At 44.3% G+C, this 71,564-nt stretch overlaps 2 protein-coding genes and 1 pseudogene across 2 annotated transcripts; all 3 read left to right on the plus strand.

The window, feature by feature from the left end:
• The first annotated feature begins 33,275 nt into the window (after positions 1–33,275).
• On the plus strand, positions 33,276–38,919 carry LOC112615827 (doublesex- and mab-3-related transcription factor C1). The gene is made up of 7 exons (XM_025372728.1): positions 33,276–33,523; positions 35,132–35,289; positions 35,589–35,647; positions 35,962–36,095; positions 36,994–37,054; positions 37,239–37,386; positions 38,371–38,919. The coding sequence occupies exons 2-7, from the start codon at positions 35,226–35,228 to the stop codon at positions 38,481–38,483; spliced, it is 579 nt and encodes a 192-aa protein (XP_025228513.1). The 5' UTR covers positions 33,276–33,523; positions 35,132–35,225; the 3' UTR covers positions 38,484–38,919.
• An 8,946-nt stretch (positions 38,920–47,865) lies between these two features.
• On the plus strand, positions 47,866–48,123 carry LOC112615212 (annotated as a pseudogene).
• Positions 48,124–66,406: 18,283 nt separating this feature from the next.
• LOC112615909 (uncharacterized protein CXorf49) lies at positions 66,407–70,284 on the plus strand. Its single transcript, XM_025372811.1, has 6 exons — positions 66,407–67,756; positions 68,336–68,492; positions 69,035–69,111; positions 69,397–69,442; positions 69,990–70,031; positions 70,138–70,284. The coding sequence occupies exons 1-5, from the start codon at positions 66,533–66,535 to the stop codon at positions 70,028–70,030; spliced, it is 1,545 nt and encodes a 514-aa protein (XP_025228596.1). The 5' UTR covers positions 66,407–66,532; the 3' UTR covers position 70,031; positions 70,138–70,284.
• The last annotated feature ends 1,280 nt before the right edge of the window (positions 70,285–71,564 follow it).

Consider the following 71,564-nt stretch of genomic DNA (forward strand, 5'->3'; position numbering starts at 1 on the left):
GCATCACAAGTAGAAGTCCAAGACAATACCGTGAATTTTTGCAACTGAAAATATGTAGGCCTGGTTTTCTGTTCTAGGGTTTAATAGAAGTCAAAGTCAGTCACAAGATTCCAGTACAGGAGTCTGAAAAGCTGTGCCTCACAGAGACAGGGAACCCTGGTTTTTGAGAACCCAAAGTGTAATGTTTAATAGAATTTTGATAGCAGTCCATTGATCATTTTTCCAGTGTGAGTCATGCTTCATGTGTCCTACCTAAGATAGCATTGCCTAGCCTCACAACAGAGATGTTCTCTTCTGTTGTTTGTAGGTTTTAATATTTTGCAATTTACACTTGGATCTAGGATTTATTTTGAATTAATGCCTGCAAGAAGTGTGAATAATGTTGGGATGAATGGTGAGATGTTGAAGTTTTTTGGGTCTTCCATAAAGAGATCTACTTTTTCCAGCACTATTAGTTGTCAGCTAATTTAATTATCTTTGAGCCTTTATTAAAAATCAACTTACTATATATATGTAAGTCTATTTCTAGCCCTTCTTCTATTTCATCCAGTGATCCGTATGTGAATTCTTAAGGTTATACCAGGCTGTCATGATTACCATGTCTTTACATTAAGTCAGAAACTTTGGTGATGTAAGTCCTTCATGTTTGTTCTTTTCCAAATGGCTTTGGATCTTCTATGTCGTTTTCATTTATATATAACTTTGAGAAACAGTTCTTCACTTTATTGATGATTATGGCGAGCCTATAGATCAATTACTTGAGAATTGACATCTTAACCTGAGTCTTCTGATCAATGAACATTTATATATCTCTGTTTATTTAGGTCTTCACTTTCTCTCGCCAATATTTTATAGTGGTCTGCATACAGGTCTTTCACATATTACATTAAAATTCTCAATAGATACCTCATTTATTTTGCTATAATTATAAATGACATTTTAAATAATGTCATCTCCAATTATTTGTTCCCAGGATGTTAAAAGACAGTGGGTTTTTGCATGTTGAGTTTCTATCTTGTAACTTTGTTATGTGACTTGTTAGGTCTAGGAGATGTTTATCCCCGCATTCCTTAGTATTCTGTATACAGACTGTCATGCTATTTGTAAATGGAGAGTTTTTTTTTTTATTCCTTCCTGTTCAATCTGTATGCCTTTTATTTATTTTCCTTGGCTCATTGCACTACCTGGGGCCTCAAGTACAATTGTGTACACATAGTAAGAGTTTGCCTTATTTTTAATCTTATGGGAGAAGCATTCAGTATTTCACCATTAGGTATGGTGCCAGCTGCAGGCTTTTTGTAGGAGCACTTTATTAGGTTGAGGACGTTGCTTTATGTACTTATCAAGTGGTTTGGGTTTTTTTGGTCATGAATGGGTGTTTCATGTTATCAAATTACTTTTCTGTTATATATCTTGATAATAACTGTTCTTTGCTTTTGTTCCATTAATATGGCGAAATACATTCACGGATTTTTAATGGTAAAATGACCTTACATTCCTAGGACAGACAGTGCTTGGCAATAGATTACTTTTTTCATATATTATTGGATTCAAGTTGCTAAAATTTTATCAAGGAGTTTTGTATCTATGTTCATTAGGATCACTGGTTTGTAGTACTTTTTTTTCTTCTGGAATCTTTTTTCTATCTTTTTTTAAATAAAAGTAATGCTGCCATCATAAAATGAATTGGAAAGTGTTCTCTCCTGTATTTTCTAAATGTGTTCTTTTAGGACTACTACTATGTTTTCTTTAAATGTATGATACTGCTCACCAGTAAATCTATTGAAGACTGAAGTTTTCTTTATGATTTATAAATTTGATTTTAAAAAGTCTCCACATAACCATTCTTTTTTTTTTTTTTTTTTTTTTTTGAGACGGAGTCTCACTGTGTCTCCCAGGCTGGAGTGCAGTGGCGCGATCTCGGCTCACTGCAAGCTCCGCCCCCCGGGTTCACGCCATTCTCCCGCCTCAGCCTCCCAAGTAGCTGGGACTACAGGCGCCCGCTACCGTGCCCAGCTAGTTTTTTGTATTTTTAGTAGAGACGGGGTTTCACCATGTTAGCCAGGATAGTCTCGATCTCCTGACCTTGTGATCCACCCGCCTCGGCCTCCCAAAGTGCTGGGATTACAGGCTGGAGCCACCGCGCCCGGCCATAACCATTCTTTTAACCTTAACAAGGTCTTTAGGGATGACCACCAATTAATTATATGTAGTTATTAGAAGAGTGTGCTTAAAAATTTTTCCTCAGCTTTCAAATGTCTTCTTTTCTTTTTTTTTTTTAAATTTTTATTTTTCTTTATTTCCTCTAAAAAAATAAACGGGACACATGTGCAGAACGTGCGGGTTTGTTGCATAAGTATACATGTGGCATGGGTGGTTTGTTGCACCTATTGACCCATCCTCTAGGTTGCCTCCCCTCATCCCCCACCCCCCAACAGGTCCTGGTGTGTGTCGTTCCCCTCTCTGTGTCCATGCGTTCTCATTGTTCAACTCCCACTTATGAGTGAGAACATGCGGTGTTTGGTTTTCTGTTCCTCTGATAGTTTGCTGAGAATGATGGCTTCCAGCTGCATCCATGTCCCTGCAAAGGACATGATCCCACTCCTTTTTATGGCTGCATAGTATTCCATGGTGTATATGTACCACATTTTCTTTATCCAGTTTATCATTGGTGGGCATTTGGGTTGGTTCCAAGTTTTTGCTATTGTAAATAGTGCCTGCAATAAACATACGTGTGCATGTATCTTCATAGTAGAATGATTTCTATTCCTTTGGGTATATACCCATTAATGGGATTGCTGGGTCAAATGGTATTTCTGGTTCTAGATCCTTGAGGAATCACCGCACTGTCTTCCACAATGGTTGAACTAATTCACATTCCACCAACCGTGTAAAAGTGTTCCCATTTCTCCACAGCCTCACCAGCATCTATTGTTTCTTGACATTTTAATAAATGGCCATTCTGACTGGCATCAGTTGGTATCTCATTGTGGTTTTCATTTACATTTCTCTGATGATGAGTGATGTTGAGCTTTTTTTCATATGTTTGTTGACGGCGTAACTGTCTTCTTTTGAGAAGTGTCTGTTTGTATCCTTTGTCCACTTCTTGATGGGAGTGTTTGCTTTTTTCTTGTAAATTTGTTTAAGTGCCCTGTAAATTCTGGATATTAGCCTTTTGTCAGATGGGTAGGTTGCAATAATTTTCTCCCATTCTGTAGGCTGCCTGTTCACTCTGATGATTGTTTCTTTTGCTGTGCAGAAGCTCTTTAGTTTCATTAGATTCCATTTGCCAATTTTGATTTTTGTTGCAGTTGCTTTTGATGTTTTCATCATGAAGTCTTTGCCCATTCCTATGTCCTGAATAGCATTGCCTAGGTTTCCTTCTAGGGTATTGATGGTTTGGGGTTTTACATTTACGCCTTTAATCCATCTTGAGTTAATTTTTATATAAGGTGTGAGGAAGGGGTCCAGTTTCTGTTTTCTGCATATGGCTAGCCAGTTTTCCCAGCACCATTTATTTAATAGGAAACCCTTTACCCTTGTTTTTGTTAGGTTTTTTGAAGATCAGATGATTGTAGATGTGTGGTGTTATTTCTGCGGTCTCTATTCTGTTCCATTGGTTTACATGTCTGTTTTGGTACCAGTACCATGCTGTTTTGGTTACTGTAGCCTTGTAATATAGTTCGAAGACAGGTAGCATGATGCTGCCAGTTTTGTTCTTCTTGCTTAGGATTGTCTTTGCTATACGGGGTCTTCTTTGATCCCATATGAAATTTAAAGTAGTTTTTTTTTTTCTAGTTCTGTGAAGAAAGTCAATGGTCTCGATGGGAATAGTATTGGATCTATAAATTACTTTGTTTTTTTTTTTTTTTTTTTTTTTGAGACGGAGTCTCGCTCTGTCGCCCAGGCTGGAGTGCAGTGGCCGGATCAAAGCTCACTGCAAGCTCCGCCTCCCGGGTTCATGCCATTCTCCTGCCTCAGCCTCCCGAGTAGCTGGGACTACAGGCGCCTGCCACCTCGCCCGGCTAGTTTTTTGTATTTTTTAGTAGAGACGGGGTTTCACTGTGTTAGCCAGGATGGTCTCGATCTCCTGACCTCGTGATCCGCCTGTCTCGGCCTCCCAAAGTGCTGAGATTACAGGCTTGAGCCACCGCGCCCGGCCCTATAAATTACTTTGGGCAGTATGGCCATTTTCACGACATTGATTCTTCCTATCCATGAGCATGAAATGTTCTTCCATTTGTTTGTGTCCTCTCTTATTTCCTTGAGCAGTGGTTTGTAGTTCTCCTCGAAGAGGTCCTTCACATTCCTTGTGAGTTGTATTCCTAGGTATTTTATTTTCTTTGTAGCAATTGTGAACGGGAGTTCACTCATGATTTGGCTCTCTGCTTGTCTATTATCGGTGTATAGGAATGCTTGTGATTTTTCCACATTGATGTTTGTATCCTGAGACTTTGCTGAAGTTGCTTATCAGCTGAAGGAGATTTGGGGCTGAGACGTTGGAGTTTTCTAACTATACTGTCATGTCTTTTGCAAACAGAGACAATTTTAGTTACTCTCTTCTTATTTGAATTCCCTTTATTTCTTTCTCTTGCCTGATTGTCCCGGCCAGAATTTCCAATTCTATGTTGAATAAGAGTGGTGAGAGAGGGCATCCTTGTCTTGTGCCAGTTTTCAAAGGAAGTGTTTCCAGGTTTGTCATAAATAGTTCTTATTATTTCGAGATACGTTCCATCGATACTTAGTTTATCAAAAGTTTTTAGCACGAAGGGATGTTGAGTTTTATTGAAGGTCTTTTCTGCGAGTATTGAGACAATCATGTGGTTTTTGTCATTGGTTCTGTCTATGTGATGGATGACGTTTACTGATTTGCGTATGTTGAAGTAGCCTTGCATCCCAGGGATGAAGCCAACTTGATCGTGGTGGAAAAGCTTTTTGATGTGCTGCGGTATTTGGTTTGGCAGTATTTTATTGAGAATTTGTGTATGGATGTTCATCAGGGATATTGGCCTGACATTTTCTTTATTTGTTGTGTCTCTTCCAAGTTTTGGAATCAGGATGATGCTGGCCTCATAAAATGAGTTAGGGAGGAGTCCCTTTTTTCTATTGTTGGAAGTACTTTCAGAAGGAACAGTACCAGGTCCTCTTTGTACCTCTGGTAGAATTTGGCTGTGAATCCGTCTGGTCCTGGGCTTTTTTTGGTCAGTAGGCTATTAATTAGTGCCTCAATTGTAATTTTCCTTTTAATGTGGTGCAGCACATTAATTAATTTGCATGAGTTGAACCATCCTTGCTTCCCAGGGATAAATCCTGCTTAGTCATGGTGAACGATCCTTTTAATGTGCTCCTGAGTTTGGTTTGCTCGTATTTTGTTGAGAATTTCTGCATCTATGTTCATCAGAGATATTGTCCTCCTGCTTCCTTTTCTTGAAGCGTTTTCATCACACTTTGGTATCAGGGTGACCCTGGCCTCATAGAACAAACTCGAAAGCATTCTCTCTTCTTCAAGCTTTGGGAAGCGTTTGAGAAGGTTTGGGGTTAATTTTCTTTAAATGTTTGGTAGAATTCACCAGGGAAGCCATCTGATCCTTAGCTTTTCTTTAATGGGAGGCTTTTGATTACTGACTCAGTCTCCTTACTCCATATTGGACTGTACAGATTTTCTGTTTTTTAATGATGCAGGCATGGCTGGTTGTATGTGTCTATGAATTTATCCACTTGTGGACTGACCCAATTCTTGCTGCGTAATTGTTCACAGTTGTCTCTTATGGTCCTTTTTATATTTCTGGCATCAATTGTAAAGTCTCTTCTTTCATGTCTGATTTTATTTCCCTGATTCTTCTCTCTTTTCTTCTTATTTAGTCTGGCTAAAGGCTTGTTAATTTTGTTTATCTTTTCAAAAAACCAACTCTTTCATTGATTGTCTTCCTATGGTCTTCTATTCTCTATTTTGTTTGTTTCTGCTCTAATTTTTATTATTTCATTCCTTCTGCTAACTTTGGAGTTAGTTTGTTCTTCTTTTCCTAGTTCCTGGAGATAAAAAATAAATTTAGACCAGGTGCTGTGGCTCACGCCTGTAATTCCAGCACTTTGGGAGGCCGAGGCGGGCGGATCACGAGGTGAGGAGATCGAGACCATCCTGGCCAGCATGGTGAAACCCCGTCTCTACTAAAATACAAAAAATTAGCCGGGCGTGGGCGCCTGTAGTCCCAGCTACTCGGGAGGCTGAGACAGGAGGATGGCTTGAAGCTAGCAAGCAGAGGTTGCAGTAAGCTGAGATTGCGCCACTGCACTCCAGCCTGGCAACGGGGAGAGATTCCGTCTCAAAACAAAACAAACAAAACAAAACAAAATAAAATAAAATAAATAGAATAAATAAAATAAAAATAAAAATAAATTTAATGGACATCAATATATTTAGTTTAAATCCATGTACTTGATGTTTGTTTTCTATTTTCCCATTTGTTCTTTACTCCTCTCCTCCATTTTTTTTCATCTCATCACTTTTTCGTTGGGCGTTTTAGGAATCCGTTTGTCTTCACTACTGTCTTATTAGCTCTATATTTATTTCAATTTATTTAAATGGTTGCTCAACTTATCACACTCTATCTTCAAGTAATACTATACCATTTCACATACAATGTTTGAATCTCACTAGAGTATACCTTATTTTTCTTCTCTATTTTTGCAGTGCTATTGTTACGCATTTTATTTCTACATTTGCTATAACTTATGTATGTTATAAACATCATTCCGCTTTGAAGTTAGTTTGTTATAAACCATCAGTCGTCAGTTGTCATTTATATATATATATATATATATTTTTTTTTATTATTATTTTTTTTTAAATGAGGAAAATGCTATCTTTTGTATATAGCCATAGGTTTCATTCATTCCTCTTGGTCAATCCTAGTTTCCACGTGGTATCATTTTACTTCTGCCTATATTTACTTCTGTCTGTATATTTTTTGGAGAGAAATGGCTGTTCACATCTTTTGCCCATTTCTCAATGAGATTATATGTTTTATTATTAATTTCTAAAACTAATCTCTATAATCTAGATACAAGTCACTTATAAGTTATGTGATTTGCAAATACTTTCTCCCATTCTGGGGCTTCTTTTTTCACATTCTTGATGGTCTTATTAATTGCAGCAAAAAGTTTTTAATTTTAATGAAGTCCTGTTTATCCTATCCCATTGTAGTTTTGGTTTGCATTTCTCTGATGATCAATGATGTTGAGTACCTTTCCATATGTCTGTTTGCCATTTGTATGTCTTCTTTTGAGACGTGTCTATTTAGATCCTTTGACTATTTTTTAATCGGATTATTACATTTTTTCCCTATAGAGTTGTTTGAGCTCCTTAGGTATAGTGGTTATTAATCTCTTGTCAGACAGGTAGTTTGCAAATATTTTCTCTCCCATTCTGTGGGTTTGTCTCTTTACTTTGTTGATGAACAAAGGATTCCACTTGAGACTCCTAGTTTCATTGATTTTGTCCCCACGGTTTTCTATTTTCTATTTTCTTTTCATTGTTGATGGTTTCCTTTGCTGTGGCAGAAGCTTTTCAACTTGATGTGATCCCACTGGTCTATTTTTTTTTTCTTGCTTTGGTTGCCTGTGTGTGTGGGGTATTACTCAAGAAATCTTTGCCCAGTGCAATATACTGGAGAGTTTCCCCTAATGCTTTCTTTTAGTACTTTCACAGTTTGAAGTCTTAGATTTAAGTCTGTAATCCATTTTAATTTGATTTTTGTATAAGGTGAAAGATAGAGGTCCGGTTTCATGCTTCTGCATATGAATATCCAGTTTTCCCAGCCCCATTTATTGAAGATACTCTTTTCCCTAGTGTATGTTCTTGGCACCTTTGTGGAAAATGAGTTCACTGTAGGTGTGTGGATTTGTTTCTGGGTTCTCTATCCTGTCCCATTGATCTATGTGTCTGTTTTTATGCCAGTACCATGCCTTTTCGGTTGCTATAGCTCTGTAGTATAATATGAAGCCAGGTGATATGATTCCTCCAGTTTTGTTCTTTTTGCTCAGGACGGCTTTTGCTCTTCTTTTGGCAATCTGTAGATTGTTTTGGATAGTATGAATATTTTAACAATAATAGTTCTTCCAATCAATGAACATGGAATAGCTTTTCATATTATTGCAATCCCCTTCAATTTCTTTCATCAGTGTTTTACAGCGTTCCTTGTAGAAATTTTCACTTCCTTTGTTAATTCCTAGGTATTTTATTTTATTGATAGCTATTGTAAGTGGGATTTCTTAATTGATTTCTTTTCCAGATTGTTCACAGTTGGCAGTGATTTTCGTATGTTGATTTTATACCCTGGGACTTTACCGAATTCGTTTATCAGTGCTAATAGTTTTTTGGTGGGGTCTTTAGGTTTTTCCAAATATAAGATTATGTCATCTGCAAACAAGGAGCAAACAAGGATAATTTGGCTTTTTCCTCTCTAATTTTGACACCCTTTATTTCTTTCTCTTGTCTGATTGCTGTAGCTAGAACTTCCAGTACTATGTTGAATAACAGCGTTGAATGTGGGCGTCCTTGTCATTGTTCCAGATCTTAGAGGAAAGCCTTTCAGTTTTTGCCCATTCAGTATGATCCTAGCTGTGGGTGTGTCATATATGACTTTTATTATGCTGAGGTATGTTCCTTCTATACTCAGTTTCTTCAGAGTTTTTATAATGAAGGGATGTTGAATTTTATCAAATGCTTTCTGAGCATCCATTGAAATTATCATGTTTTTGTCCCTCATTCTGTTGATATGATATATTACATTGACTGATTTGCATATGTCGAATCCTCCTTCCATCTTTGGGATAAATCCCATTTGGTCATGATGAATTATCTCTTTAATGTGTTGGTGAATTCGGTTTGTGAGTGAGTATTTTGTTGAGAATTTTTTGCATCAGTGTTCATCAGGGATATTGGCCTATAGTTTTCTGCGTGTGTGTGTGTGTGTGTGTGTGTGTGTGTGTGTGTGTCTTTGTCTGGTCTTGGTATCAGGACAACACTGGTCTCATAGAATGAGTTCAGAAGTATTCCCTCCTCCTCTGCCTTTTGAAATAGTTTGAGTAGGATTGGTATTTGTTCTTCTTTAAATGTTTGGCGCAATTCGGCAGTGAAGCCATTGGGTACCAGGCTTTACTTTGCTGGAAGACTTTTAAATTACGGCTTCCGTCTCATTACTTGTTATTGTTCTGTTCAGGTTTTAAATTTCTTCGTGGTTCCATCTTTGTAGGTGGTATGTGTGTAGGAATTTATCCATTTCTTCAAGGTTTTCAAATTTATAGGCGTATAGTTGCTCACAGTAGCCTCTAATGATCCTTTGAATTTCTGCACTATCAGTTGTAATGTCTCTCTTATCATCCCTGATTTCATTTATTTGGTTCTTTTCTTTTATTTCTCATTTCTTCTGGCTAAAAGTGAGTCCATTTGGTTTTTCTTTTGAGAAAACCAACTTTTCATTTCATTGATTTTTTTTTTTTTTTTTTTTTTTTTTTTTTTTTTGAGATGGAGTCGCGCTCTGTCGCCCAGGCTGGAGTGCAGTGGCGTGATCTCGGCTCACTGCAAGCTCCGCCTCCCGGGCTCAGGACATGCTTCTGCCTCAGTCTCCCGAGTAGCTGGGACTACAGGCGCCCGCCACCGCGCCCGGCTAATTTTTTGTATTTTTAGTAGAGACGGGATTTCACCGTGGTCTCGATCTCCTGACCTCCTGATCTGCCCGCCTCGGCCTCCCAAAGTGCTGGGTTTACAGGCGTGAGCCACCGCGCCCGGCCTCATTGACGTTTTGCATTGTTTTCTTCGTTTAGATTTTATGTATTTCTGCTCTGATCTTTATTATTTCTTTTCTTCTACTAATTTTGAGTTTGGTTTGCTCTTGCTTTTCTAGTTTCTTAAGATGCATTGTTAGGTTGTTTATCGGAAGTTTTTCTACTTTTTTTATGTAGGGGCTTATAACTATAAGCTTCCCTCTTAGTATTGCTTTTGCTACAACCCATAGGTTTTGGTAGTTTGTGTTTCCACTGTCATTTGTTTTAAGACATTTTTCAATTTCCTTCTTAATCTTTTCATTGACCCACTGGTCATTCAGGAACACATTCTTTAAATTGCACATTTTTGTGTAGTTCCCAAAATTTCTCTTGTTATTGGTTTCAAGTTTTATTCCATTGTGGCCACAGAAGATATTTGATATTATTTCAATTTTTTGAATGTTTTAAGACTTGTCTTGTGGCCTAACATATGGTATATCCTTGAGAACTTATCCATGTGCTGAGGAGAAGGATGTGTATTCTACAGCTGTTGGAGGAAATGCTCTGTAAATATCTATTAGGTCCATTTGGTCTATCATACAGAGCAAGTCCGATATTTCTTTGTTGAGTTTCTGTCTGGATGATCTGTTCAACGCTCAAAATGGGATGTTGACGTCTCCGACTATTGTTTGTCTTTCAACATGTTAAGTCCTTTAGTTTGTTTCCACGATGCTTGTGGTTTTGCAGAGTATAAGTTTTGCACTTTCTGTTAGGTTTATTCCTATGTATTTTATTATTTCTGATACTATTGCAAATGGAATTGTTTTCTTAATTTTGTGTTCAATGTCCTTTTTGCTACTCTGTAGAAATAGAAATTATTTTTGTGTATTGACATTGTATTCCTTCACCTTGCCAAATTCAGTTATTCTCTTTAAAGTCTTTTAGTGGATTCCTTAAGATTCTATAATTACAAGATGATGCCATATCCTAATAGAGGTAGTTTTATGTCTTCATTTCCCATCTTTTTGAAAACCAGTTACCATGGCCACAACCCTCAATACATTGTTGAGTAGTAGTGGCTACATCAGGCATCCTTGTGCTGTTTCAGACATTAAGGGTAAAAGATTCGGTCTTCTGCCATTAAATCTGATGTTACCTGTGGGTGTTTCCATAGGTGCTCTTTATCAGTTTGAGAAAATTTCCCTTCTATTCCCAGTTTTTTTTTTTTAAGTGTATTTCTCTTGACAGCCTGTTGAACTTTTTCAAATGCTGCTTCTGCATAAATTGAGATGAGCACGTGCTTTTTGAATGATTATCTGTTCGTATGATAAAATCTGTTTATTGATGGGTAGCTGTTAAAGCAACCTTATGTGCCTGAGATAAATGCCACTTGGTCACCGAGTATAAATTTTTTTTTATGTTGCTGGATTTGGTTTGCTAATATTTTGTTGGGGATTTTTTCTCTCCTATTCATAGTTTTGCTTTTGAGTCTATATATGATTTGGTTGCCAGGCTTTTAAGTTATGAAGTTTTCCCTCCTCTTCTATTCTTTTGGAAGACATATTGAAGAATTGCTATTAATTCTTATTTACATATTTAGTAGAATTAAGCATTGAAGCCATCTGAGCCTGATCTTTTTTTCTGGGTAGTTTTTTTTTTTTAATTACTGTTTCATTCTGTTTCATTTTTATCAGTCTATTTGTCTCGTCTATTTCTCCTCCAGTCAGTTTGCATGGTTTATGTCTACCTAGAAATTCATCCATTTCATCTAAGCCATCAAATCTATTGGCATACAATTGTTCATATTATTTCTTTATAATCCTTTGTATTTCCATAATGTAGATAGTAGTGTCTTCTCTTTCTTTCCTGATTTCAGCAAATGGTGTTTTATAGCCCACCGTATGGTCTATCCTGGAGAACGTTTCAGGTGTACTTGAGAGGAATATATATTCTGATGTTGTTGGGTGTAGTGTTCTATAAATGTCTGTTAGGTCCATTTGATTTATTGCTTTTTCAAATCTAGTATATCCTTGTTGATAATCTGACTAGCTTTTTTATTCATTATCGAAAGCAAGGTATTGAAGTCTCAAACAATGATTGCTGAATTATCTATTCCCCCTTTCATTACTGTCAGTGTTTACTTCAGGTATTTTGGTGTTCTGTTGTGCAGTGCAAATATATTTATAATTTATATATCTTCCTCTTCACACTTTTATAATTGTAGAATGTTCATGTTTTATCTCTAGTCATATTTTGTGTTTTAAACTCTGTTTTTTCTGGAGTTGACAAAACTACTCCAGCTCTCTTGTGGTTGCTGTTTTCAGTGTATTTATTTTCTCATCCTTTTACATTCTATTTGTGCCTTTGAATCTGAAGTGTGTATCTTGTAGACAGCATCTAGTTCAATCGTGTGTTTACTGCATCCTGCCAATATCTGCTTTAAAACACATTCGTATTGTTCAGTCTATTCACACTGAACTTAATGTAATTACTGTTGGGGTAGAATTTATGCCTGCCACTTCTTGTGTTTTCTTTCTCACGTCTGAATGTTCCTCTGTCCCTGCACTGAGGTATTCTTTTCTGCTAAACAGATATTGTCTCATATACTCTATTCATTTCCCTGTTGTTTCTTTATTGTATTTTTGAGTTGTTTTCTTAGTGGTTGCCCCACAGTTCACATTTTAACTTAAAAGAATCTAGTTCAGATTGATACCACCTTAATTTCAATATTATACAAAGACCGTGACCCTATAAAGGCTCAAGAGTCTCTCCTCCTTTGTGCTACTATTGTCATAAAATTACTTCTTTATACCTGTAATGCCCATCTAGATAGTTCTATAATGATTGCTTTATGCAACAATTGCCCTTTAAATCAGGTAAAAGAAGGGAAGATTTACAAACAACAATACATTCGTACAGTCTTTTATCAATGCTGTTGTAGTTACCTTTAGTGGTGGTCTTATTTGTTCATCAGGATTTGAGTTACTGTCTGCTGTCTTTTCCAGATTTCCCTTTAATATCTTTTTGTAAGGGAAGTCTGCTGATGATACATTCTCTCAGCTTTTCTTTATCAGGGGATAGCTTTACTTCATCATTTTTCAGGGATAGTATTTCTGGATGGAACATTCTTGGTTAACTGTTTGTTGTTGTTGTTGTTGTTGTTCTCCTTAACCCCTTTGACTGTGACTTGTCACTACCTTTTGGTCCCCTTGGTTTCTGATAAGAACTCAGTTGTTAATCTTACTGGGGATCCCTTGTATGTGGTGAGCTGTTTTTCTTTGCCGCTTTCCACATTCTCTCATTGTCTTTGATTTTCAACAGTTTGACTAAGATGTGCCTCGGTGAAGATTTTCTTGAATTCATCCTCTTTGGAGTTTCTGTGGTTCTCATTTGTGTCCATTAATAATTTGAATCAAACTTGGGGAGTTTGGGCCATTATTGTTTCAAATGTTCTCTCTTTCTTGAGTTCCAATTATGTTAGACATCATTCTCATACTTCTCTTTAATTCTTTTCACATGGCTTCCTTTAGTTGTTTGAACATATTTACAATAGCTGATTTGAAGTCTTTTGTTAGTAAGTCCAATGTCTGGGCTTCTCTCTGTGTGTTCCATACTTTCCTGTTTCTTTGCACATCTCATAAGTTTTTTGTTGAAAACTGGACACTTTAAGTAATAGAACGTGGCAACTCTGAAATTCAGATTCTCCCTTCTTTCAAGGTATTGTTGTTATTGTTTGGTGCTATTAATCCTGCTGTCATTTGTTTGTTTAGTGACTTTTCTGAACTACTTCCGTAAAGTCCGTATCCTCTGTTATGTGTGGTTCCTGAATGCCCTGCTTGGTTGGCTTAGTGGTGACCTGGTGATTGGACAGAGATATCTTTATATGCCTGGAAAAGTTAAGTTTACCAGTCATTGCCATGGGGTTCTGTGCATATGTTGGACATGCCTTCAACTCGCAGCCAGGCAATCGACAACTCTTTCCCAGAGCCTCAAAGTAAACCAGAGTTGGCCGTTTAGGCACCTTTTGGGTCTTTGCAGACCATGTCGTAGTCATAGGCAAGTGTCTGGCCTTCTAGATTCCCAGGAATAGGTAATTGCTTTTAAAAGTTCCAATGGACACCTCATTACCTAGATTTCCTTTTAAGGTATTGGTTAGCCTATTGTGTGCCCCAAGTGTTATACATTGCCTGAGGCAGCTGCAGTGTTGAGCAACTGCCTCCAAATATTTTTGACAAATGCATCCAGGGAAAAAGGCATTTCAAACTGGGCGCACTTTGAGTCACTCCAAATAAAGACAGCCATGTAAGTAGGGCCTTCCAGGGAACTACCAGGCAGATCAAATAATGACAATTCTCGGGAATGCGGTTTTGCAGGAGCTCCAACCCTGTTCTCTTCCTTCTGGTGGCTGCCAGGCTGCTGGTTTTCACCATGATTGCAGGCTGTTGGTATTCAAGGCTACCATGGAGTTGCATAAAGGGCCACGAGGATAGGGCTAGTTGAAATGTCACATAGTTCACTGTTCCTGCAAAGATACTGATGTTTTTCTTGAATAAACATGCCCAAGTTGCCCCTCAGCTTTAGGTGAATTTGCAGGTTTCCAAAACCATTCATTTTGACCATTTTTGCCAGTTTTCTCACTGCATTTACGAAAGGGAGAATTTTTAGAGGTCCTTGCATTGCTGATTTTGCTGACTCTCTGAACGACTTTTCATTATACCTGCCCATGAGGGTGTTTGTTGTTAGGTGGTCCTCTGTGCTTGGAACTTACGTATCTCTCAATAATCACTTTATGGGTTACCGACCACGTGAAAGGGACCACAACCGGAGCTCTAGAAGCAAAGACGTATAGCTTACCACCTTTCATCTCAAAGTTGTCATTCTCAAGTAGATTCCATTTAACCAAAACATTTAAAACCTTATGATCACCAAGCCTGAACCTGATCACCAAATTATAACTTAATTCAGTAAAATGGGGGCAGGGATGGAGGATCAAGGATGTGGGCTGTTTTTGACCACCATGTCTTAAATATAACCAGGCCTTTACCTGCATATTTGGCAGCAGCCTGGCTAGTGTCTCTTGTCACAACTAGTTTTATTCCTACTCACTTCAGAAGTGACTGGGAGCCTCGGTGAGTAAGAGTGCAGATGAGGTGCTGCAGAGGTCTCCCATATGAAGAGCTAGAAACTGAAATTTATTTCAAAAACTGGGCTTGGTTTTGAATAACTCCTTAGCACCAACCTAGGATTTCCCACTGAAATGGCTTGATTTATATTGATGCAGCCCACCACCTGGGCAGTTATTAATAGGCCCTTGAGAAGAAAGCAGCAGGGACCCAAGAGACTGCTCTTTACAACACAGCATGGAAATATAACTCCATCCCTCTCCTTTTGAATCAACCTCTGCATGTAAACAAATGTCACATGGTCATTGATCAAGGATCCCGTTGGTAACCTAAGACTTGAGTTTACATAGAATAACCTGTCTCTGAAACCCTTTGAACTGAAGCTGCTAACTTACTCACAACCTGTTTGTTGAGGGCGTGACTTCTCAAAGTATTCTGGTGCCTTGGATCAATATGTCTGGAAAGATGCCAAGAGCCTTCAAATGACAGTATAGTGTTTAAGAGTCAGACAAATTTTACTCTGAATCCAGGCTCTGCCACTTTCTTTGCCGTGACCATGGATAAATGACTTAGTTTCCCTCAACCTCAGATTCCTAACTTGCAAAACTGAGGATAAGACTAAAGGGATTGTGGGAAATAAAGATGACAACACATGTAAAGCATGTGGTGCACTATCCGGCAGCTAGCTAATGCTTCAAAAAATATTAGGTTTAGTTTCTATTGAGCAATGTCTTTTTTATTTTTATTTTTATTATACTGTAAGTTTTGAGGTACATGTACAGAACGTGCACGTTTGTTACGTAGGTATACATGTGCCATGGTGGTTTGCTGCACGCATCAACCCATCATCTACATTAGGTATTTCTCCTAATGCTATCCCTCCCCCAGCCCCCGCCCCCTGACAGGACGGGGTGTGTGATGTTCCCCTCCCTGTGTCCATGTGTTCTCATTGTTCAACTCCCACTTACGAGTGAGAACATGCGGTGTCTGGTTTTCTGTTCCTGTGTTAGTTTGCTGAGAATGATGGTTTCCAGCTTCATCCATGTCCCTGCAAAGAACGTGAACTCGCCCTTCTTTTTATGGCTGCAAAGTATTCCATGGTGTACATGGGCCACATTTTCTTTATCCAGTCTATCATTGATGGGCATTTGGGTTGCTTCCAAGTCTTTGCTACTGTGAACAGTGCCGCAATAAACATACGTGTTCATGCGTCTTTATAGTGGAATGATTTATAATCCTTTGGGTGTACACCCAGTAATGGCATTGCTGGGCCAAATGGTATTTCTAGTTCTAAATCCTTGAGGAACCGCCACACTGTCTTCAACAATGGTTGAACTAATTCACACTCCCACCAACAGTGTAAAAGCGTTCCTATTTCTCCACATCCTCTCCAGCATCTGATGTTTCCCGACTTTTTAATGACTGCCATTCTGACTGGTGTCAGATGGTATCTCACTGTGGTTTTGGTTTGCTTTTCTCTAACGATCAGTGATGATGAGCATTTTTTCATATGGTTGCTGGCTGCATGAAGGTCTTCTTTTGAGAAGTGTCTGTTCATATCCTTTGCCCATTTTTTGATGGAGTTTTTTTTTCTTGTAAATTTGTTTAACTAATTTGTAGATCCTGGATATTAGCCCTTTGTCAGATGGATAGAGTGCAAAAATTTTCTCCCATTCTGTGGGTTGCCTGTTAACTCTGATGATAGTTCCTTTTGCTGTGCAGAAGCTCTTCAGTTTACTTAGATCACATTTGTTAATTTTGGCTTTTTTGCCATTGCTTTTGTTGTTTTAGTCATGAAATCTTTGTCCATGCCTATGTCCTGAATGGTACTGCCTAGGTTTTCTTCTAGGATTTTTATGGCTTTAGGTCTTACATTTAACTTTTTAATCCATCTTGAGTTAATTTTTGTATAAGGTGTAAGGAAGGGATCCAGTTTCAACTTTCTGCATATGGCTAGCCAGTTTTCCCAACACAATTTATTAAGTAGGGAATCCTTTCTCCATTGCTTGTTTTTGTCAGGTTTGTCAAAGATCAGATGGTTGTAGATGTGTGGTGTTATTTTCAAGGACTCTGTTCTGTTCCATTGGTCTATATGTCTGTTTTGCTATCAGTACCATGCTATTTTTGTTACCACAGCCTGGTAATATAGATTGAAGTCAGGTAGCTTGTTGTCTCCAGCTTTGTTCTTTTTGCTTAGGATTGTCTTGGCTATGCAGCCTCTTTTTTGGTTCCATATGAAATTTGAAATAGATTTTTCCAATTCTGTGAAGAAAGTCAATGGGGATAGCATTGAATCTGTAAATTACTTTGGGCAGCATGGCCATTTTCACGATGTTGATTCTTCCTATCCATGAGCATGGAATGTTCTTCCATTTGTCTGTGTCCTCTTTTATTTCCTTGAGCAGTTTGTAGTTCTCCTTGAAGAGGTCCTTCACATCCCTTGAAAGTTGTATTCCTAGGTATTTTATTCTCTTAGTAGCAATTGTGAATGGGAGTTCACTCATGATTTGGCTCTCTGTCTGTTATTGGTGTATAAGAATGCTTGAGATTTTTGCACGTTGATTTCATATCCTGAGATTTTGCTGAAGTTGCTTATCAGCTTAAGGAGACTTTGGGCTGAGACGATGGGGTTTTCCAAATATACAAGATGCCATCTGCAAACAGAGACAATTTGACTTCCTCTTTTCCTAACTGAATACCCTTTATTTCTTTCTCTTGCCTGATTTCCCCCGCCAGATCTTCCAATACTATGTTGAATAGGAGTGGTGAGAGAGGGCATCCTTGTCTTGTGCCAGTTTTCAAAGGGAATGCTTCCAGTTTTCGCCCATTCAGTATGATATTGGCTGTGAGTCTGTCATAAATAACTCTTATTATTTTGAGAGATGTTCCATCAATACCTAGTTTATTGAGAGTTTTTAGCATGAAGGGCTGTTGAATTTGGTCAAAGATCTTTTCTGCATCTGTTGAGATAATCTCGTGGCTTTTGTCATTGGTTCCGTTTATGTGATGGATTACGTTTATTGACTTGTGTGTGTTGAAGCAGCCTTCCATCCTGGGGATGAAGCCGACTTGATCGTGATGGATAAGCTTTGTGATGTGTTGCTGTATTTGATTTGCCAGTAGTTTTTTGAGGATTTTCGCATCGATGTTCGTCAGGGATGTTGGCCTGAAATTTCCTTTGTGTGTGTGTGTGTGTGTGTGTGTGTGTGTGTGTGTGTGTGTATGTGTCTCTGCCAGGTTTTGGTATCAGGATGATGCTGGCCTCATAAAATGAGTTAAGGACGTTTCCATATTTTTCTGTTGTTTGAAATAGTTTCAGAAGGAATGGTACCAGCTCCTCTTCATACCTCTGGTAGAATTCGACTGTGAATCCTTCTGGTCCTGGACATGTTTTTGTTGGTAGGCTATTAATTACTGCCTCAAATTCAGAACTCGTTATGGGTCTATTCAGGGATTTGACTTCTTCCTGATTTAGCCTTGGGAGGGTGTATGTGTCCAGGAATTTATTGATTTCTTCGAGATTTTCTAGTTTGTTTGCATAGAGGTATTTATAGTATTCTCTGATGGTAGTTTGTGTTTCTGTGGGATCGGTGGTGATGTCCCCTTTATCATTTATTATTGCGTCTATTTGATTCTTCTCTCTTTTCTTCTTTATTAGTCTGGCTAGTGGTCTACCTATTTTGTGGATCTTTTCAAAAAACCTGCTCCTGAATTCATTGATTTGTTGAAGGGCTTTTTGTGTCTCTGTCTCCTTCAGTTCTGCTTTGATCTTGGTTATTTCTTGTCTTCTGCTAGCTTCTGAATTTGTTTGCCCTTGCTTCTCTAGTTCTTTTAATTGTGATGGTAGGGTGTCAATTTTAGAACTTTCCTGCTTTCTCTTGTGGGCATTTAGTGCTATGAATTTCCCTCTACACAGTGCTTTAAATGTGTCCCAGAGATTCTGGTACATTGTGTCTTTGTTCTCATTGGTTTCCAAGAACATCTTTATTTCTGCCTTCATTTCGTTATTTACCCAGTAGTCGTTGAGGAACAGGTTGTTCAGTTTCCATGTAGTTGTGCAGTTTTGAGTGAGTTTCTTAATTCTGAGTTCTAATTTGATTGCACTGTGGTCTGAGAAGCAGTTTGTTACTATTTCCTGTTTTGTTGTTTTTGTTTTTGTTTTTGTTTTTTTTGCATTAGCTGAGGAGTGTTTTACTTCCAATTATGTGGTCAATTTTAGAATAAGTGTGATGGGGTGCTGAGAGGAATGTATATTCCATTGATTTGGGGTGGAGAGTTCTGTAGATGTCTATTAGGTCTGCTTCACTCACTATTATTGTGTGGGAGTCTAAGTCTCCTTGTAGGCCTCTAAGAACTTGCCTTGTGAGGTTGGGTGCTCCTGTATTGGGTGCATACATATTTAGGATAGTTAGCTCTTCTTGTTGCATTGATCCCTTTACCATTATGTAATGCCCTTCTTTGTCTCTTTTGATCCTCATTGGTTTAAAGTCTGTTTCATCAGAGACTAGGATGGCAACCCCTGCTTTTCTTTGCTTTCCATTTGCTTGGTAAATCTTCCTCCATCCCTTTATTTTGAGCCTATGTGTGTCTTTGCCCGTGAGATGGGTCTCCTGAATACAGCACACCAATGGGTCTTGACTCTTTATCCAACTTGCCAGTCTGTGTCTTTTAATTGGGGCACTTAGCCCATTTACATTTAAGGTTAATGTTGTTATGTGTGAATTTGATCCTGTCAATATGATGCTAGCTGGTTATTTTGCCTGTTAGTTGATGCAGTTTCTTCATAGCGTCGATGGTCTTTACAATTTGGTATGTTTTTGCAGTGGCTGATACCGTTTGTTCCTTTCCCTGTTTGGTGCTTTCCTCAGGAGCTCCTGTAAGGCAGCCCTGGTGGTGACCAAATCTCTCAGCATTTGCTTGTCTGTAAAGGATTTTATTTCTCCTTCACATACGAAGCTTGGTTTGGCTGGATATGAAATTCTGGGCTGAAAATCCTTTTCTGTAAGAATGTTGAATACTGAGCCCCACTCTCTTCTGGCTTGTAGGGTTTCTGCAGAAAGATCCACTGTTAGTCTGATGAGATTCCCTTTGTCGGTAACCCGACCTTTCTCTCTGGATGCCCTTAACATTCTTTCCTTCATTTCAACCTTGGTGAATGTGACGATTATGTGTCTTGGGGTTGCTCTTCTCAAGGAATATCTTTGTGGTGTTCTCTGTATCTCCCAAATTTGAATGTTGGCCTGTCTTGCTAGGTTGGGGAAGTTCTCTTGGATAATATCCTGAAGAGTGTTTTCCAACTTGATTCCATTCTCCCTGTCACCTTGAGGTACACCAATCATACGTAGGCTTGGTCTTTTCACATAGTCCCATATTTCTTGGAGGCTTTGTTTCTTTTCACTCTTTTTTCTCTAATCTTGTCTTCTCACTTTATTTCATTGAGTTGATCTTCAAACTCTGATATCCTTTCTTCCACATGATTGATTTGGCTATTGATACTTGTGTATGCTTCACGAAGTTTTCGTGCTGTTTATTTCAGCTCCGTCAGGTCATCTACGTTCTTCTTTAAACTGGTTATTCTAGTTAGCAATTCATCAAACCCCTTTTCAAGGTTCTTAGCTTCCTTGCATTGGGTTAGAACATGCTCCTTTAGCTTGAAGGAGTTTGTTATTACCCACCTTCTGAAGCCTACTTCTGTCAATTAGTCAAACTCATTCTCCATCCAGTTTTGTTCCCTTGCTGGTGAGGAGTTGTGGCCCTTTGGAGGAGAAGAGGCATTCTGGTTTTTGGAATTTTCAGCCTTCTTGTGCTGGTTTCTCCCCATCTTCGTAGATTTATCTACCTTTGGTCTTTGATGTTGGTGACCTTCTGATGGGGTCTCTGAGTGGACATCCTTTTTGTTGATGTTGGTACTATTCCTTTCTGTTTGTTAGTCTTCCTTCTGACAGTCAGGCCCCTCTCCTGCAGGTCTGCTGGAGTTTGCTGGAGGTCCACTACAGACCCTGTTTGCCTGGGTATCACCAGCAGAGGCTGCAGAACAGCAAAGATGGCTGCCTGGTCCTTCCTCTGGAAGGTTCGTTCCAGAGGGGCACCCCCCAGATGCCAGCCAGAGCTCTCCTGTCTGAGGTGTCTGTTGGACCCTACTGGGAGGTGTCTCCCAGTCAGGATACATGGGGGTCAGGGACCCACTTGAGGAGGCAGTCCTTCCCTTATCAGAGCTCGAACACTGTGCTGGAAGAACTGCTGCTCTCTTCAGAGCTGTCAGGCAGGGATGTTTAAGTCTGCTGAAGCTGTGCCTACAGCCGCCCCTTCCTCCAGGTGCTCTGTCCCAGGGAGATGGGGGTTTTATCTAAAAGTCCCTGACTGGGGATGCTGCCTCTTTTTCAGAGATGCCCTGCTCAGAGAGGAGGAATCTAGAGAGGCAGTCGTCCTTGCTGAGCTGCGGTGGACTCCGCCCAGTTCGAACTTCCAAGCGACTTTGTTTACACAGTGAGGGTAAAACCGCCTACTCAAGCCTCAGCAGTGGTGGACGCTCCTCCCCGCACCAAGCTCGAGCATCCCAGGTCGACCTCAGACTGCTGTGCTAGCACTGAGAATTCCAAGCCAGTGGATCTTAGCTTGCTGGGCTCCGTGGGGGTGAGATCCGCTGAGCCAGGTACTGGAGGGAATCTCCTGGTCTGCTGGTTGTGAAGACCATGGGAAAAGTGCAGTGTCTGGGCTGGAATGTACTGTTCCTCCCGGTACAGTCTATCACAGTTTCCCTTGGCTAGGAAAGGGAAATCCCCCGACCCCTTGTGTTTCCTGGGTGAGGCGACACCGCACCCTGCTCCGGCTTGCCCTCTGTGGGCTGCACCCACTGTTCATCCTGTAGCAAGGAGATGAACTGGATACTTCAGTTGGAAATACAGAAATCAGCCACCTTCTGCGCCGATCTCGCTTGGAGCTGCAGACCGGAGCTGTTCCTATTTGGCCATCTTGCCAGATCTCCCTGTGAGCAACCTCTTAATGCCATAAATACCCAGTCTGTTTTAGCGACCCAGATTAAGAGATTTGGAATCCAGTTGCCTCACCTGACCAACAGTGAGCTGCTTTTCCCCTGTGTTTCCATGAACGTAAAGTGGCCAGGGAGAGAGATCCTCCATGTTCACGACTCTCCCTGATATGCTTAGTGATGCTAGGTGACAACACGATCAATTCTCCTCAAATTAATGCATTCACGTAATGGCCAGTTTGCCACATTTACTGAATCTCCTGATTGTCATTTTAGCAGCTTTCACAGGAATACTCATTTTTGGTTATTAAAGATGAAATATACCTTTCCGAATATTACCTCAATGGAGGTGGATATACCTTAGGAATTGGGGGAAAATCCAGAATTAAAGACTGAGAATTTTCTAAATTATTATTTTTTCAATCCAAAATCTGGCATTTTGCATATGACAGAATTCCTTAAATATTCTTGATATGTGTGGGAGTCTTTCAAATACCATTAAAAAAATCTGTTCAACATACATACTTCCTTTTTTTCTTAGTGTTCTCTCGCATTTTTTCAGTGGCTTTATCAGACAGAATTGCTTATTTTGATTGAGAATAGAGACGGTTGACCAAATGCAGCTGGGATGTGCCTCTTCCTCAGAGAGGAAGCAAAATATTAAGTAAATCTGCACACTTCAAACACATCTTTTGAGAGAAAACATGGGAATTCAATAAAGGGGCCATGGAAGACACTGTGGTGGAAGAGGGAGGAAGCGGGACTGCCTGTTTGGTATTGCCGGGTGCCACGACTGGACCCTGGACACAGACTGGACCCGAGGAAGGGGTGAGTGAAGGAACCCTAGGACACCACATTCCTGCTGTGGACCTCTGAGATCGTAGACACAGGAGTTCCCTTTGAGGGACTGGCAGGCAGAGTCGCAGGGAGAAGATGCAGAGGCACTGCTTGAACCTGTGTGGAGCCCAAAAGGCTTCTGTGTGTTGGGCAGCTGCAGCAAAACAGGGCTCTAGGTGCCCACCCCCAAGGCTCTGTGTCGTGCCCTAAGCGACTGCAGCTCCTACTGTCTGCTGGGCCGGGAGATAGCAGAGTCCAGGCTCGCTCATGTGCCCAACACAGGCCCCACTGCCATTGCCACAGGACCAAGGTGCATCTGAACCACATGCCCCCGTGTTTGCCCCTGCTTCCCAAGATTGCCTGCCTGGCTGTTTCTGGGGCGGTGGGAGTGGGGGAGGTCAGGAGGAGTGGGGGAGAGGGAGGGGAAGGGGGTGAGGGAAGAGGAGGGAATTCTTCCTAATTCATTCTACAAGGCCAGCATTACCCTGATGCCCAGACCAGACAAAGACACAACGAGAAAGAGAAAACTGCCGGCCAGTATCCCTGACGAACACAGGTGCAAAAATCTTCAACAAAATACTAACAAACTGAATCCAACAGCACATCAAAAAGATGATCAATTGAGATCTATCCCAGAAACGCAAGGATGATTCAACACACACAAATCAATACATATAATATGTCTCATCAACAGATCAAAGATCAAAAATGGTATGATCAGCTCAGTAGACGCAGAAAAAGCATTTGACAAAATCGCAGCGTCACTTCATGACAAAAACTCTCAACAAATTAGGTACAAAAGGAGCATACCTCAACATAACAAAAGGCTATATGTAACTAACCCACATCATACTGAATGGGGAAAAGCTGAAAGCCTTTTCTCTAAGAACAGGAACAAGAGAAGGATACTCACTCTCACCGCTCCTATTTAACATAATACTGAACGTCCTCCCAGAGCAGTTAGGCACCAGAAAGACATAAATGACATCCAAACGGAAAGAAAGGACGTCAAATTGCACCCCTTCACAGGTGACCTGATCGGATAGATCGAAAACCTAAAGACTCCCCGAAGACTCTTTAGAACTGGTAAACAAATTCAATAGAGTTGCAGGATACAAAATCTGCGTAAGAAAATCAGTAGTGTTTCTATGCACCAATAATGAACTAGTAGAAAAGGAAATCAAGAGAGCAAACCCTGCAGCCATAAGAAAGAATGAGTTCATAGCTGGAAGCCATCATTCTCAGCAAACTAACACAGGAACAGAAAACCAAACACCGCATGTTCTCACTCACAGGTGGGAGCTGAACAATGAGAACACGTGGACAAAGGGAGGGGAACATCACACACCGGGGCCTGTTGGAGGGGAGTGGGGGGAAAGGGGAGGGAGAGCATTAGGACAAATACCTAATGCATGCGGGGCTTAAAACCTAGATGACGGGTTGATAGGCGCAGCAAATCACCATGGCGCATGTGTACTTACGTAACAAACCTGCACGTTCTGCACACGTATCTCCGAACTTAAAGTAAAACTTAAAAAAAAAAAGCCACCCCATTTACAGTAGCCACAAAAAAAGTATCTAGGAATAAATGTAACTAAGGATGTGGTAGATCACCACAATGAAAGCTTCAAGACACTGATAAAAACAATTGAAGAGGACACAAAATAATGGCAAGGCATTCCATGCTTATGGATTAGAAGAATGAAAATTGCTTAAATGACCATATTACCCAAAGCAATCTACAGATTCAATGCAATCCCACCCAAAATACCAATGACACTTTTTGCAGAAATAGAAAAAAAATCCTAAAATTCATATGGGACCGCAAGAGACCTCAAATAAGCAAAGAAATCCTGAGGGGGAAAAAACCAAACAAACAAACAAAGCTGGAGGCATCACTCTGCCAGACTTCAAAATATACTATAAAGCTATAGTAACCAGGACATCGTGATATTGTCATAGAAACTTAAAGGCTTAAATGGAAAACTTGAAACTATAAAAATAACAAAGGAGAGAAGCTTCAGGGCATTGTTCTAGTAGGGCAAATATTTTATGGGTAAGACTACAAAAGCACAGGCAACAAAAGCAAAAATACGCAAATGGGACCATATAAAACCAAAAAGCTTCTGTATAGCAAAGGAAACAATCAATAGAGTGAGGAGACAACCTGTAGAATGGGAGAAAATACTTAAAAACTAATCGTCCGATAAGAGACTAATATCCAGAATACACTAGGCTTTCAAAGAACTCAACAGCAAAACTCCCCTAAATAATACTATTAAAAATGAGCAAAGGATCAGAATAGACATTTCTCAAAAGAAGGCATACAAGTCACCAAGAAGTTTATGGAAAATTGCTCCACCTCACTAATCATCAGGAAAATGCAAGTCCAAACTACCATGAGATATCCTCTCACCCCAGTTAGAATGGCCGTTATGAAAAAGACAAAAAGATAAGTTTTGGCGAGGATGTGAAGAAAGGGGAGTTCTTTTTTTTTTTTTTTTTTTTTTATACTTTAAGTTCCAGGGTACATGTGCACAACGTGCAGGTTTGTTACATATGTATACTTGTGCCACGTTGGTGTGCTGCACCCATCAACTCATCAGCACCCATCAACTCGTCATTTACATCAGGTATAACTCCCAATGCCATCCCTCCCCTCTTCCCCCTCCCCATAATAGGCCCCGGTGTGTGATGTTCGAAAGGGGAGTTCTTACACATTGTTGGTCCCAGTGTAAATTAGTGCAGACATCATGGAAAACAGTATGGAGGTTTCTCAAAAAACTGAAAACACACCTACCATATGATCCAACAGTCCCTCAACTGGGTATTTATCCAAAAGAAAGGAAGTCGGTGTATCAAAGAAAGATTTGCTTTCCCATGTTTATTGCAGCACTATTCCCAATAGCTAAGGTACGGAATCATCCTAAGTGTCCATCGACGTGAATGGATAAAGAAAATGTGGTATCTATACACAATAGAACATTATTCAGCTACCAGAAAGAATGAAGTCCTGTCATTCGAGGCAACATGAATGAACCTGGAGGATTTTATGTTAAGTGAAACAAGGCAGGCACAGATAGACAAATACCACACATCCTCACTCATATGTGGAAGCTGAAGGAAATTGGACTCATAGAAGTAGAGGGTAGAGTTGTGGTTACTAGAGGCTGGGAAGTACAGAGGGGAGGGGAGGATAGAAAGAGGTTGGCTAATGGATACTACATTACAGATCGATAGGAGGAATAAGTTTAAGTGTTCTATAGCACTGTAGGTTGAATACAGTTAACAGTATGGTATAGTATATGTTTAAAAAAAGCTGGAAGAGGGGATTTTGAATGTTTCCAGTGCAAAGGAATGATAAATGTTTGAGGTGATGGATACCCTAATTACTCTGGTATAGTCATTACACGTTGAATAGATGTATCAAAATATCACTCTGTACCTCATAAATATGCACAACTATTATGTGTCAACTAAAACATAAAAGAAAAAAAAGGAAGACAAATACCACATGATCTCACTCATGTGGAATCTTACAAAGTTGATCTAATAGAAGCAGAGAGTAGAATGATGGTTGCCAGAGGCTGGGGGTGGCGGGGCTTGCGGGGGATATGGCAAGGGAAGATGTCGGTCAAAGAGTACAAAGTTCCAGTTAGACAGGAGCAAGGAGCTTTAGTGATCTATTGCACAGCATTTCTAGTTAAAAATAATGTATTACATATTTTGAAACTGCTCAAAGAGTAGATTGTAAATGTTCTCACCACAAAAGAATGATAGGTAGGTGAGGAGACGGATATGCTAATTAGCTTCGTTTAATCATTCCACATTGTATACATATATCAAAACATCATATTCTACCCCATAAATATATATAATTATTATTTGCTTTTTTAAATAAAATAAATCTATAGAGACTGCTGCTTCTGGGAAGGTGGTGTAGTTGTACATTTCCCTATTCTTCCCACTAAGTACAACTCAAAATTCGAGACACTATATATAAAACAAACATAAGGCTGAAAGTGGAGAGGAGAAAGCAGAGCAACTGAGGACCTCAGAACGATATGGTGGTGAGTTCCTTGGGTTTTGTTTTTGCCTGATATATCCCAAAGTTGGAGCCGAAGAAACCAGCTACTAGGGAATTCCAAAATGCACAGGCAAAACAAAACAAAGCTAAACAAAACAAGCGAAGAAACGAAGAAATAAACCTACAAAAGCCTGTTCTTCCTAACCTAAGGATCAGAAAAGAGGCAGCCCAACAAGACAGAAAATATTTTCACAGTAACTGCTCTACTCCAGTTGAACGCCTCGGAAAACTCTGTGGCCCCACTCATGCCGGCAAAGATCTAGCGGGGGACATGGACTTCCACATTCATTTCCATGGGCAGAGACGAGAGCCCCTTCGCGCTACCATATCAGCAGGATTATGTGGAGATCTCCAACATATACCCCCACCAGGCCGTAAGGAGGCACCCCTCTTTGTCCCTGCTGGGATGATGTCAGGATTTTCACCACCGCTCAATGTGAAGGATGCCACTGAATCCATGGGCTAAAGAGAAAATCTTCCAGATGTAAATTAGGAGAGCCATTATGGAAAACAGTATGAAGGTTCCTCATAAAGTTAAAATAGAACTACCATATGATCTAGCCTTCCCACTTCTGGGACTGTATTCAAAGGCTATGAAATCAACATGTCAGAGAGGTGTCTGCACTCCCATCTTCACTGCATCACTATTCACAATAGCCAAAATTTACAGTGAACCTAAGTGTTCATCAGCAGATTAACGAATAAAGAAAATGTGGTCTATATACACCATGGAATACCGTTCTGCCATGTAAAAGAAGGAAATCATGGCATTTCCATGTGTGGAAGGTGAAAAAGTCGATCTTTTAGAAGTAGCGAATGGAATGGTGGTTACCAGAGGCTGGAGTTTGGGGGAGTGGGGGAGATGTTGACCAAAGGGTACAAAATTTCAGCTAGGCAGGAGGAATAATTTCAAAAGATCTCTTCTTCACCATGGTGACTACAGTTAATAACAATATGTCGTATACGTGAAATTTGCTGAGAGTAGTTTTTAAGTGTTCTCACCACACACAAAAAACGGTAAGTATGTGAGGTAATGCATATGGTAATTACCTTGATTTAGCCATTTCACAGTGTATACTTGTTATCAAAACATCATGTTGTACACCACAAATATATACAATTTTTATTGGCCAATTTAAATAAAAAGAATACTGAAGACTGAGTCTCCCAGGACTTCAGAAAGTGAATTGAACTGAAAGGAAATGATTATAAGACATGTCAACATCTGTGATGCAAAGCTAAACCATTGTTGAAAGGAAAATTTATGCCATTAAGTGCTTCCATTAGACAAATGAAAAATTATCAAAGCAGTAATCTATGATGTCACTACACTAAACTAGAAAAAGAGGAGCAAAAGAAGCAGAAGGAAGGAAATGTGAAAGATAGGTAAAATAATCAATGAAATGGAAACCCGAAAAATAACAGAGAAAATCAATAAATAAAAACCGAGGTCTTTAAGAAGACCAATAAAACATACACAACTCAATAAAGACTGACAAAATAAGCCTGTGATGATTCACTGCATTTGTGCATATTTACTGAGTGACTTTAATAACTATAGTTGTGAAACTTTTCATATAGTCGACTTTAGGAAGCTAAGCCCTTATGTTTTCAATATGAATCATACAATGGAAAGAAGAAATAAAAGAAACATTGGACTCTTGATTTAAATCACAACAAAATCTGATTTTTGAACTAACAGCCAGATCCCTGTCTTTCATCATACAAATGAGTTTCTCCAATGTCTTCCACAATTAACTCAGTTTCCTTTCTGAGAGGTAGACATGATACCCAAATAACTGTACTATGAGTTCCATTTATCATGCTACGAACATGTCTTTGCAAATTGGAAAGTTCTTGGAAAGGAAATTTCCCATGATTCATGTAATGCTAAAAGGAAGGTTGTTGAAATTTTTTACACTTTGAATCAATTATTCTTCCATACTGTTAGAAAAGTCTTGTATTACATGGACATTTGAGTGGCGACTTAGGTGAAGGCCTTCTGCCTTTTGTAAAATATTATATATGATCTCATAATTTTCTATTATGTGTTATGTAACTGAAATAAAAATACCTTTTTATGATGTCTCCACAAAAATGTTTGTGTGTGTGTGTGTGTGTGTGTGTGTGTTCTACAAGATCCAAGCCATTTTTTAGTTGGCCAAATTCATAACCTCAGATCCTCTTAATAATTATCGTAAACTGCTTTTTTTGCTATTGCTGACCAATCAATTCTAACTTCAGGCAATGAATTTTGTCAATCTGATTAGACTGTTAGAGGGGAAATTCTTATCAAATTCATCATGTATTTGTTTACCTTTCTCTTAATATTGTCCCCTTTTTTCTCTTTACATTTCTTTCAACAAAACAAATAAACAGCTTGTACTCTTTCTCTGCCACAGCAAATGCAACATCAACAACAACGAGGTGGGGGAGGGGGAGAGATGAGCTTTTTTACATCAAAATGCCCATCCATAAAAGCAGAAATGAATTATAGTATTAGAGAAATCACCGTTTTTTTTAACCAACAAAATAATAATCAAATCAGGCAAGAGCCCTGAATGAATACTAAGGCCAAGAGGTAAAATTTTGTTGGAGAGCAGAATATCCGCATGTCATCGAAATATCATGACAGACTACTTATTAACCACAACGGGAGAAAAGTACCTTCCCAATGTAGTACTCTGTCTGAAAAATACCGTAATTAAGTGATAAAACTGAAGAATACAAACCGCATCACCGATAACCAGAGAAACTGGCCTTAGGAGCCTCCAGATGTGATATAATGTGAACTGCTCATCACCTTCTTAATATTCGTGCCCAAAGTGTCAAACATAAATATAAACAAGAGGCAAATATCAGACCAGCCCGTATTGTGGGGCACTTTACATGACAACAGGCCTCAGCTCTGAAAAAAATGTCATCGTCATGGAAGGTTTAAAAAATTGGTTGGGGTACTGTTTGCAATTAGAGGACACTAAAGAGACATGACAACTGTGTGCAATGTACCATGCTTGACTGGATTGTTGATCCCCCAAAAAGTCTTTCAAAAGGATATTACGGGGACATTTGGTGAAATTTAAATATGAACTGTATGTGAAGTTGGATGATGTTACCCCTTCATTGTTACATTTCTTCAATGTGATAATGGCACTGTGGTTTCATAGGAGTACATTGTAGTGTTTAGGAGGTGCATGCTGAAGTAACTGGTTGAAGTGTTTGAAACTGTTACGTGTTTAAGCAAGAAAAAAAAATTACTGAGAGCTAAAGCAATGAGATAATGTGAATCTAGGCATAAGATTGTTCACTGTATTACCCCCTCAGCTTTGTGTATTTTCAAAATGAAACGTTGAGGAAAATAGATTCCTCATATTTAGAGTTATGCACTGAAATGTTTACAAATCAAATAAGACACGTTAAGATATCCACATATGATTTTTGTACTTTTTTGATTTCTGATATTTGCTTGAAAATAATCTGGAGGACGGGGAGGGGAGAGGATATGTATGAAATGTGATTGGCCATGAGTCTTTAATGGTTGCAGTTGGGAGATGGATATTTGGAGGTTCCTTATGTTATCCTCTCTTGTGCTTTCGTTCTCAAAATGTGGTCCCTTACCAGCAGTGTTCGCATCATCAGGGAACTTGTTTGATAGGCAAACTCAGCCGGCATGGTGGCTCACGCCTGTAATCCCAGCACTTTGGGAGGCCCAAGCTGGTGGATCACCTGAGGTCAGGAGCTCAAGACCAGCCTGACCAACATGGAGAAACCCCATCTCTACTGAAAATACAAAAGTAGCCGGGCGTGGTGGTGAATGCCTGTAATTCCAGCTACTCGGGAGGCTGAGGCAGGAGAATCGCTTGAACCCGGGTGGCAGAGGTTGCAGTGAGCCGAGATCGCGTCATTGCACTCAAGCCTGGGCAACAAGAGTGAAACTCCGTCAAAAAAAAAAAAAAAAAAAAAAAGACAAAGAAAAGAAAAGAAAAATGAAAAGAAAAGAAAAGAGAAAAAGCAAAGCCAACCAAACTCTGGGTCCCACCCCAGACCTTGTTATCTGAGAATACAGATATGGAGCTCAGAAGTCTTTGTTTTATCAAGCCCTCTGGGGCTTGATAATCAAGCTAGTGTTTTAGGACCACTGCTCTAATGCACCATATACAAAAAAATTAATACACCATAGCTAAGTTACATTTACTATGGGAGAGGAAAGCTGGTTTGACATTAGCAAAGCTGTAACTGGAAGGGGACCCGAGAGAGGTTTATGTGTTGCTCATATATTTTGTTGTTTGTTCTAGATACTAATTGCATGCGTATATTTAATTTTTGAAAACTCACTAAGAGGCCTGGCTTGGTGGCTCACACCTGTAATCTCAGCACTTTTGTCTGGCGGACTGCTTGAGCCCAGGAGTTCACGATGGCCTGGGCAACATGGCGAAACCCCCCGTCTCTACCAAATATACGAAAATTAGCTGGGGATGGTGGCGTGTGCTTGTAGTCCCAGGTACTTGAGAGGCTGAGGCAGGAGGATTGCTTGAGCCCAGGAGGTGGAGGTTGCAGTGAGCCAAGATCACCGACACTGCACTTCAGCAGCCTGAGTGACAGAGTGAGGGGCTGCTTTTTTGTTTCATCTTTGTTTACAAATCAAATAAAGAAAGCAACCCAAGGAATAAAGGAAGGAAGGAAGGAGAAACAGAGAGAGAGAGAGAGAGAGAGAGAGAGAAAGGGAGAAAGGATAAGAAAGAGAGAAAGAAAGGAAAAGAAAGAAAGAGATAGAAAACTCATTAAGATATACATTTATGATTTTTTAACCGTTTGGATTATAAGATAAACTTTGCTGAAGGTTTTGGAAAAAACCTGGAAGTTACTTAGGCCAGGTACTCTAGAGATAGTGGATTCTCCCATAACTGATCCACAGATTCAGTGAAAATGCAATCCAAATCGGTTACAACCGAATTTTTGGGAAACTTGAAATTGCATGCTAATTTATGAAGGAGGACAAAAGGCGTAAGACATGCGGGGGTGGGGGTGGCGTGGTGTAGGGAGACAGGAAGAAGAAAGGAAGGAAGGAAGGAGGAAAGGGAAGAAAGGAAGGGAAAGGAAGGGAAAGGAAAGAAAAGGAAATGAAAGGAAAAGGTAAGGAAAACACAAGGAAACAATACTAATATGGAAATGCTGGCAGCATTCCTTTTAAAATCCGGAACAACCCAAAGAAGCCCAATTTTGCTGTCGCTATTAGATCTTGTACTAGATTTCCTAGCCAGCGCAGTTAAAACACAACCAAACAACCAACCAAAAAACAAAAATCGCAAACAAAAAAACCCCATAACTTCAATTCTATTTCTACTATGCATAAACTCACAGATAATCCCAGAACGCCTACTACAGAGTTTAGCATGTTGACTGACTTTAAGATCAAGTCACGTTTTTAAAAGTTAAAGTCGTTTCTGTAAATTAGATCCAAATGGAAATTGTCCTTTTAAACAGACATCAAGTGCAAGCACAGCAACGATCTACAGTATCTTGGAATAAATACAATGAATGATGTGCAAGATCTAAATATCCAAAAGATAAAACTAAAAACTGAACTGAAAGATTAAAACATTAAGGGCCCACGTAAGTGGAGACATCCCAAGTTGGTGAATAGGAAGGCTGAGTATTCTGCAGATAGCGGATTCTCCCCTAACTGATCCACAGATTCAGTGAAAATGCAATCCAAATCTGTTACAACTGAGTCTGGGGAGACTTGACATTGCACACTAATTCATGCGGAGGGACAAAAAGGCAAAAAATAGCAAAGACGTGTTTGGAGATGATGAATACCATGCAGGAACTTGCCCTAGCCGATGTCAAGATGTATCATGAAGTGAAAAAATTTAGGACAATTTAGTAGTGGCACAGGAATAGACACATTTATCTGTGGAACATTACAGGGAGTTCATAAACAGAGACAAATACGGACGAAAGTGTTTCCAAGCATCGTCCCCTGGGGGTTGCAAAGTCACCACTGATTGGGAATCCGCGGCGCAGAAATATGGATCGATCTTTAATCACATGCTGAATTTTTAAAAGGTAAATTACAAAATACCAAGTACGTGAGTTAAAAATGCATGCACACGAAATATTTCACACCCAAAGGGAGACCAATCTGGGAAACAAGCTTTGGGGAGTATAGAGCTCAACGATCACTTCAGGATTTCTTGACTGACCTAGTACAGGGAGCAGGAGAAGCTACATGGAGGTGAAGGGGGCGTGACCTCAGAACGTGAGCCTCAAGAGATCTCGAAGTTCATTGGTCGCCAGCCACAGCGGCGGGAGGTTGAAGGCAGCGCAAGAGCTCACTGGCCTTTGTGGCAAGGGCGGGAAGGGAAGCGGAAGCTGGATCTTCCCTCAGACCCTCTGACTGGTTCTGACTTGCTGGAGGCTGGGGCAACCACAGGTTGACATGAGAATTAGGCCCTCGTTCTCCACGCCTCTTATTTCCTCCCACCCTCCTGAGCCAGATTCCCAACTCTGCTACCTTCCCCTCTCTGCTACCTCAGCAGGGAACTCCCATCTGCTCCTGATGTCCCATCGCGCCCTCAGCTGTCCCGGAATCCCTTTTGGGAGGACCCCTTGCTCCAGCCCCCTGAGCCCCGGCCTTTGGCCAGTGAGGCAGGGCTCATGGGACTACTTTTGATTCAGAGGTCCGGGAGGGAGTGGATGATTGGGCTTCCTGAGGAAGTGGTGCACTCCAGGGTGGTGGGACTGTGTGTGTGGTGTGGGGTGGGGTGGGGGTGGGGGGAGATGGTGTGCTCCAGAAAAATTGTTGAAGTGTGGAGAGGAATATGGAAGAGTTGGGGGAGACTGTGGAGGGAATGTGTGGGTTTGCATGAAAGCAGAAAAGGTGTGTCAGTCCAAGAGAAACACTACTGCACTGAGGAGTTCCCTATTGGCTAGATCAGAACCTGACACTTCATAGGAGGCTCAACAGGTACCTGCTGAATGAAGAATCAAGAGAATCGGCCGGGCCCGGTGGCTCATGCCTGTAATCCCAGCACCCAGGGAGGCCGAGGCGGGTGGATCAGCCTGGCCAACATGGTGAAACCCCGTCTCTATTAAAAATTACAAAAAATTAGCCAGGCGTGGTGGCAGGCACCTGTAATCCCAGCTACTCGGGAGGATGAGGCGGGAGAATCACTTGAACCCGGGAGGCAGAGGTTGCAGTGAGCCGAGATCACGCCATTGCACTCCAGCCTGGGTAACAAGAGCGAAACTCCGTCTCAAAAGAAAAAAGAAAAAAAAAAAAAAAAAAAAAAAGAAGAAGAATCAAGGGGATGCATGAAGGGATGAATGAAATTAATAACTGAAAGAGGGCCAGGGATCCAGGAGAACAATACGATTTCATGGGATACAAGAGGGAAATCAGTTCAAAGGGGGAGCAAGGGAATAATTAAGTGTAAGGTGGGGTACAAGAAAAAAAATCAGCATGAATCAGCACGAAATGTGAGGGGAAAATTGAATATAGGGCATAGAAGAGACTGACAATGGAATTGAGTGCTGGGGGCACAAAATCCTTTGTGGGGAGTGAATGAATGCAGGAGGTTCGGAAGAGAATTGTTGAAGTGGATGCCAGGAATAATACCTGGGTTTGGCAGAGTGCAGGATGATACACAAGAAGGGGGTGTAGTAATGGTGGAAGAGGGCACGGGAGTGCATGTGCATGCCTGAAAGTGGGGTCTGTGGTGAAGTGATGGTAAGCAAGGAGAATAATGACTGCATTGAATGGGTATGGGATCCTTGCCAAGAGTTTCTCGGGAAGGGGCTATGTGTGATTGGGGCTTCTGTGAAGGAGGCAACATGAGCAAGGAGGTCGCAGTGAAGGCTGGTGAAAACCGTGGGAGAAGAAGGGGAGGGAAGGCAATACGATTCCAGCGGTGAGAAGGATGGAGAAGGAGCATTCAGCCACCTCAGATAGGGTTTTCCAAGGGCAGAGGAAGTACGCTGGGGGTAGGGGATCATGTGGCCATTCTGACCTCCACTCCTGACCCTAGAAGCATGGATCCCAAATAAATACCTGCTGCACCCTGCTGCCCCTCTGACTCTGAATGCACAGCGTGAGACTGGAGCCCCATGGGGGACTCAGCTTGGCCCCAGAAGAGCTATAGGTTGCTGTGACCGCTGCCACGACCATGGTATTACTGCCCAAATCAGCGGCCACAAGCATTTCTGCCTCTTCCAGGCCTGCGAGTGTCACAATTGTGCCCTCTTCTCATGAGTATGGTGTCTGAGATGGGGAGGGCCCAGACCTTCTCTAAATGGGACTAACCTTAGCCCCGCAATCCTTTACTTCAGAGAACACCTCAGGGTCTTGCCTGCTGTGAGTGCCTTGAAGAGGGAGCAGCGGGCACGGCCAAAGAGACACCTGGCTCAAGGACCAATAAGGAGTATGGCTGCCCCTCCCAAAGCTCCCATCCGTGTCAGGAATTTGACCATCAGAGCGGGAGTCCTCAGTGAGTGTTTCTGGCCAGGGAGGGAGCCAGAGTTTGGGTGGAGGAAGCATGAGTAGTTCTGTCACCAGTCCTGTCACAGAATTGCAGTGTGACCTGGGGCAAGTTGCTCCCCGGACCTTAGTTTGCCCAGGTGCAAAATGTCATCAATGTTATCTACCGAGTGTTTGCAGGAAGGAGAGAGCTGGGGGACAAGGGAACTGAAGAGCTCCTTGGTGAGATGAGACCTGAGACTGGATGTGGGGTGAAGTGGGGTGGGGTTGGGGGAAAGACTCATCAAAGCTGTTCCTGGTCTTTCACAGCTGGGAAGGAGAACAACATGCTGCAGCCCGAGACCCACATCTTCACAGCCTCCGAGGAGGTAAGGAGAGTCGGTGACCAGTCGGGCAGGCTCCCACCCAGCCACTGTCCAGACATCTTTCACTGTGTCCCAAGGATATGGGTTTCATCTCCAATCCTATCACCAGCTCACCATGTGACCTTGGGAAAAATCACTTCTCCTCCCTGGGCCTCAATTTCCCCAGTTGCAAAATGAAAGGTAAGACTGGCTGGTCTTCAAGGTCTTCAGAGCTCTGACATTCTAGGCTCCTATCCTCATCCCAAAAGATGTCCACACCTCCTCTCTCCATGGCCGGCCTGGTACCTGACTGCAACCTGTGCTCTCTGCCCCTGCAGGGGAGCTCCCAAGGGGCTCTGCTGCTTGGCCAGGCCCCAGAATCTTTGTCTCTGCCTCGTACTCCAGTGACCTTGGAGCAGCAACTGGTTTCTCCTTCTGGAGATCCCCACAGGCCCCCTGCCCTGCCCAGCATGTGAGTAGAGTGAGGACCATGGAGCAGGTTGTGTCTTGTGTGCCTAACCTTGTGCTTGATGCCATGGGAGATGGAAGGGGAAGAGCGGGAGGAGGAGGAGGAGGAGGAGGAAGTGGAGGGGGGGGGGAGGAGGAAGAGGAGGAGGAGGAGGAGGAAGAAAAGGAGGAGGAGAAGAAGGAGGAGGACAAGGCAGCATGTAATACTAACGGGCGAGGACAGGGCTCTCCTAGCTTTGCTATTTTCTATTTGTGAGACTTGGGACAAGTGACTTTATGTGTCTGAACCTCCATTTCCCTATGGATATACTGAGGACAATATTTTATACCCATAGCATTGAAAAGAGAACTGGCACAAGGCCTGCCACATAGTAGGGCTTCAACAAATGGGGGTTGTTATTCCACATGAAACAGGTGGATGGGATAGAAGGTCCTGCTGAAAGGTGGGGTCCACGCTGGTGAGGGCCACAGAGGCCCAGGGCAAAGTCCAGAGGCCATTAGAGAAAGCTTCCTGGAGACGAGCCATGCTTGTCCTTCAAGACCCATGGGGACTGGGCAATATGGAAGTGAGAACCAGTCCCTGAACAGGGACAGTAATCACATCTCTCCAGGTGCTTTGCAAATTAAAACACGGACACCTGTAATTTCCCATGATTTTCACCATTGCCCTGGGAAGGAAAGAGCTGGTAGGAATAAGCGTCCCTGTCAGGAAAAAGAGGTATGGAAAAGAAACCTGGCCAAGCAGGAGAAGGGACTTGTCCCAGCCACAATGACTAATGGTCCAGCAGGCATGGGGATTCACACATCCAGATATTGCAAAATCCTGCCCCTCTTTCTGTCTACTGATAGTATGTGTCCACCAGTGGATTTAATCCCCTGGCCTCTCCTTTCCTTGTTTCTAGATGCTCAACTCTGATCCTCCAGCCCTGTGCCACCCTTGACCCTCTTCTACTGCAGCCACAGGTCCTGGGAAAGTAGTGGGGTCCAGAACCCTGGGAGGGATGGAGTTTAGTGGATGGGAAGAGCAGAAGGCCTTGGTGGGGGTGGGGGAGGAGGTTGAGGGAACACGGGGCTGAAGGGGCACTTGTCGTATTGGGAAGAGGTGTAGTTTCCCAGTGCCTATTCTCTCACGCACTTTCCTTTGCAGGTCCCCAAAGTCTCTGACCAGGCTTTGGTTTCTGCCCACTCAGAGTGGCAGCGGAAACTGGAGGCCGCTGAGGCTCTGCTGACTCTGAGAAACTCTGCCCAAGCCCCTCCTGACTCCATCTCCCTGCACCAGCCTTGCAACCCACCAGGTAGCCTGCTCCCTGAAAGGAGAACACAGGGTGGGAATAGCTGGGGAATGGGGGTCGTTGTGGTAAGCAGGTTCTAGCTGAAAAATCAGAGTCAGTAAGTTGAATCTCCTTGGGGCCAGGCACCCAAGCTCCTCAGTATGACTCCCGAGATGGTAGTTGAGTGCTGTTTACTGAATCTTCGGTTTATCGAGCTTTGTGCGCAACAGCAAGCGTTCAGTGCCCTGATGTCAAGAAAGAAGGAAGTTCAGGCCCTGAGAGTGGCAGGGACTTGCCCTCTCTGATATGCATGCAGCATATCAAGTGGAAGAACCGGCCTTCTTGACTTTCAGCCCAGGGTCTATGCTCAGCCCCCTGTGGCCTACTGTGGTCTGGGGAGGACATACAGAGGTGATAAAGGGCTTGGTCTGGAAGGAGGTCTGGTCTCTGCCTTCCGAGAGCATCCAGTCTAGAAGTGAAGCCTGGATGCCCTGGCAAGCTGTGTTTTGTGGTCAAATTTTAACGATGTGCCCAAAGAAGAGGGGCTGGAGGAGCTCCGAGGGGGATAAACAACTGGGGAGGCTGGGAGGGAAGGCTAGGCATTCCCAGATCAAAATGGTGAATGGAGCATGGTGTGTCAGTGAAGAAACACCCCTGGAGGGACTGCTGGAACAGAAAGGGATGAGGCTGGAGAGGGTACCAATCACAGAGGTCTGACAGGTCAGGCTTAGGAGGCTGGACCAGCAACTGTGGGTAGTGAGGAGCCAGGGAACGTTTTCTGAGCTAGGGAGAACAATTTCACAGACCCCGAGCTTGACAAAAAGACTTGTGGTGGATTTGATGGAAGGATTGGGGGAGGCGAGATGGGAGATGGGGAAATCAGAGAGGAAGAGGTCTATGCAACAGGCCAGGTGACAAATCTTTGGTTGGGCGGGACACATAAAACGAGTAGATCTGGAAGGGGATGTGGATGTGACCTGGCTCTGGCCCCTTCCTTTCTGTCCACAGCTCCTGCTGGAGATAAAGGATTCCAGCCTCCCAGCCCCTCTCTCCGCCTCAGGCCAGCCAGCTCCATCTCGCTGCCTATTGGACATCTGGGATGCATCTCCCTCTTGAGCTAGGAACCCAGGGGAGGAGGCCTCAACAGAGCACTGCCTATTTAGTATCCAGTTTCTGAATGTGCAAAATGGTTAACGTCCAAAACGCTTAACATCTTTTTTTTTTTTTTTTTAAACCTTCAGGTGTTTTATAAGCTTTTTATTATATGGGGCAATTCCTTGACTGAAGGTGGATATTCTTGTACCTCTATCCCTCACTCTTTTGGATGCCGGGGCCTTTTTCTGTTTCGTAAAGACAGGATTGTGCAATCTAAGTTGATCAGTCTCTCAGTGGGATTCTGTGTGGGTTCATATGCCAGAGTTTTTATTCGTCTTGTGATTGCTGACATACCTGTGCACTCATGTGCGTACCCATGCCTGTGGAAACATGAAGATGTTTTCACTTTGTGTCTAGGTTTATGTACGTGAACAAATAATAAACCCTTGTTGTTATAAGGCACTGTGATATACGGGTTGTTTGTTACCACAGTATAACCCAGACTATCCCGACTCTAACCGATTTGTTCAATTCATGTTTCCAAGTGAGAATCACCTTATCCGATAACTGAGATTTCCTAACATGGCTAGATAAGAAAATGGTAGAGGAAAAAGAGTAAGGTATTTATTCATTGAGCAATTAAGTACCTACCCTCTGCCTGGCATAGACTGTTTCCAGTCACCCAGAGGGTCATAAGTGGCAACGTCTGTAGGATCAAGCAGATCATGTAAATGAGTAGAGCAGGCCCGATGGGCTCTGGCCAAACTGACAGTGTGTGCTCTACGTAAGCGGGCAGCTGCTACTTGGCTCTAGGCAATTGTTGCCATGCAGCGACTCATGGTGGCCAAATTGGCTGGGTTTTCACGAGAAGATGGAATTCTAGATTTCTGTATAAAATCACTCAACTTGTAAGCATTGGCTCGGGTTTCTTCTTTAAGCCCTATATCTGGGCCAAACCAAACTTCCATGAAGGACAGTTTTGCCCAATGGAAATGCCGGTTTTATTCTAGACCAATGTGAATTTTACAGTGGAGGAAACTGAGGCCACTCAGGACAAGAAGAATCAAACAGGGGAAATGAATTAGACTCAGACCCTATTTTTGAAGGACCCATGAAATATGAGGAAGCACCACTACCTTTTATTTATTTTGTGCTCACCGCACTAAGCACATACAGCCTCACGGCAACTTTGCAAGTTAAGCATTATTATTGCCATTTTGCCGATGAGGAAACACACTCAAAGAATGACAGTGACTTGCAAAAGTGGTTTGGGGGAAATTTTTAGCCAAAGATCAGCGAACTCTCCCTTGTCTTTACCAGGCCCTGAATCAGCTAATAGTTCGATTTTTTAATAAAGCATTGAATAAAAGGCTCAAAACTCAAAGCAACAAACATCAGTCAGAGGGTTTTTCCAAAATAGTCCCTTTATTTCTTACTCAAGGTAACAATATGTAGTAATCGATCAGCTCTTTATTACCTGCAGTGGTTTCCCAGTCCTCTGCTGATATTCTAAACGAATGAAGACCTGGAGACCCCCACCAGGCAGAAAGAAAGCTCAACTGGACATGCCTCGATATGGGCCCTTTTCCTTGCTATTAGCTCCCTCCTTTCTTCCCTCCCAGTACTTTACCCAAGACGATTGATTCGGATGACATCCAGTTACAACTTGTCCTTTCTTTTTTGAGACCCCGAGAAGTCAGGATTCTTATATTCTTGATCTGATGGCAGAGAAACAAACGTGCAAAGTCACTCAGACTTGGAGCAAGACTAGACTGAAGTCCATCTCATACCTTCCTTCCTTCCCTGATTTGTTACTCGAACGAATGATCCCCAAGCCCCTCCTTTCGTAGTGATGGATGAACAAGTCCACATATTTCTGGAGGAATGAAGCGGTGGTACCTGGAAGAGGACTAAGATCCTGCTATGAAATTGTGTCCTAGGCACACCACAGTCCCACAGTTGACTTGGGTAAAAGAGGAGGCATATTTTGGTTAAAGGATGTGGCATGAGAAGAGGGAGGAAAAACAGAAATAAAGTGATGGGCATCAGGGGAAGGAGTGAGGCCCTTTTCCCTGTGCCCTTTTATTTTCCTGATGCCCCCCCTCCACCCATACACACACAGACTTTTTCAAAAGTCTCATGACGGTGTATTTTTTGCATCTAAGGACATCTTTGTGAATGTTAAATATCAAACCTTTTTCATGTTCTTCCCTTTGCTGTGTACTACCCCAGTTCATAGATTTAAAACATCACTGTATAGAGCACTGTGAGTTATGTCTTGACTCGTGTATGTCACGTAACAGCATTGGTTAGATCTGAGCATACCCATCACATCAGAGCTTCTGTAGAGTGGATCAATTTCAAACATTAGTGTGCAGGTACAGGTTTAGCAACTGGCTCTCAGGGGGAAGGAAGGTTGGGGGAAATGCCCTGGGTTGTTGCACTTGCTGAATGCAAGATATCAAAGTGATATCAGTGAATGTAGAGTTGGGAAGAGATATATTTTTACCATTCGGATACCATAAATGTAAATAACCATGAGAACACAGATAACAGTACAAAGTAGAAAAATAATTAGGGATTGATATTTTTTTAGCATATATTATGTTTGTTTTCAATATAATTGATCTGATTGTTAGTTTATATAATGTAGTTTTTAATAATGGCTGTATTTAACAACTGGCTCACGAAATTCTTGAAAATCTTATGGTTGGCTCTGATGTTCCGGTAAGAGCCAGCTCCAGCACTCTGCCACTTTCAACCCTTGCCCAGAAAGACGGCTTTTCCAAAGTAGGTTCCACTAACACTGCAGGGCCATAAAGGGCTGCTACTGCTGGTTTCTGACCAAGAACAGCCTAAAAGCCTAAAATGTGTGGGAAAGTGCTATTTTTAAAGTTAAAAATGGAAAGATCTGGGACAGATATTGAGCGGAATTCCCATTTATGTGTGGATGTGCATTCTTGGAGGGGGCCAAAGTCGGGTAGAGGTGAGTGGTAGGGATCTCAGAATTAGCAAAACCCATCCATACAGGGTTATATTCAACAGATTTCTCTTTTCTATTTTGTCAACAGATTTCTTAAAGGCTAAAGAAACGGGGGCAACTGGTATTGCCTGGCCATGGGATCTGTATCTCTCTCTCTCTCTTTAGAGAGACTGACGTTCACTACACTCCCTCCTCCTGCTTAGATAAATGCTGCATAAGCTATTAACACATAAACTTCTCCACCTTGCCTTTTTAAAAAACTTAAAAACATATCCTTGAGGCCACTTGATCGCCAAGCTGAGAACAGTGTTATTTCAGTGAATGGATGTACTGACCACACTATTATGCATCTTGTGAAGCATTTAAAGTCACACATATAAGAAAAGTTTCTATAAATGCCACTTGTTCCCCATGTTGAGAACTGTGTTATTTCAGTGAGTAGATGTGGTAGCTACAATGTAATGCATGTACTGAAGTGGTTAAAGACACATGAATAAACAAAGTTACTAAAAGTGAAAAAAGAGAAATCCTTGAGGCCGGCGTGGTGGCTCACGCCTGTAATCCCAACATTTTGGGAGGCCGAGGCAGGTGGATCACTTGAGGTCAGGAGTTTGAGACCAGTCTGGCCAACATGGTTTAACACCCTGTCTCTACTAAAAATACAAAAATTAGTCAGGCGTGGTAGTGGGCGCCTGTAATCCCAGCTACTCAGGAGGCTGAGGCAGGAGAATTGCTTGAACCTGGGAGGCGGAGGCCGCAGCGAGCTAAGATCGCATCACTGCTCTCCAGCCTGGGCAACAGAGCGAGACTCCACCTCAGAAAATAAAGAAATCCTTGGGATCACTCCACAATCCTCCCTGGAGACATCCCTCACTCCTCTCAACCGCTAGAGGGTACCCCATTGTGTGGACCTACCATGGTGTGGTCAACTGGTCTTCTATTGATGGACACTCTGGTTGTTTCTATTCTTGCTATTATTTTATTTTATTTTTTCTTTTAGTAGAAACGGGGTTTCACCATGTTAGCCAGGCTGGTCTCAAACTCCTGACCTCAGGTGATCCACCCGCCTCGGCCTCCCAAAGTGCTGGGATTACAGGCATGAGCCACCGCACCTGGCTCTTGCTATTATTTTAAATATGGCTGCAATGGATAGGCTCCTGACATAATCTTTAGCAATTTTTATATCACTACGTCTTTGGGATTGATCCCTAGATGTACCATTGCTGCTTAAAAGGTGAAAACACAGGGTGTCTTGCTCATTACTGTCAAATACCTCTTCAAGAAGGATGGACCGTTTGCCTTTTCCCCATCAATATCGGAGAGAGAAAGTTTTCCCAGCATCTCACCAGTAGTATTGCCAGATTTTTGAATTCGCCCATCTGATAGGAGATAAATGACATATTAGTGCATATGTTAACTTGCATTTCCCTTCATATGTGCAAGGTCGCACATCTTTTCCATATGGTTAAGAAAAATTCCTGTTTTCTTTATTCTTATGGACTTTTAGTTTACAGTTTTGGCCCAGTTAGTATAGGGGCCTTGGCATTTTCTCCTTTCCAAGAAAAGTTCTTTGTATCTTAGGGATATATTAGGACATTTACCTTTTCTTCTGATATAAGTCGTAAATCATTTTTCCTGTTTGTCATGAATCATTTTACCTCATTGATAGTGTTTTGTTTCATTGTTTGCCATGCAAAAGCAGTTTATGTTTCCTTAATAAACTTTATCAACATTTTGCCTTATACCTTTTGGGTTTTTAGACATAGCTAGGAAAGATTTCCCACTCTAAATGTAGAGAAGATTGTCTCCTGTCACACTGTAAACTCCGGTCCACTTGAAATGTATCCTAGTGTATGGTGTGAGGAAGAGATCCCATTTTTCCAATACCACTTGTTAAAAAGTTGCCCCATGGGAGTGATATCAGCATGACAGCAGTCAAGAAAGCTACAGGCCCTCCTTCCCTGATAGAGACATTAGGTTAACAACATTATATAAATCTAAGTACCTCTGTGAGAATTGTAGAGATCACTGGACAAGCTACAGCACATTGGCCCTTGTAAAACCAAGAAGGGATTCCAGTGACAAGGGTAGGAAAAATCCCAGCATTCAGCATACCCCTTGTGCCCCTCCCTTCTACATGGTGTAGTGTGGAACACTACGACAAAAATAAAATCATGAATTCTGGGCCCCTCCCTTGGGATAAAAACAAGACAGTGGACCATGCATACAACGTTCTGGCTTGTTTGGGGGCTATTTGAGGGACTACTTTCTGTCTTGCCTGACTTGGGAGGCTGAAGCAACCCAAGATAGATTCTGGAAGCTCCTGAAAACGAAAGTGCACAGCAGGTAAGAGCTGCAGTTGTGTAGGTAGACGCCAGGGGCAACAAGACATTACAAAAGGTTTGAGAGGTCCTAGAACCTCCAGCCAATTGGCGAAGGTCTTCCTGTGCACCAAGCTGGTATGCAAAGACTGGGAGAGGTGATTGTTTCTTCAAATGCCCAAATCCCAACAAAAGATTTCAAGACATACAAATCAACTGGTGATGGCCCAGTCACTGGAGCAAAACAACACTCCAGGAGCCAGCCCTAAAGAAATGTAGACCTAAGAGCTGCCTTGTTGCAGGAAGTCAGGGACCCCGAACGGAGGGACCGGCTGAAGCCGCGGCAGAAGAACATAAACTGTGAAGATTTCATGGACATGTATTAGTTCCCCAAATTAATACTTTTGTAATTTCTTACACCTGTCTTTACTGTAATCTCTGAACATAAATTGTGAAGATTTCATGGACACTTATCACTTCCCCAATGAATATCCTTGTGATTTCCTATGCCTGTCTTTACTTTAATCTCTTAATCCTGTCATCTTCTTTGTAAGTTGAGGAAGATGAATGTCGCCTCAGGACCCTGTGCTATTGTGTCAACTGCACAAATTGTTCGTAGAGCATGTGTGTTTGAATATGAAATCTGGGCATCTTTAAAAAAAGAACAGGATAACAGCAATATTCAGGGAACAAGAGACGTAACCTTGAACTGGCCACCGGTGAGCCGGACGGAACAGAGCTATATTCCTCTTCTTTCATAAGCAAATAGGAGAAATATTGCTGAATTCTTTTTCTCAGCAAGGAACATCCCTGAGAAAGAGAATGCGCCCTGAAGGTAGGCTTATAGACGGCCCCTTTTAAAGGCATCCCGTCTTTTATGGTCGAAGCCGAAGGGACGAAATAAGCCCCGGTCTCCGATAGTGCTCCCAGCCTTATTAGGATGAAAAAATTCCCACCTAATAAATTTTGGTCAGACAGGTTATCTGCTCTCAAACCCTCTTTCCTGATAAGATGTTATCAATGACAACGCGCGTCCGAAACTTCATTAGCAATTTTAATTTCACCTCATCCGGTGGTCCTGTGATCTCGCCCTGACTCCATTTGCTTTGTGATATTTTATTACCTTGTGAAGTATGTGATGTCTGTGACCCACATCTTATTCGTGCACTCCCTCCCCTTTTGAAAATCAATAATAAAAACTTGCTGGTTTTACGGCTCGGGGAACATCACGGATCCTGCCAACATGTGATGTCTCCCCCGGACACCCAGCTTTAAATTTCTCTCTCTTGTGCTCTTTCCCTTTATTTCTCAACCCAGCCGAGACACTTAGGAAATAGAAAAAAAACCCATGTTAAACATTGGGAGCAGGTTCTCCCGATACTGCCTGACAAAGAATTTAAAGTAATTGTCATGAAGATGTTCAATGAGCTAAAATAGAACACAGAGAGACAACTAAATGAAACTGGGAAAATGAAGCATGAACAAAATGAGAATATTGACAAAGAAATTAACACTGTAACAAAGAACCACGCAGATTCTAGAGATGAAAACATAATACAATAATTTAACTGCAAAATTCACTGGAGGTATTCAACAGACCACTTGATAAGGCAGAAGAATTATCAAGCTTGGAGGCAGGTCATTTGAAATCATCATGTCAGATGAGCAAAAGAATAAAAGAATGAAGAAAAGTGAAGATAGACTAGGGGACTTATGGGACACCATCAAGCAAACTAGTATATGCATTATGGTAATCTCAGTAGGAGAAGAGAGAAAGAGAGAGAGCTCATTCAAAGAAGTAATGGCTGAAAACTTCTTAAATCTGTGGGGGAAAAAAAAAAATTGACACACAGATCCAAGAAGCTCAAAAAAATCCCACCAAGGTTAAATCCAAAGAGAACCACACATTATACGCAAACTGCCTAAAGACAGATAAAGAGAGAATCTCAACAGCAACAGGAGACATTTGGTCACATACAAGGCTGCTTTCATAGTATTATAAATGGATTTCTGCGAAGAAACTTTGCAGACCAGAAGCAAGTAGGATGATATAATCAAAGTGTTGACATTAAAAAAAGATAAGAAGAAAGAAAGAAAGAAGCAAGCAAGGAAAAACAGGAAGGAAGGAAATGAGAAGAGAAGACATTTCTAGACATTTCTAAACGGGTTTTCTAAATATACAATCATGTCATGTGCAGACAGAGACAATTTCCAAGGGCTCTTTAGTCAGCAGGTGATAGATCCTGCCAAGACTGGTTCCTTCCCTTCAACACAGTGTGTTCCCTTTTGACCCAGGTTGTGTCTAGAAATGTCCGCGAGCTAGGACGTGGAATGGAGGCCTCAGGACTCGGCCCAGTGCCCTATCCTACCGTGGCTGTGCTGGTATCCAAGAGGCAAGGNGTCTCCTGGGTTCAGGCGATTTTCCTGCCTAAGCCTCCCAAGTAGCTGAGACTACAGCTGCCCAACCCCATGCCTGGCTAATTTTTTATTTTTGTAGAGACGGGGCTTCACCATGTTGCTCAGGCTGGTATCGAACTCCTGGCCTCAAGTGATTCACCTGCCTCGGCCTCCCAAAATGCTGGGATTACAGACACGAGCCACTGAGCCCAGCCTGTTATACCTAAACTTTTAAAAGATGTCATACAAAAGTGGAAATACATGGTACAAGCTGGAAGAAGATGTTTATCCTGCATACAATTGACAAACGATTGATTATCAAGAATATATTTTGAGAACTCCTAGAAATCAATAAGAAAGACAAACAACCCAGTATGATAATAGACAAAAATCATGAACAGGAATTCCTTAGAAGAAGGAACCTAGGTGGCCAATAAAACACATGAAGATATGCTCAGCTCATCAGTAGTCGGGGAAATGCTAAATATGACTACAAAAAAAATCTTATACCCATTTGATTGGCAAAGATTAAGAAACCTGGCAACATCAAAGGTTACAGAGGATGCAGAGCAGTGGGCTCTCATACACTTTGCAACATGTTGGGAATATAAATGAACACAACCAGTTTGGAAAACAATGTGGCATCAATATATAAAGTAGATCATTGACAACTCAGCGACTCCTGTCAATGTCCACTGGACAAGAATTTCACAGCAGCACTGGCCACAGTAGCAAAAACCTGAGAGCTACGCAAATGATCACAAACAAGAGAATGTGTAGATCAACTATGGTATATGCACACCATGATATACTATGTAGCAAGGCAAATGGGTGAACTGCACTTTTATGCTCAACAACGGATCAATGTTGGTATAAGTATGTAAAAATGCAGTTACCACAAGACTACATGCAGTATGACAACCTTTTCATAAAATTCAAAATCAAGCAAAACTGAAGAGTATAATTGCCAGGCGCAGCGGCTCACGCCTGTAATCCCAGCACTTTGGGAGGCAGATGTGGGTGGAGTGGTTGAGTCCAGGAATAGGAGACCAGCCCGCACAACATGGCTAAACTCCTCTCTACAAATAATTAGCCAGGCATCACGGCACGCGTTTGTGCTCCCAGGTACTTGGGAGGCTGAGGTGGGAGAATCACCTGAGCTGGGAAGGTTGAGGCTGCAGCGAGCCAAAATCATAAGTGAGTGAGTGAGTGTGTGTGTGTGTGTGTGTGTATGTGTGTGTGTGTGTATATATATATATATATATATATATATATATATATATACTGGGGAGGTTGAAGCTGCAGTGAGCCAAAATCGATAGTGTGTGTGTGTGTGTGTGTGTGTGTGTGTACTTATTTGCAATAAAAATCAAAGAAATACCAAGTATCCAATTCAGGTTAGGGTTGCTTCCAGTGGGAGTGAAGAGGGTCAGGAGGATGCAGTGAGGGGGAGCTCAGAGGTGGATGTAGGTTACTGGTAATAGTCAAGTTTTTGGACTGAGTAATAGGTAAATGGGGGAACACTGCATTATAAAATAAATAAACAAATAGGGCCTGACATCAATCATGAGCAGCATGTTATGAAACCAGGAGTATTATTAACTCAATTCTATATAGCCTAAGTCTCCTCCAAAAATCAAATGCTGCATTGGATTACTTAGACCCGGGTCTGAAATATTTGTTCTTCCCTCCTTCCAGTCTACACAGATGCTCCCCCAGCTCTTTGGTCAGGCCAGGAAGCATTCGAGTGTGATATCTCTCTCTTTGTATCTATTTGAGCAGGAGGCACTAGAGCAGGGCTGCATGTCTTGCATCTGGCAGATGTTTAACCCAGATGTTAGCTGGGACAGAAAGAATCCCCCAGAACCCTGGAATAAACTGGGTCCCAATGATCAATACAAGTTCTGCTCAGTGAATGTAGATTACAGCAAACTGAAAAAAAAAATGTCCAGACTTCTAAATTAAATGTTTCCCTACAAAACAATTTAGAATGAAGGTCTTCCAGAGGCCCTTTGCACAATTTTCCCCTTAACTAGGAGATATTTCTCCTCTAAGTGCACTAAAATCATGTTAGTGTATCGTGTTGGGTTTTAACACTGATCAGTAAATATGTTTACCCATTTATGATGAAGAACATGACAAAGGATACAGACAAACAGCCAGATGAGAGAGATGCATAGGGCACAGTATGTGGGAAGGGGCATGGAGCTTCCATGACCTCTCCAGGTGCACCTCCCTCCAGTAACTTCCACGTGTTCAGCTATCCAGAAGTTCTCTTCTCCCCAAATTCTTACAAATAGAGAGCCCCCGGGCTCAGTCCTTGGTCTGATTCTTTCCTTTTACTATACTGTTGTCATAGCTGATGGAAGATCCTGGTTTTAATACCACCTGTATCAGAAACAAGACAAACATGCCCCCTTTCACCACTTCAATGCAACATAGTACTGGAAATTTTAGCCAAAAAATTTGGGCAAGAGAAAACAATTAAAAGCACACAAATCAGAAAATAAAAAGTTTCTGGGCACGGCGGCTCATACCTGTTATCCTAACATTTGGGAGGCTGAGGATGGTGAATCGCATGAGGCCAGGAGTTCGAGACCAGCCTGGGCAACATGGCGAAACCCTGCCTCTACCAAAAATACAGAAGTTAGCCGGGCGTGGTGGCATGCGACAACTGGGCGTAGTCCCAGTTACCTGGGGGGCTGAGGCATGAGAATCGCTTGAACCCAGGAAGTCGAGGCTTCAGTGAGCCAAGATCCCATCACTGTGCTCCAGCCTGCGTGACAAAGAGAGAACCTATCCCAAAATGCAGAAGAAACAAAAATAAGAATTTAAATTATCTCTGTCTGCAGACGAAAACGACATGATTTTATATATCTAAAATCTTAAAATATTTTACAAAAAACCTTAAAATTCAAATAATCTTAAGGAAAGTTGCAAAATACAAAGTCAACATACACAAATCAGTAGCATTTCCATACGCTAATAACAAGCTATCTGAAAAAGAAATCAAGAAAACAATCCCATTCACAGTAGCTCTCAAAAATAATGTAAACTACTTAGGAATAAATTCAACCAAGGAGTTGGAAGATCTGTACACTGGAAACTATAAAACACTGATGAAAGAAGTTGAGGAAGCCACAGATAAATGGAAAGCTATCCAACGATTATGGATTGGAAGAATCAATATTGTTAAAATGTCCATACTACTCAAAGCAATCAACAGACTCACTGCAATCCCTATCAAAATTCCGATGCTATTTTTACACACATAGAAAAAGCAATCCTGAAATTCGCAGAGAACCACAAAAGACTCCAGTTACCCAAAGCAATCTTGAGCAAAAAGAACAAAGCTGGAGGAATCACAACCTGATCTCAAAATATAATGTAAGCTAGAGTAATCAAAACAGCATGGTACTGGCATAAAAACAGACAACTGGAACAATATAATAGACCAGAAAAAATCCATGCACTTAGGGCTAAGTGATTTTCAACAAAGATGCTAAGAACACACAATGTGGAAAGGACTGTCTCTTCAATAAATGGTCTTGGGAAAACGGAGTATCCACATGCAGAAGAATAAAATGGGACCCTTGTCTCATATACAAAATCAAGGCAAAATGGACTCCGGATTTAATCGTAAGATCTGAAGCTGTAAAACTGCCAGAAGAAAACATAGGGAGAAACATCCACGGCATTGACCTGGGCAATAATTTTTCCTCTATGACCCCAAAAACATGAGCAACCAAAGAAAGAATAGAGAAATGGAATTACGTCAAACTGAAAAGCTTCTCCACAACAAAGGAAACGATCAACAGAGTGAAGAGGCAACCTACAGCATGGGAGAAAATATTCACAAACTATACATCTGATAGGGAGTTAATATCCAAAATACATAAGAAACTCAACTCAATAACAAGAATACAAATCACCTGATTTTAAAATGTGCAAAGGATCTGAATAGACATTTCTCCAAAGAAGACATACAAATGGCCATATGAAAATGCTCAACATCACTTATCATCAGGGAAATGTCACAATGAGCTATCACTTCACACCTGGTAAAATGGCTATTATCAGAAAGATAAAAGAGAACAAGCGTTGACGAGGATGTGAAGAAAAGGGAACCCTCATACACTGTGGTGGGAATGGAAATTAGTACAGCCACTGTGCAAAACAGTATGGAGACTTCTGAAAACACTAAAAATAGAACTATCCAGCAATCCCACTACCGGGTATTTATCCAAAAGAGAGGAAATTGGTATACCAAAGGGATACCTACACCCCCATACTTATTGCAGCACTCAACACAGTAGCCAAGATATGAAATCAACCTAAGTGACCATCAGTGGATGAATGGATAAAGAAAATGTGGCATATATACACAGGGAATATGATTCAGCCACAAAAAGAATGAAATCCTTTCATTTGCAGCAACGTGGATGGACCCGGTGGTCATTATGTTAGGTGAAATAAGCCAGGCACAGAAAGACAAATACCGTACGTTCTCACTCATATGTGGGAGGTAAAAAAGTTGATCTCATAGAGGTAGAGAATAGAGCGATAGATCGGAGAGGCTGGGAAGGATGTGTGGATTGGAGGACGAGGGGTTGGGAAGAAGAGAGGTTGGTTAATAGGTACAAACATATGGTTAAAAGGAAGGAATAAGTTCTAGGCCGGGTATGGTGGCTGATGCCTGTAATCCCAGCACTTTGAGAGGTCGAGGCGGGTAGATCGCATGAGCTCAGGAGTTCCAGACCAGCCTGGACAGTGTAGTGAAACCCAGTCTCTACAAAAAAAAGAAAAAAACCGAAAAACAAAAAAACAATTAGCCAGGTACGGTGGGACGTACCAGTCGTCCCAGCTACTCGGGAGGCTGAGGTGGAAGGACTGCTTAAGCCCAGGAGGTTGAGGCCGCAGTGACTTGTGATTGCACCGTTGCACTCCAGCCTGGGACAATAGAGTGAGACCCAGTCTCAAAAAATACAAAGAATAAACTCTAATGTTCAACAGCAGAGCTGGATGACTACAGTTAACAGCAATGTATTGTATATTTCAAAATAGCCAGAAGAGAGGACTTGAAATGTTCCCAATACATAGGAATGAAAAGTATTCCAGGTGATGGTTACCTCAGATATCCTGAATTGATCATTATACATTCTATGCACGTGACAGAATATCACATGTACACCATAAATATGTGCAAATATGTATCCATTAAAAATTTAAAAATGTAAATAGTACTATCATTTGATTTGGTAATCTCACTACTGGATATATGGCCAAAGGAAATGAAATCAGTATGTTGAAAATATCTGCACTCGCATATTCATTGCAGCACTGTTCACAAGAGCCAAGATGTGAAATCAACCTAAGAGCCGATCAGATGGATGAATGGATAAAGCACATGTGTATATGTACACACAGTAGAATAGTATTGAGACTTAAAAAAAAAAAAAAGAAATCCTATCATTTGTGGCAACATGAGTGAATCTGTAATATATTATGTCGAGTGAAATAAGCCAGGCACAGCAAGACACATACTGTATGATCTCACTGGGATGTGGAATCTGAAAAAATCAAATTTTTTAGAAACAGAGAATAGAATGGTGGTTACCAGGGTCTGGGGCTGGGGAGGATTGGGGAGATCCTGGTAAGGATCTGGTAAGGATATTGATAAGGATACAAAACTTCATTTAGACAAGAAGTCTAAGTTCAAGAGATCTATTCTAAACATGGTGACTATAGTTAATAATAACAAATACTTGAAAACTGCTAAGAAGGTAGATAGATTTTAGGTGTTCTCAGCACAAAAGATGAAAGGTATGTGAGTTCATCCATATTGTAGTTAGCCTAATGTACCCATTGCACAATGTATACCTATTTCAAAACATCATGTTGTACACTATAAATGTATACAATTGTGTCAATAAAGATAAACAAAAATAAAATCCAAAGAAATGAAATCAATTCCATTTGTTCAATAAAACTGATCCGATACTGGTGAAGATGTGCAGAAACTGGAACCTTTGTGCACTGTTGGTGGGAATGTAAAATGGCACAGCTGCTGTGGAATAGGGTATGGCGGTTACTCAGAAAATTAAAAATAGAATTACCATATGATCCAGTAATTCCATTCTGTGTCTATAGCCAAAAGAATAGAAATCAGAGTCTCAGAGTGATGTCTGTACACCCCTGCTCATAGCAGCATTATTCATGAGAGCCAAGAGATGGAAGCAACCCAAGTGTCCACGGATGGATGAATACAGAAACTAAATATGGTCCGTTATTATTTGGCCCTTACAATGAATTATGATTTTGCCCATAAAAGGATGGAATTCTGATAAATGCTACAATGTGGATAAAACTTTAGGACATTATGCTATATAATGAGTCAGTCACAAAAGGACAAATACTACATGATTCCACCTGTATAAGGGATCTAAGATTTCCAAACTCAGAAACAGAAGGTAGAATGGTGGTTTCCAGAGGCTGGGGGGCAGGAGAAAACAAGGAATTGTTTAACGGGTATACATTTCGGTTTTGCAGTTGAAGACATTCTGGAGATTGGCAGCACAGAAATGCGAATATATTTAACACTACCGAACTGAACACTGAGAAACGCTTAAGATGGTAAATTCTATGTTCTGTGTGTTTTAACATAACTCAATAGAAAAGTGGTGTAATTTCTATCTCTGGAACGGGCCCTGGAAAAAAATGTCGAAACTATGATGACTCCCATAGGTACTTTTTCAACCCAGAGCCAGACCTTTGTCCACTCAGCATCCCCACTTGGATACCTAACACACATCTCAGATTTAAACATCCGAAACCAAACTCCTGACGTTAAACACAAGAAGCAAGAAATATGAACATATTTTCTGATTCCACTACTATAAAAGTACGTAACAGTCAACACCAAACCATATTATTAGTATTTCTTGAATTTAACTTTTATTTTAAATTCAGGGGTACATGTACAGGTTTGTTACATAGGTAAACTTGTGTCATGGGGGTTTCTTGTAGAAATTATTTCGTCACCCAGTGATTAAGCCTAGTACCCATTCGTTATTTTCCTGGTCCTCTCCCTCCTCCCACCCTCTACTGTCTGATAGGCTCCGGTGTGTGTTGTTCCCCTCTTTGTGTCCCTGTGTTCTCGTCATTTAGCTCCCACTTATAAGTGGGAACATGCGGGATTTGGTTTTCTGTTCCTGCATTAGTTTGCTGAGGATAATGGCCTCCAGATCCAGCCACGTTCCTGCAAAGGACCTAACCTCATTCTTTTTATAGCTGCATAATATTCCACAGTGTATATGTACCACATTTTCTTTATCCAGTCTACCATTGCTGGGCATTTAGCTTGACTGCCATGCCTTTGCTATTGTGAATAGTGCTGCAATGAACATACACGTGCACGTGTCTTGATAATAGAATGATTTACATTCCTTTGGGTATATGCCCAGTAATGAGATTGCTGGGCCAAATGGTAATTCTGTCTTTAGGTCTTCGAGGAATCACCACACTGTCTTCCACGATGGTTGAACTAATTTACACTCTCACCAACAGTGCATAAGTGTTCCAGTGTTCCTTTTTTCTCTGCAACCTCGCCAGTATCCGTTATTTTTTCACTTTGTAATAATAGCCATTCTGACTGGCGTGAGATGGTATCTCACTGTGGTTTTCATTTGCATTTCTCTAATGGTCAGTGATGTTGAGCTTTCTTTCATGGGATTGTTGGCCGCATCTATGTCTTCTTTTGAAAAGTGTCTGTTCATGTCCTCTGTCCACTTTTTAATGGGGTTGCTTGGTATTTTTCTTGCTGGATATTAGACTTTGTCAGATCCATAGTTTGCAAAAATTTTCTCCCATTCTGTAGGTTGTCTGTTCACTCTGTTGACAGTTTCCTTTAGTGTGTAGAAGCTCTTTAGCTTAATTAGACCCCATTTGTCAATTTTTGCTTTTGTTATAATTGCTCTTGGTGTCTTCGTCATGAAATCTTTGCTCGTTCCTACGTCCAGAATGTGATTGCCTAGGTTGTCTTCCAGGGTTTTTCTATTTTGGGGTTTTACCTTTAAGTCTTTAATCCATGTTGAGTTAATTTTTGTATACGGCGTGATATAGTTTGGCTGTATCCCCACCCAAATCTCCTCTTGAATTGTAGCTCCCATAATCCCCACGTGTTGTGGGAGGGATCCGGTGGGAGGTAATTGAATCATGGCGGCGGACTTTTCCCGTGCTGTTCTCCTGATAGCGAGTAAGTTTCACGAGATCTCATGGTTTTACAAAGGGCAGTGCCCCTGCACATGCTCTCTTTCCCACCGCTGTGGAACACACACCTCTGCTCTTCCTTCGCCTTCTGCCACGATTGTGAGGCCTCCCAAGGCATGTGGAACTGTGAGTCCATTAAACTTCTTCTCTTTATAGATTACCCAGTCTCAGGCATGTCTTTATTAGCAGCAAGAGAACTGACTAGTACCTGGTGTAAGAAAGGGGTCCAGTTGCAATCTTCCGTGTATGGCTAGCCAGTTATCACAGCACCCTTTGCTGAATAGAGAATACTTTCCCCATTGCTTGCTTTTGTCAGGTTTGTTAAATATCAGATAGTTGTAGGTGTGCGGCCTTATTTCTGGGTTCTCTATTCTGTTCCATTGGACTCCGTGTCTGCTTTTGTACCAGTACCATGCTGTTTTGGTTACTGTGGGCCCGTGGTATATTTTGAAGTCGGGTAGCATGATGCCTCCAGCTTTGTTCTTTTTCACTTAGGACTGCCTTGGCCATCCAGGCTCTTTTTCAGTTTCATATGAATTTTAAAATAGTTTTTCTAGTTCTGTGAAGAATGTCAATGATAACTTACTAGGAATCGCACTGAATCTGCAAATTGCTTTGGGCAGTATGGCCACTTTAATAATATTGATCTTCCTATCCATGAGCATGAATGTTTTTCCATTTGTTTGTGACATGTCTGATTTCCTTGAGCAGTGTTTTGTAGTTCTTCTTGCAGAGACCTTTCACCTCCCTGGTGTGGAGTATTCCTGGGTATCTTGTGTGTGTGTGTCTGTGTGTGTGTGTGTGTGTGTGTGTGTGGCAATTATGAATGGGACTGTGTTCCTGATTTGGCTTTCCGCTTGACTGTTGTTGGCATATAGGAATGTTAGCGATTTTTCACATTGATTTGGTATCCTGAGACTTTGCTGAAGTTGTTGATCAGCTTAAGGAGCTTTGGGGGCTGAGACTGTGGGGTCTTCTAGATTTAGGAACATGTCGTCTGCAAGCATACTGTACTATTAAAAGAATGTAATATAGGACGTGGGACCAAAAATTAGAGAGAAAACTGAGGAAAGAATGATCACAAAAGTAAATGTGTCGGTTTCCTCTTGAAGGAGGAATGAGACTGAGATGAGGCAGAGACACCCCAGGAGCTTTGGGGAATGCTGGCGGTGTTCTCCTCTGTGACATGGGGGCGTTTCTGTAGAGGTGCCCTTGATGATCACTATTAAACAACACACACATATTGTGACGTTCTCTCTGTGCACGTTGCATTTCAACATAAAGAGGGTCAAACTTGCTAATAACAAATAACATGCATTTGTAGTTAAATACTTCTCACAATCCACAGACCTGGAAATGACTGATTAGTTTTCTGTACGTGTAGTTTTCCAGTTTTAAGAATGTCCTACAAATGGAATCACACATTATGTAGCGTTTCATATTTGGTGTCTTCAGCATGATGAAATACATATAAGACCTGTAGAACTGCAGTGTACTCTTTCTTGACCTCAGTATTCAATACGTGTTTTCATCACTTCACAACAGTTCATTCACAGTCGACTGGTTTTCTAAACTTGAATATATGTATAGTCTGCTTTATAAATATCATGTGATATTTAACGTTACGTAATTTGTTATATCTTGGTAATGGACTTTTCTTAAAAACAGATAGTATACCTAAGAATACCCACTACACTTCCATTGTGGGAAAAAAAAAAGGAATTCCATCATATGAAAATACCACAATTAACTGACACAAACTATGAAGGTAAAAATTTGTGTTGTTTCCCCTTAGTGTTGTTACCTTAATTTCTTTACTTCAGGTCCTAGGTCCTCCACCCCTGAGAATAAGTGGATGGGGAGGTGACAAATCTCCCGTGAGAAAAACGTAGCAAGTGCATGGGGTTCCAGCACAAAATCACAAATTCTGAATGAAAACTTACCACCCAAATATAAAATATTTACCAAAACATCAAAATTAATATCACAATTATGTAAGCATCATTCCTATGATGTTCGGTGAAATCTATGAGAATTTGAAATCAAGCTATCACTATCAATAAACTGATACTAGTACTCGCAAGGAGATCTGCTATAAATAGAGAAAATAAAATGTTGGTTATCCTTCTGGTTATAAAATACTTACCTGTTAAAGCAAGGTTACTTCCGTTAGCACTGGTTTTTCTCGGCTTATGGTGGCAAGCACCACACAGAAAGAAAACATCACAATCTATGCGCACAGTTTAATACATGATTATCAAGTGCATCTGTACGGAAACGTTCCCCTAGGTCGCAGAGGAGAACACCGCCAGCATCCCCCAAAGCCTCCTGGGGTGGCCCTGCCTGAGCTCAGCCCCACTCTTACTTCAAGGGGTAACCAACATCCTGACTTTTCTGATTGTCCTTTCCTTGCTCTTCTCTATGGTTTTATACCCTAAGTACGCGTTCTTCAACAAGGTAGGTTAGTGTTGCCTGTCATTTGAAGTTATAAGAATGGAATCATTAAACATGTCTGTGTTGTCCCTTGCTTCTTTCACTCGATGTTATGTTTGTAAGATTCACGCCTATTATTCCATGGATGAGTACCTTGTACTTTGTACTTTTCCATTGCTGAAATAGTATTCCATTGTATAAACATACCGCAATGTATTCATTCCATCCCATGAAAGTTGCGATTTTCACGGTTTCCCATGTTTGGAACTGGATGATCACAAAAATACTACTCCTAAACCCTTGTCGGCACAAGTAAAGGAGTCCTGAGAGGGACGTGTAGGCTGCTAAAAGCATAGTTTAAAAGAGGATCACAGACAATTAATGAGAAAATGTTCAAAAAAGAAGCCCAACATAAGACCAAGGAAAGTAGAAGGAAGTCATCAAGGTAAAAGCAAAAATCAGTGAAAGCGGAAACAAGCGTAAGAATCACAAAACCAGAAGTTGGGTGTTTGGAAGAGGAATGAAATTGGTACAACTCTTGTGAGACTGGTCAAGAAAACAAGGGAGAAGGGCACCGCTATCAGGAAACAAAAGGGAGAAATAACCACAAATGATGTTACGTCCGTTCTCGTGTTGTTATATCGAAATACCCAAGACCCAGTCATTTATGAAGAGAAGAGCGCATGGTCCTGCAGGCTGTATGGGAAGCGTAGCGACTTCTGCTCCTGGGAGGACTCAGGAAGCTTGCAATCATGGCGGAAGGTGAAACAGAAGCAGGTACATGTTACATGGTAGGAGCAGGAGTAAGAAAGAGAAGGGAGAGGTGTCACACACTTTTAATCGACCAGACTCATGAGAACTCGCAACCATGAGGACAGTACCAAGTGGATGCTCCTAAACCATTCCTGAGAAATCCAGCCCCATGATCCAGTCACCTCCCACCAGGCCCCACCTCCAACATTAGAAGTCACAGTTTGACATGAGACTTGCTGGGGACACAGATCCAAATCACATGATATGCAGACATCCAAAAGATAGAAAGAGGATATGGTGGGGGAACTGGATATTCACACAGAGTGCCCATGCAGTAACAGCACATAGCTAATTAAATACAAAGAGAAGATGGCACTTTCACAATGGAGTAATCTGGAAAAACGCCCTGGCCACATGGTCAAGATGAACATCACCAGTCATAAGAGAAGCCTACATGGAGAATCTGCCGATGTCATGCACCGAGAGGCACAGCATGTCTGCTATCCAGTAGCCTTGCCAAAAATGTTAAACCTACCTGAATCTAATCACAAGGAAGCCATTCGACAAACCCAAGTTCAAGGGCTTCCTGACAACAGTTGCGGTGATTTAAAGGACACTTTAAACATTGCTCTAAAGCACACTTTAAAGGACACTGATTACGCCTGTAATCCCAACACTTTGGGAGGCCTAGGTGGGTGGATGGCTTGAGCTCAGGAGTTCCAGGCCAGTCTGGACAACACGGTGAAAACTCGTCTCTACAAAAAATATGTTAAAAATTAGCCAGGCATGGTGGCACTCGCCTGTAGTCCAAGCTACTCAGGAGGCTGAGGCAGGAGGATGGCTTGAGCCTGGAGGTCAAGGCTGCACTTAGCCGGGTTCGCGACCCTGCAAGCCAGCCTGGGCGACAGAGGGAGATTCTGTCTCAAAAGAGACTTGACTACTAAATGCAAAGTATGGTGTTTGGTTGGAAAGAGAATTTTGTTAGAAAGCAGCTATGAGGGATACTATGGGACCATGGGGACAATCGAAAATGTTTCATGTGATCATACAGTAGAAAATTGTGTGGTCTCAATGTTACATTTCCTGAGTGTCATGATGTCATTAAGGTTTTGTGGGAGACCATGCTTTCTCGTGGGCGATACATGCTGCAGTATTTACGGATGATGGATCTAAATGATTCAAATGGATCTCAAATGATATCACAAGAGAATTTTAAAAAAAATACAAGCACGCGCACACACTCAGAAAAAGACAGGGGTGCGGGATGGGGGGAGGGATGAAGCAAATGTGAGAAAATGGTAACTAATGGAGGATCCAGTAGAAGAATATATGTATGGGTGCTCCTTTGGCTTTCTGTGCAACTCCTCTGTGGCTTCCTAATTTTAACAAATGCAGTCTGAGATGAATGGGGATATTCTGGACCATTTTATTCCAGTCAGTTTGAAAACAAAGCAAAACGTAACCAGTGGCTAGGAAACAAAATCTGCCAAAACTAACACAAGAAGGAACAGCCAACCTGAACCATTCCAGAATCATTACAGAAAGATATCGGTAGTCAAAGGCTTTCCACTAATAAACTCCAGGATTCCCCACCACATTCTGAAAAACATCCTGGGAATACATATCTTCCATTTGACACAAACTCATGCAGAAGACTGAAAGGGTCCTCCACTCACTGTATGAGCTTGGCATAACCTCGATACCAAATCCTGCAAGGACACCTAGAGAAACATTGCAGATCAACCACAGGCTCATGACATAGAAGTAAAAATCAGAACCAGAATCTTAGCACACAGAAGCCTACAGGATACAAAAAGGAAAATACCTATTATGGCATGACTAATATCGGCTTCATCCCAGAAATACGAACTTAATTTCCCTTCAGAAAATACAGTGGCATAATTCTCCACATTAACAGATTTGGGAAGAGAAACATGCTCTTCGTAGTCACAAAAGGTATTGACTAAATGTCAGTTTCCATTCGAGATGTATTGCTGACAATTTTTTTTTCTTTTTCTTTTCTTTTCTTTTTTTTTTTTTTGAGACGGGGTCTCGCTCTGTCGCCCAGGCTGGAGTGCAGTGGCGCGATCTCGGCTCACCGCAAGCTCCGCCTCCTGGGTTCACGCCATTCTCCTGCCTCAGCCTTCCCAGTAGCTGGGACTACAGGCGCCCGCCACCACGCCCGGCTAATTTTTTCGTATTTTTAGTAGAGACAGGGTTTCACCATGTTAGCCAGGTTGTTCTCGATCTCCTGACCTCGTCATCTGCCTGCCTCGGCCTCCCAAAGTGCTGGGATTACAGGCATGAGCCATCGCGCCTGGCCGACAATTTTTTTTTTCTAAAAAGTCAGGACTATTGGGCTATAACTTACTCAGAGTTCTATGAGATCTTGTAAATGCATATGGCTGTAAAAACACCAGCACAATATATATAGATACAGAGCATCGGCATCCCCCCCAGGTTCCCTCACGCCCTCTTGTAGTGAACTCCTCGTCTTAACCCTCAGACCCTGGCAACCATCTATCTGTTTTCTGTTCCTAGAATTTTGCCTCTTCCAGAATGTCATATTAATGGAATCACATGGTACATGGCATGTGCATTTGCCATCTTTCAGAGAAACGGACTCTGACCGCAATTCTCTAAAGGTGCAATGTACAGTTTCATGACCTGGGTAGTAGTTACCTGGCTTGATCACCTTATAACTGTCAAATGGCTGGCTTCTGAGTTGTCTCCGTGTGTGTGTGTGTGTGCGTGCGCGCGTGCGTGCGCACGTGCGAGAGAGTGTATGTGTGTGTGGGGGGGTTATTGTTTCAAAAATGTAATTTTACATGTAACTGCCTCCAACTTTTATATCTTGATGATCGGTATTAATTGGCAATTATTAATGCTTTAAGAGAAAGCGACTGATTATTGGAAAAGTCAGCAGACTCATTTCCTCTGCAGTGTGCAAAGTGGGAAGTAGTGATCAGGTTGGGGCAAACAGGAGGGCTCCAAAACCCTGCCAACCTCCTATTCCTCGCTCTGCATGGTAGTGACCTGGACTTCAACACTGCACAACCACATGGGCGCCATTCACGCTGGATCACGAGAACAGGGCACCCTGGAATCCCACAGATAGGGTTTGCACGGCCACCCTGGCGGCCACAGCCTACACGGCCGTACCTGGCAAACACAAGTGTTGGCCTCATCCTTCGAGGAAAAGGATGATGAGAAAATCTCTAGGGGAAAAGGAGGAGTTCTTGGCCTGGAGGCTGAGGACAGACGTGCATGAGGTTGTCCGAGTTCACCCAGGAGTGTGTTCCAGGCGGGCTAAAGTTCATGGCTGTTACTCACCATGACCACCATGATCCTATGATTGCCATCTCACGTCCCCGTGTGCGGTGCCTGGGCCTCCGCCACACCCTGGAAGGCCACCCTTGGGGACTGTGGCTGGCGGGCACGCTAGGAGACTCGCACACCTTCGGCCCTAGCTGGAGTCTGAAGAGGAGACGCTCTTTTCTACCAACAGAGTAAGAAGTCTCATGTGGAAATGTACCTGTGGCAGCTCTGGCAACGGGTGTAGGTGGGATTCTGCTCAGGGCTCCGCCACTGTGGCTGCATCAAGGGCAGGCACGCAGCTCGCCAGACCTCCAGAGCTCATCTGAGCTGAGTGGCAGGACAAGGCAGGAGGGGATCTAAGGCTCTCCAGGCCAGACCCCACATTCCTCTTGGTGGGAGAGGAGGCTTGAGGGAAAAGCAAAAGGGGGTCACTGAATGAGGGGAGGGGCTCAACCTCCTCCTCTCCAGTGGGGCCCAGGTGGATTCCTCTAATCCGAGGAGCCTCGGATTCTGCACTTACATCCCCTAGAACCAGAAGACTCCGCCCGACCCTGCGGTGTACCATGGGCCTAGGGTGTACATGTTACAGCCCCATTATTATGCAGAAGGTGGTCTGAATATGGAACCGAGGTGGTGTGCTGGGAGGCGGGACTGGCAAAAGCCAGCCACTGAGGGATGGATTCACGCCTTCCACGACTCCGTCCAGGGGCTTCTCCCCTTCCACACCATGTCGACCATGGCCCATGCCCCCTGGGGCAGTGACCGTGGCTGGAGTTCTGCCCCCACCAGAACCTGCCTAGATGTCTCCGGTGGCAAAAACCCAAGCTGGAGAGCCCCTGACACATGTCTTCCCCCAGACACCAGCCCACTGTGTTATCCCCCCCAAGAAACCACCCCCTGTGTCAGGGTCAAAGCCTTGGCCTCAGGAGTCAAGCCCATCCTCTCCGGTGAGGGGTTAGATTCGGATGGGGTAGGTCCCCACCAGCGTTGGCTTCCAAGTCTGAGGTCTGTGATTGACCCACCAAGTGCGTGGTGGTCCCCCTCGCTGAGCTCACACCATGAGCCTGGCAGGGAGACACCGTGAGGGTAGGGGGGAAGGCAGATACCGAGCCCAACCAGCTGTCCCAGGGCAGTCCCTCTTTCCCACTTTCCACCCTCTCTGTGCGTATCTTGCCCGTGTCTTGGTTAGCGGGCGTTGTGGCGCCCTCCCACAGGAGCTCCCCACTTCCTAGATGAGGCACCAACCAGCAACTCTGAGGTATTATCACTGCACCCACACACGGGAGTGCTGAGACATCCCATCCATCCCTCAGAGGATCGGGAGCCTACTGTGGCACCTCCAGCATTCTGAGAGCCCCGACACCCGTCCCTGTGTTTGGAGACGTCCCCTTCGTCCCACTCCACGCCCTCCTAGGTGTGAGAATTGAACAACACCTCTTGCGAAAGGTAAATCCCAGCCCTGCTATTGGGAATTCGATCCTTCACAGATCCCTCACCAGTGTTTCCACTCCGTGAATCAGTCCATTCTCGCTCAAGGGAGAGCACCCACAGTTAATTTGATTCCCAAGCAGGTGCTAGCAGGGGCATACTCACGCGCAGGCACGCACACGCACACACACGCTAACCTTGAATGGTATCTGCATTTCTATTCTTTTCGTCTGTTCGCAACACGCAGTCTCTTGGCAATGGGAGCAGGCAGAACCTACACACACCTCCTCAATGGAACTAGAATCTGTGCCCGAATCTGGGGCCTGCCCAGCCCAGGATGCCGGCTGAACGAACGAGGTGATCTCAACTGTCAGGGAGGGTGAAGGCAGAAGAGAGAGCTCGAGGAAATCTCGTGTGACCTCAGGAGGCAGTCTGGAAGACTGACCAGGGACACGAAAATATTACGTCCACAAAAACCTGCAGCCTTGGGGGTGGGGAAATGGTATTTCACAGGGACCATCGAAGACCAGCCAGGCCTAGCATCCACACTTGCCCTGGAAAGCAGCTGGCCATTTTCAAATCAAGGGTATGGAGCTCACCGGCTGCAGAAGGAGCTGCTGGCCACCTACAGAACAACAAGGATATGGAAGCCACCTTCTGTGTAGGTGCCTGCGAGCAGTTTCCACCAGGTTGGTCCACAGGCGCTGGAACAGACTCAGTGCCCCCACCTCCAACCAAGAGACTATCTTGCCCTTTTCTTCCGCACTCCATGGACCTTCCCTTTGACTCAGCCACCCACCGGGATGTGGCTTCTGCCTCCACATGGCTGTTGAAAGTAAAGAGGGAGACCTAACGGGATTTGGTAACTGAGGTTCAAAGGTGAGGACTACGATGAACTGAGAATGTCACGCAGGTTACTGGCCCAGATGATCTGACCGTGTGCATGGTGGCACTGGAGGGAAATAATGGCTCCAGAAAGAGGACTGGGCTCCGTCGTGTTCCTCAACAGCACGGAAACCACCATGCAGGAAAGGCCACCGGCGTCAAGCCACGGGGGAGAGCAAGGACGCTCATGATGGAAAGGACGGTGACAGGACAAACAGGGACGGTGAACTGCAGGAGGAAAGGTGAGATAGACAGGGGTTCTCAAAGGAGGCCAGCAGTTCCTGCTGAAGGGGAGAGAGAATAGCACTGAAGAAGGGGACCGGAGAGACCCCAAAGTGGGAGGAGAAGAGGAGGGACCAAGAGCAAGGCGTGTAGGAGAAAGGCAGGAAATGCTAGTGTGGCTGGGCAGGGTCCCCACAGCACCTAGACCCAGGGCACTATGGTGAGCCTGAGTGCAGGGCTGCTGCTCAGAGGCCGGCCCAGACGCTCTGCAGGGAGAGGGCCCACCACAGAGCGCCAGGGGAACTGTTCTCCCAGCGCAAGGGAACAGAGCAACACCGGGCACACCCCAGCACTCCCAACAATCACAGAGAGGGCAGACCACAGACCGCAGAATATGAGAACGACTTTATTTCAAACTGCTTTGAACTGCCTTGGGAAGTGTGCAAATGCAGTGGAAGAGCAGAAGCCCTGGCTAAGGAGGATAAGGAGGAAACTCGCTTGGCTGCAGCCCCGGATGCTGGCTCCAACCTGTGAAACAGAGCAGGCTCAGGGACGGGCCCCCAGCCAGGGCCAGCCCAGCCAGGGCCCGCACACAGCCCTCCTAAGCTGCCGGACTGTGGGAAGGGGCACGGTATGTGCAACACTCACTTCAAAGGTCCTGGAACTTGTCACTGAAGAACTGCATGGCCGCTGAAACAGAGAGGCAGAACCCGGCACTCCAGACCCAGGGAAACAGAAATCCACCCCCTGCCCCCGTGGGGAATCACGTAGCCCTGCAACCAGAAGCCCCTCCAGCCCTGGTACTGACTCACCCACCCGTCACCTGAATTAAATGTGGAAATGCCTTTTAAGCGGGAACGTGGTTCTCAGGTGCTGGGCCATCCCAGAACCGTTCATTCAGAACGTGTTTCAAAGACAGATAAGCCAGCCAGCAAGCAAAAACCGTACAAGCCGTATCAGGCAGCAGTTAAAGGGAAAACACATGTGGTATCTCTAACTCTCCTAAGAGAAGGAGAGTTCTGGGACTCGTGGACTAAGAGTACACGGAGTTCAGACGACACACTGCTGTCTGTGCACACCCCTAGCTCGAAAGGCACAGAAGGCTCCAGGGCCGGGCTTTCCTTCGTTCTCTTCCCCAAAGGAAAGTCAGTCCCAGTGACGCCGCCTGTACCTACAGCCCACCCCCGCCCCCCATGCCTGCAGAAAGACACCGCTGTCCATCCCTGCCCCAGCCAGGGCTCCATCATACCTAGTTGCTGTGTAAGGTCCTCAATTTCCCTCTGCAGCCGGATGCACCAGACCGGCAGACACCGGAGGAAGAGAAACGGTTAGTCAATTCTGGCCTCCTCTCTCCTCGTCTTCCCTGTCTCCCTCAGCCCTGAGGGCCCCCATAGCCTGCAGCCCAGTGGCGAGGTGGGTTGGCATGAAACCCTCAATGTAAAAGAGGCACCCTCTCTCTGTGGGGTGCAGAAGATGGTGACGGGGCAGGGTGGGGGGGACACAGAAATCAGTTTAACCTGGACACGGATCCCACTGTCTAACATGGACCTCTATTTCTAGGAGCCACACGAAGCATTACCCGAGGACAACCCTGGGCTCCCGGGGGCCGGCAGAGGCCTGCTGCCATTCTCCAGGGCTGGGGCCCAGCACGCCTCTCCCACTGGGACCGACCTCCAGGTCCTCCCAGTTGCCAGCCGACCCTTCGGCAGTGGCGCCTTCTGGGGACGGCTGTCCTTGGACGCTGGGCGGTGGCACGATGGCGGCTGGTTCGTCAGCCAGGTAGGACGAGTAGTCCACAACGTCCCCTTGGTCGTCGACGGGGGTACCAGGCCGGCCTTCCCGGCCCCGGAGCACCACCTTTCCCTGCTCTATCAATTCGCTCTCAGACTCGAAGCTGAAAACCTTGGGATCTGTGAACCCGCTCTGGCCCTCGAGGCTGCCTGGTGCCCCCAAATCGAGGCCGTGGCCCTGGCCCCCTGGGGCTCTGGGACTGGCCATGCAGGAGCCAACCTGCTCGCCACCCTCCAGGTCGAAAGCAGCCCCACAAACGGATACCTTGTCGGGGGAGCTCATGGCGCCAGTCCGGGCAGCCTGGGCTGTGGGGAGACGGTCGTCCTGGTAACGGCGGAAGGGGAGAGCCGAGTCCAGCCAAGCCCAGCGGACCGGGCCACGCAACAGGAACAGTGAGGCCTTCGGGACACCGCCACCCTCATCCCAGGCGGAAGTAGGAGATGTCCCCGACAGCGCGCGGCTTCCGCACGTGCACTTGTCGCCAGTGCCGCGACTTCTCATTGGTCCCCCTCTACCAACCAGCGTGCCCTTTGTTGGTAGAGGCCTCTGGGCTTTAACCAATCGGAACACGGACTCTTGGTTTGCCCCGATGCCGGTCATTTGACTGGGTGTCTGCCCTCTGGTCTTGTCTTGGGGCCAGGGTGCATTGGAGCTCTCGATCCACCTCCTTCTTGCTCTCCTGCCGCCTCTGGCCAGGAACCTACTTTGCAATGAGACCTCCTCTGTGCACCGCACCGGTGCTTCGCGTGCAGCACAACATTTACTCTCCCAAGCTGATGAGCTGGGGGAAGCTCTCCCCTTAATCCCCGCCTTACAGATGGGTCACTGGGGCTCAGAGATGTGGCTCTCCTTGGAAAGTAGGTGCCCGGCCAGAGGCGGAAGGACAGAAAGAAAGAGGCGATCAAGAGCTACAGTGCCCCCTGGCCCCAAGACCCAAGCAGAGTGCAGCCACCCAGTCAAATGACGGGCATCGAGGCAAACCAAGAGCCTGTGTCCCGATTGGTTAAAGCTCAGGCACCTCGCCCCACAAAGGGCCCGCTGGTTGGCAGACGGGGACCAATGAGAAGGCTCGGTGCCGGCGTCAAGGGCACGAGGAAGCCACTGGCTGCCAGGGACATCTGGTACTTCCGCCTGGGGTGAGGGTGGCGGTGTCCCGAAAGCCTCACTGTTTCTGTCGCGTGGCCTGCTCAGCTGGGCTTGGCTGGGCTCAGCTCTCTCCTCCAGCCGTTACCAGGACGACCGTCTCCCCACAGCCGAGGCTGCCGGGACTGCCGCCATGAGCTCCCCCAACAAGGTATCCGTTTGTGGGGCCGGTTTTGACCTGGAGGGTGGCGAGCAGGCTGGCTCCCACACGGCCAGCCCCGGAGCCCCAGGGGACCACAGCCATGGCCTCAATTTGGGGGTGCAGGGCAGCGGCGATGGCGACGGAGAGAGCGGGTTCACAGATTCGGAGGGTGTCAGCTTTGAGTCTGAGAGCGAACTGATAGAGCAAGGAAGGGTGGTGCTCTGGGGCCGGGAAGGACGGCCAGGCACCCCGATCGATGACCAAGGGGACGTTGTGGACTACTCATTCTACCTGGCTGAAGAACCAGCCGCCATCGTGCCGCCGCCCAGCGTCCAAGGACAGCCGTTCCCAGAAGGCGCCGCTGCCGAAGGGTCGGCTGACAATTGGGCGGACCTGGAGGTGGGTCCCAGTGGGAGAGACGCGCTGGGCCCCAGCCCCGGAAAACGGCAGCAGGCCTCTGCCGACCGTCTCCACCTCTGTGGTCCTGGGCCAGTGCGGGCCTGGAACAACCCGGAAAGGGGCTCGAAGAGCAGATGGAGCCTCCGCGTGGATCCCCAGCAGCCCTCTGCGAAAGGCCCCACCAGGATGTCTACCCACGACTCTGATTCCGCAGATGAGAGCAGCGGCTTACCACTGATGAGGGTGGGCATTCGCCGCAACGAAGGAAGCCAGGCCAAGCCCGGCAGCCCCAAGAAGGCAGCAGACACATCCAGACACGCAGGCTTCCACTGCAAGGAGAGTTACCTGCCCGTGCCGGGCCGTTTCCTGACCTCTGCTCCCCGCGGACTCACTCCAGTCGTGGAGAGGCCGGCTGTGGGAGAGCTGGAGGACTCTCCCGGAAAGAAAATGCAGAGCAGGGCCTGGGGAAAGGTGGAGGCCAGGCCCAGCTGTTCAAGAGCTGCCACTGCAGGGGCCCTGCCCCAGGGCCTTTCAAGGAGGAAGATGGCCCAGGGGAAGAAGTCCCCAGGAGGTGCCTCTCAACTGGCTCCGGGGAGAGCCTTTCCTGCCTGCGGAAAGAGACTCTCAGCCGCTCCCCCGGAGCCGGCCACCTTCCCGCCATTCTCCGGTGTGCGGCCACACGGGATGTCCAAGAAACCACAAAAGCCTAAGCACAGAGGCCCTGGGAAGAAACCTGCAGGAAGGAAGACCAGGGAGTCCCAGGTTGCGGCCAGAGAAGATAACGACCCAAATCGAGATGAGGTCCCAAAGGCCCAAGTAAGTAGGCCCTTCTCGCCCTCCTCTCCCTCTTTACCCTCCTCCCCCCACACCTCCTCTGTTCCAGCACACCCCTGTTCACCCATGTCCCCTCTGTCCCTTGCTCGAGGGTTGTCGTTGGGAGCCTAGGGACACTAGAATGCCCGATGGGGGTCTTCATCATAGGAGCACACGGTAAAGGGGGCACTTCTTGTGTGATGGCCATGCCTCCGGACACTGCAGGAGTCCTGCCTCCGCCCGCAGAGAGGAGCTGGGATGGAAGGCAGGGCTGGCAGCCGGTTTGGATCGGGTGATGCCTTAAAGTGTGGGCCGCAAAGCTGGGGTGTCTAGGATCATCAACTTCCTGATTCCTCCTTCCCTAGCTGTTGCCCGACCCACCTGGCAGGCGGCCCGGGCTATCTCAGTATCCCCAGTGTTTTCCCTGGCTGGGCTCTGCCTCCTGGCCTGGGGCTGACTGAGGGAGAAAGTGCTAATGCTAATAAGATTAGGCTCCGGAGTCTCCACCTTACCACAACCCCTTCCCACATGTACTCACCGCCTGCCCCCACCGCCAGCCCGACTCAGAAATTTCTGTTTTAGCTTCCCACACACAGGCCAGGGCTGCCTCGCCTGTCCATGCGTCGTGGAGAACTCAGCAGCAGTGACCCCAACATCAGAGCTCCCCAAGTTCCGGGAACTTCAGAGCCCTCGGCCTACAGCCTGGGAGGCCTCCTGCCCAGACGCCATGCACCCTCCGGTGAGTCTTGCGGGTTTGATAGGGGTGGAGGGGAGAGGGGTCGGGAGGGAAACCTCTGGCTCTGTCGCTTATGGGGGCTCAGCCTTGTTCCCACACTTCCCTGCCCACCCAGGCAGCTGTCCCATGGGAAACGGGGTGTCGACAGGGCTGGCTTTAAGCCACATCGTCCTCTCTGAGTGGGGTTTGTGTGGTGGGGGGCGATTTGGAGCAGTGCCCCAAACTCCAACTCTGGAAGGAGACTTTCGGCGGTACGGAGCCCTTTTCTGTTAAGTCCTGCTCAGCCGCATTGGCCCTCCCAGGGCCTGGCTGTGGCTGCCGCGCTGCTGGAGTCCAACCCGGAGTCACAACGCTAGGGGACCACAGGTGCAGATGGGCTCACACTGGGGAACAGTGAAGACAGTCCCAGAGCCGGGTTGGAGTTGCTGGGCAGAGCAGGGGCAATGTGTTGCCAGCAGAGGGTGATGCTGCCTCACTTTAGACCCTGCTAGGCCTTTTCCACCTCACTGGGAGGCTTGGAAGCTGGATTTTGTGTTCTCTTTCAGGTGACCAGCAGCCGCCTGTCCATCCCCCAAGACCAGAAAGGCAGCAGCAGGCCCCGGGAGCCCAGGACTGTCCTCGGGTAATGCTTTGTGTGGCTCCTAGAAATAAGAGGTCCACACTAGATGGTGGGATCCGTGTCCAGGTTAAACTGATTTCTGCGTCCGCCGCCCTCCCCCCCGCCCCCACCGCCACACGTCTCCACCTTCTGCACCCCACGGAGAGAGGGTGCCTCCTTTCCATTGAGGGTTCTGTGCCAACCCACGTCGCCACTGGGCTGCAGGCTATGGGGGCTGCAGGGAGGCTGGGGAGAGAGGAGGCCAGAGTTGACTAACCATTTATCTTTCCCCGGTGTCTGCTGGTCTAGTGCATCTGGCTGCAGAGGGAAATTGATGAACTTACACAGCAGCTAGGTATGATGGAGCCCTGGCTGGGGCAGGGATGGACAGCGGTGTCTTTCTGCAGGTGTGGGGGGCAGGGGTGGGCTGTAGGTACAGGCAGCATCACTGGGACTGACTTTCCTCTGGGGAGGAGAATCAAGCCGACCTGGGCCTTCTGTGCCTTTTCAGCTAGGGGTGTGCACAGATAACAATGTGTCATCTGAACTCCGTGTACACTTTGTCCACGAGTCCCAGAACTCTCCTTCTCTTAGGACGGTTAGAGATACTGCCGGTGTTTCCCCTTTAACTACTGCCTGGTACCACTTGTATGGTGTTTGTTTGCTGGCTGGCTTATCTGTCTTTGAAACATGTTCTGGACGGTACTGGGATGGCCCAGCACCTGAGAACCACTTTCCCGCTTAGAAGGCATTTCCACATTTAATCCAGGTGACGGGTGGGTGAGTCAGTCCCAGGGCTGGTGGGGTTTCTGGTTGCAGGACTAGGAAGTTCCCCACCGGGGCATGGGATGGGTGTCTGTTTCCCTGGGTCCGGAGTGCCCGGTTCTGCCTCTCTGTTTCAGCGGCCATGCAGTTCCTCGCTGACAAGATCCAGGAGCTTTGAAGTGAGTGTGGCACACACCATGCCCCTTCCCACAATCCCGGTAGCTTAGGAGGGCTGTGGGCTGGCCCTGGCTGGGGGCCCGTCCCTGAGCCTGCTCTGTTTCACAGGTTGGAGCCAGCATATTCCTACAAGACAAACAGCTGCCACCTTTGGAGCTCCGGAGCTGCCTGTTAAGCCAGGGCTTCCTCTCTTCCACCGCATTTGCCCCCTTCCCAACGCAGTTCAAAGCAATTTGAAATAAAGTCGTTCTCATATTCTGTGGCCTGTGGTCTGCCCTCTCTGCGATTGTTGGGAGTGTTGGGGGTTGCAGGGTGTTGCCCGGTTCATTGGCGCTTGAAGAACTGTTCCCCAGGGCCCTGCGGGGCACCAGGGCCGGCCCCTGAGCAGCAGCCCTGCACTCGGGCTCACCATAGTGCCCTGGGTCTAGGTGCTGTGGGGGCCCTGCCCAGCCACAGCAGCATTTCCTGCCTTTCTCCTACACGCCTTGCTCATGGTCCCTCCTCTTCTCCTCCCACTTTGGGTTCTCCCAGGTCCCCTTCTTCAGTGCTATTCTCCCTCCCCTTCAGCAGGAACTGATGGCCTCCTTCCAGAACCCCTGTCTCTCTCACCTTTCCTCCTGCGGTTCACTGTTTCTGTTCTGCCCTCTCACCATCCTTTCCATCGTGAGCATCGTTGCTCTCCCCCGTGGCTTGATGCCGGCGGCCTTTCCTGCATGGTTATTTCCATGCTATTGAGGAACACGACGGAGCTCATCCTCCTCGCCGCCCCTCAGGGACCCAGTCCTCTTTCTTGAGCCGTTATGTCCCTCCGGTGCCACCATGCACAGGGTCAGGTCATCTGGGGCAAAAACCCGCTTGGCATCCTCAGTTCCTCTTAGCCCTCACCTTTGAACCTTAGTTACCAAATTCTGTCAGATCTCCTCCTTAGCTTCAGTAGCCAGGTGGAGACAGAAACCACATCCTGGTGGGAAGCTGAGGCAAAGGGAAGATACGTGGAGTGCGGAAGAAAAGGGCAAGATAGTCTCTTGGTTGGAGGCAGGGGCACTGAGTCTGTTCTGGTGCCTGCAGGCCAACCTGGTGGAAACTGCCCACCGGTAGCTACGCGGAAGGTGGCTTCCACATCCTTGGTGTCCATTCGCAGCCAGCAGCCCCTTCTGCAGCCGGTGGGCTCCATACCATTGATTTGAAAATGGCCAGCTGGTTTCCAGGGCAAGTGTGGATGCTAGGCCTGGCTGCTCTTTGATGGTCCCCACGAAATACCATGTCACCACCCCCAAGGCCAACAGGTTTTTGTGGACATGATATTTCTGTGTCCCTGGTCAGTCTTCCCAACCACCTCTCGAGGCCACAGGAGATTTCCTCAAGCTCCCTGTTCTGCCTTCACCCTCCATGACGGTTGGGATTGCCTCCTTCCTTCAGCCAGAATCCTGGGCTGGGCAGGTCCCAGCTTTGGGCACAGATTCCGATTCCAGTGAGGAGGTGTGTGTAGGTTCTGCCAGCTCCCATCGCCAAGAGACAGGGTGTTGAACAAAGAC

Source organism: Theropithecus gelada, chromosome X, assembly GCF_003255815.1.
Source record: "Theropithecus gelada isolate Dixy chromosome X, Tgel_1.0, whole genome shotgun sequence".
Classification (NCBI taxonomy): domain Eukaryota; kingdom Metazoa; phylum Chordata; class Mammalia; order Primates; family Cercopithecidae; genus Theropithecus; species Theropithecus gelada.

Bases quoted from the DNA above. Each gene is read 5' to 3' on its own strand.
- LOC112615827 (XM_025372728.1), top strand. From the start codon at position 35,226: ATGGCTGCCCCTCCCAAAGCTCCCATCCGTGTCAGGAATTTGACCATC. The intron at 35,290-35,588 runs GTGAGTGTTTCT...GGTCTTTCACAG, and splicing joins CATCAGAGCGGGAGTCCTCA to CTGGGAAGGAGAACAACATG. The intron at 35,648-35,961 runs GTAAGGAGAGTC...CTGCCCCTGCAG, and splicing joins TCTTCACAGCCTCCGAGGAG to GGGAGCTCCCAAGGGGCTCT.
- LOC112615909 (XM_025372811.1), top strand. From the start codon at position 66,533: ATGAGCTCCCCCAACAAGGTATCCGTTTGTGGGGCCGGTTTTGACCTG. The intron at 68,493-69,034 runs GTGAGTCTTGCG...GTTCTCTTTCAG, and splicing joins CAGACGCCATGCACCCTCCG to GTGACCAGCAGCCGCCTGTC. The intron at 69,443-69,989 runs GTATGATGGAGC...TCTCTGTTTCAG, and splicing joins TGAACTTACACAGCAGCTAG to CGGCCATGCAGTTCCTCGCT.